General features: G+C 41.4%; 1 protein-coding gene across 1 annotated transcript; it reads right to left on the bottom strand.

Moving 5' to 3' along the window:
• Nucleotides 1-33704: 33704 nt before the first annotated feature.
• On the bottom strand, nucleotides 33705-62282 carry LOC117522431 (cytochrome b-c1 complex subunit Rieske, mitochondrial). The gene is made up of 2 exons (XM_034183836.1): nucleotides 62005-62282; nucleotides 33705-34440 (listed from the first exon to the last, which is right to left on the bottom strand). The coding sequence occupies exons 1-2, from the start codon at nucleotides 62213-62215 to the stop codon at nucleotides 33830-33832; spliced, it is 822 nt and encodes a 273-aa protein (XP_034039727.1). The 5' UTR covers nucleotides 62216-62282; the 3' UTR covers nucleotides 33705-33829.
• Between the last annotated feature and the right edge of the window lie 9807 nt (nucleotides 62283-72089).

Genomic DNA, 72089 nt, shown 5'->3' with positions numbered 1-72089 from the left:
CATAGCCTCGTCAGCAGGGGGAGCTGTAGCCACACGGAGTGTAGAGGCCGTGGAGCGTGGGGAGGGCGGAACCCTTTCGGAACCGGAAGGGAGAGGGACAGCGCGTGCCCGGCCACGCCCTTCGTCCCGTTCCCGACTGCGTTCCTCCAACCGATTGTCTAGCCATATAACAAGATCGATAAGCCCATCTAAATCCCGCGGTTCATCCTTAGCCACCAGGTGCTCCTTCAGGGCCGACGACAGTCTGTTTATGAAGGCGGCGCGGAGCGCAGCGTTATTCCAGCCGGATCTCGCAGCCGCGATGCGGAAGTCGACTGCATAAGTGGCTGCGCTCCGACGCCCCTGTCTCATTGACAGCAGCACTGTCGAAGCGGTCTCTCCTCTATTAGGGTGATCAAACACTGTTTTGAACTCCCTCACGAACCCAGCGTACGTGAGAAGGAGCTGTGAATTTTGCTCCCAAAGCGCCGTAGCCCAGGTGCGTGCCTCTCCTCGAAGCAGGTTAATCACATAAGCTACTTTACTAGCATCAGACGCGTACATCACGGGACGTTGTGCAAAGACGAGCGAACACTGCATAAGAAAGTCTGCGCACGTCTCCACACAACCCGAGGTACGGCTCTGGGGGGCTTATGTATGCTTCAGGGGATGGTAGGGGGGGTCGTTGAATGACCAGAGGAATGTCTATATTCTGCACTGGGTCGGCAGGAGGAGAAGCTGCAGCAGCGCCCTGAGCGCGCGCTTCCACCTGTGGGGTGAGATCCTCCATCCTGCGGTTAAGGATGACGTTTTGCTCAGTCATCTGATCCAACCGAGCAGTAAAGGCGGTGAGGATTTGCTGCAACTCACCAATCACGCCCCCTGCAGACGCCTGTGTACCCTGCTCTTCCATTGGCCGTTCAACGGCCGGATGACGCCCCCTCGGGATATCCTGTTGGGAAAGTGTAGGGACACACACAACAGGGGGCGTAAATGAACGGACAATGGAGGAAGTCAAATATGAACACTTTACTGTTGTGAATAGCACAACTCCACACAGCAGATTACAGAATAGGTGCAACAATCAATTAACAAAGGTGTCGTGTGGGCAGGCTCGAGGATAGAAGACGTCTGTCCTGAGAAGAACCGGAACCACACGATTTCCTCCGCCACCGAAACTGGAAAATACTGGAGCCGCCAAGTTCCGAGTCCCCAGGTGGCCACCGTCTCCGTGTGTCGGATCTGGTACTGCTGGCGAGGAACAGAAACAATCAGATGTGGGTGTGCAAACACCCAGTAACACTTATGGTGGATATTCCACCTCCACCTCCGCAAATATGAACACAGTCTTTTACAGAACCTGAACAGTCACTTGTCTCACTGATCGTGAAGGGTGCGATCCGTCACCCTGCCGTTACCGACCAGCTCAGCTTCCCGCTGACACAAACGACTGAAACCTCCTGTACAAAGATCAGAAACACACAGTGCAGTACAGCACAGATTAAGGCTGAGAATGTTACCTCCATAGGTAGAAGATATCTCAGCAAGGAGGTGGAGATGACGTCCGGTCTTTATGGAGTGAGACGATGTAGAGTAGATGGGTGACAGCTGTCAAGAGATAATGAGTGACAGCTGTCACCCCCGGCTGTGTCCGTGGCGGCAGCGCCCTCTCGTGCCTGAAGCCCGCACTTCAGGCAGGGCGCCCTCTGGTGGTGGGCCAGCAGTACCTCCTCTTCTGGCAGCCCACATAACATTATTATTACTATTAATTATTATTATAAATTACAAATTAATTACAGTAATTAACATGACATGATTGCGATGCATCGAAGAAATCTCCGCATTAAATCTCTTTGCATTTACACAGAAAGGCGAGAAAATAAAAAGAGCAAACAGGCTACTGCAACAAGTTGCATTTCGGTTGCCATGTTAAATAACGGGCAGTTTTTTTTTCTCCTAAGGCAGAGGGGTGTCTCAATTCATAGGGCTAGAGTCATACCCCTTCACCTTACCCCTTGTTTTAAAGGGGTAGGCATAGGGGTAGGGCCAAGGGGAAGGGGTACAAAAGAGAATTGAGATTGGGGGGAAAGAAAGTATTAGATGTGAAAGTGACCTATATATATATATATATATATATATATATGCTTGCAAAAAAAAAAAAAGAAAAGAAATCTATATTTTCAATATGTTAGGCAATTGTGACAAAAGTCCCAAACCCCCTTCTAATTCAAGGTGCCTGGGAACATAATGACACCTCTGGCTGTGATCCTTTAAACTTGGAGCCATGAAAACTGTCCCAGTGTGTTCTATTAAACTGTCTCCTGCAGCTTTGCAGGATTATTTTGGAGCAGCTCATATCTGTGATGTGTAAAATGTATTTCTGCTGGGATAATGATGCTTTTATTTATTCACAACTGACCCCAGAGAGAGAGAGCGAGAGCTCCTCCTCCTCCATGTCTCCTGACGCATTGTTCAGGTGTGTCACGAAGTGGCCTGCCCACTCACAACTGCAGCATCCCAATGACACGGAAGACTCGGATCCTAAATCCTCCCAGAGCCGTGCTCCTCGGAGATTGCCTCCCATTAATGTCATTCTGCCAGTGCTCACCATTTCTGCTTGGTGCCACATATTTTTGTGTTTAATGTGTTTTTCTCCTGCTGCTCTGTGAACCTCGGCTCAGGAATAAGTCACCAGAGGTGTCAAGGTTTCAGCTCAGCTTAGAATTGGTGGCATTTCTGGCAGCTACGGGGCCACAGTGATGGACAGTTCTTGCTAAAAACAGAGACTCAGGGGAATAAAGGTGATGGGTGGAAGATGAGAAGAAATGCCCGGACTCAGGCCTGCCCATGGTCATATGGACCATTCTGCACATGGATAATGAACCATTACTATATAGTCTCAGCAGTTTACTGACATTTATTTGGACTTCAGTCCACCCACACACAGCAGGTACCTCAGCATTATAAGGAGTTGGGCTTCTAAAATGTAGGCTTAGTTACAGTTCTGGAACACATTAACTGTCTGTGTCACTGGAAAAGATACTTCATCTGCTTTGTCCCAAAACATCCAACTGGAAATGGACACTGTCCTTGGCTGAAGGGGTTAGTTGCTAACTCTCATCTGCTTCATGCAATGGAATTAGGGGATAAGTGCCTCAGGGTCGTCTTCTTCAATCCATTTTACACAGAATGGCACCTTCATCTGTGGAATTGGATAAACTAACATGTTCCACACTAACATGTCAATACTGTATTCCGTAATAATGGAATAGTGATATAACTGAATTACAGCATCTGTTAGTGGGATACAGTATCTTAGCTTTCTGAGACTGGCATTGATACAGTAGAATGTAGCCCCAACACTGACCAGCACCTGCAGAAAATGAAGCCAAAATTCAGCTCTCAGCATAAGAATCCATATTGAAACCCCAGTTTTTACCTTGAATGCTGCCGTGACTGGCATAAAAAGCTAACATCATGACTGAAAAATTATCAAACCATTGTCTCATATCACACAAATAAAAAACACACGACAATGATCTGGAATTATTATTACAAAAAAATGGCAGTGTGATGCAGGAAATGCTGTTGCAGCTACTCTGACTATTCGGAATGATCTGATACAGTAAACTTCATCAGATTTTAATGAGTCTGCACTCAGTATGTTGACCTGTGATTTTGATTCTGATCTTTGTTTCAGCCACATTGTCAGTCTCCTAGAGATATCTCCTCCTTGTTGTTTTCTCCTCATGTTTTCATTTGAGTACATGCTGTTGGCTTTACTTCCTGTGCTCTGAGGTTTACAGGGCCATGTGCACTCACATTTCCCAGATGATTGCATTAGACACTATTTAGCCATCACAAATCCTTCACTCCAGTGCCAGATTATCTTATTTCTAGTGTTTGATCTCCAGTTGTTGACCTCAGTTGCCATCCTTTTCTTCTGAGTTTCAGCTGTTGTCTATTGGTCTTCCAATGTAGTATGTTCAATTCCTGTATGCTGATCCTTTGCAATCCCTATTGGATTCTCATTTTGCTGCTGCCATCACGGACACTGTACCGACCACATAAGCAGTTGTTTCCACACAGACACAGTGTGAATGGAGTGCTATTGCTTGGTGTTTGTTGCTTCAACTGCAACTAAAGACAGTTTCAACTTTTCCTGTGTTGTTTTCCACTCAGGGGTCTCCAGTTGTGCTCCACCCTTTACAGACAGGTGGGTTTAAGCATCATGAAGGAGCATTTTAGACTGTTTGACTTCACTTTAGCTAATCTCTTCAGTTGACTCACTGCTGCCTCCTACAGGACAGTGCTGTGTGGCAGCCAGTGACTTCCTTGTGTGATTTCATCAGGCATCAGCCTCGTTTTCTCATGATTTTTAGCATTTAAACATAATTTTATTCACACTATCTTTTCCGCAGAGTTCAGAAAAACACAATTTCACTTGTGTCACTTTAGCATTATGAGGTGCTACAACAGCATCGTTCACTACGCCTACAACAAATAGACACTAAAGCTGTAAGGGAAGCACAGAGGTGACTTTTCTCTTCAGCCCATTTTGACTTTCTTGCTCTCGCTTCCTTGCCTCCTCGTTAATACTGAGGGTCAGACAATTAGCCTGTCCTTGAGAAGCTCCTGATCCTTCTCTCTTCACTACCTGCTTTATTGATGCAAAGACAATAAATAAATAAGGTCAATTAAAAATCAACACTTTGACGTGGTGCACATGGAGACGGCTCAGGTTTAAAGTGATTACACACAGAAAGCGGAGACAAGATGTGGAATGAGATGTCAGAGTCTGTGCACTCTGACCCCTTTAATCTCTTAATTTGCTCTGCACTTAGTGAATTATTATTTAAATCATTATTTCAGGCTGAACATCCCTTCCTTCTTTGCAAAAGAGTTTTCTCAAAGACTCTCAAGACTGAACAAAGACAAAAGAGCATAAATCCAGGAATCTTTTTCTTCCAGACAGAACCTCACCATTTTCTGGGTAACCATCTTTAGGGCCCCTTCACACATAGTGCGAAGTTTGGACAAAGTACGCACTTAGTGCGCATGATGTAGGAATCATGTGCAAACCGTGTGAAATCATACCTGCCTCTAACATCTCATACACCTGTTGCTACAACTATTTGCACACACCAGTAGCTGGATGACAGAGTGTGCACTGTGCGAACCCATCGAACCCTCTCGTGGCAGGTGCCGGCCAAATTCCAGAACATGAACATCTAACACGCTTTACATGGCACTTAGAAAATGTGTGGCCAGTCGCACTCTTGGCATGATAATAGACTGCAGACAGTCACTGTCATACTTGCACAGAAATTTGTCTAAGTTCCCCACGAGTGTGGTTTTGGTGTGTGCGCTGAGAACAGCTATGGTGATCTGTCATTCTGAACATCCCAGCTGGACAACATTTACTTGTTTGGACAGAAATAGATTAACAACTGTCCACTGTGAGGCATGTGTGTCTAATTGCTGTACTTAAGTGGACACAAATACAACCCCAATTCCAATGAAGTTGGGACATTGTGTAAAGTGTAAATACAAACAGAATACAATGACTTGCAAATCCTCTTCAACCTATAATTAATTGAATACACCACAAAGACAATATATTTAATATTCAAACTGATAAACTTTATTGTTTTTGTGCAAATATTTGCTCATTTTGAAATGGATGCCTGCAATACGTTTCAAAAAAGCTGGTACAGTGGTATGTTTACCACTGTGTTACATCACCTTTCCTTCTAACAACACTGAACTGAGGACACTCATGATTGGGTATAAAAGGAGCATCTCCAAAAGTCTCGCCATTCACAAGCAAAGATGGGGCGAGGATCACTTTGTGAACAACTGCATGAAAAAAATAGTCCAACAGTTAAAGAACAATGTTTCTCAACATTAAACTGCAAGGAATTTAGGGATTCCATCATCTACAGTCCATACTATAATCAGAAAATTCAGAGAATCTGGAGAACGTTCGACACGTAAGCGGCAAGGCCGAAAACCAACATTGAATGGCAGGTTTTCAGGTGGCAGGTGGCACTGCATTAAAACTGACATCATTGTGTAAAGGATCTTACCGCGTGTGCTCAGGAACACTTCAGAAAACCATTGTCAGCACAGTTCATCGCTACATCTACAAGTGCAAGTTAAAATTCTACCATGCAAAGCGAAAGCCATAAATCAACATCAAGAAACGCCGCCGCCTTCTCTGTCCCTGAACTTATTTGAAATGGACAATTGCAAAGTGGAAAAGTGTGCTGTGGTCTGATGAGTCCACATTTCAAATTGTTTTTGGAAATCATGTGGATGTCGTGTCCTCTGGACAAACGGGGAAAAAGACCATACAGATTGTTACCAGCGTTAGTTCAAAAGTCAACATCTGTGATGGTATGGGGGTGTGTTAGTGCCCATGGTATGGGCAACTTCCACATCTATGATGGCACCATCAATCCAGATTTTGGAGCAACACATGCTGCCATCCAAGCAACGACTTTTTCAGGGATGTCCCTGCTTATTTCAGCAAGACAATGCCAAACCACATTCTGCACATGTTACAACAGCGTGGCTTTGTAGTAAATGAGTCCAGGTACTAGACTGGCCTGCCTGCAGTCCAGACCTGTCGCCCATTGATGTGTGGCACATTATGAAGTGCAAAATATGACAATGGAGACTCCAGACTTTTGAACAAATGAAATCGTACATCAAGCAAGAATGGAAAAGAATTCCACCTACAAATCTTCAACAATTAGTGTCCTCAGTTCCAAAACATTTATTGAGTGTTGTTAGAAGGAAAGGTGATGTAACACAGTGGTAAACATACCACTGTCCCACTTTTTTTAAATGTGTTGCAGACATCCATTTCAAAATGAGCAAATATTTGCACAAAAACAATAAAGTTTATCAGCATTAAATATCTTGTCTTTGTGGTGTATTCAATTGAATATAGGTTGAAGAGGATTTGAAAATCATTGTATTCTGTTTTTATTTACATTTTACACAACGTCCCAACTTCATTGGAATTGGGGTTGTAAAAACATACGAGGTCTATTAGAAAAGTATCCGACCTTATTATTTTTTTCAAAAACTATATGGATTTGAATCACGTATGATTGCGTCAGACAAGCTTGAACCCTCGTGCGCAGACAAACCGAAAAACAGGCGAGCTGAAGAAAACGAGAATACTGACAGAGCAACGTGAGGCAGAATCCAGCCAAGCACAGAGAGATCCTGTCTGTGTGTGTGTGTGTGTGTGTGAGAAGCTGCAGTGAGACGTTTCTGTGTAGGGAGGGGTGGGGGCTGTGTGTGACTGGCCAATCACAGAGCGTGAAGGCAGTCAGTTAGCCAATGAGAATTTTCCTTCAGCACGAGCACAGATATTGATGAATTTTATTCAGATCATGCTTGTGCTTGTCAAAAATGCTTTATCCATACTGGATACTCGTCTGAAACGAGTATCCGGCTCAACCCTAGTTAACATGCAAACCTTCAGAATTAGTGCATGACTTTAAAAGATATGTGTGATATTTTCACTTTGTAAAAATGGCAGAGTTGCTGCTAATGTCGATAAACTGAAATAGTTTTGTTTATAAATGAAACCATAAGTGAAAATTCCCTTGCTTTTTATGTCTCCTGCCACTGTCTGTGTCGTTGTATGTGGAAAGAAATGACACTTTTTGTGTGTAGCAGCAGCTTGCCCGTCTCCTTCTACTGGGGGAGGGCAGAGCACACAGCACTCTGACTGTTGTAAAACATGCAACGGACAAGAACTAATACTAGGGGAGCTACAACTGCTACCTCTGCACCCCCCACTTGTGACACTATTCTGAACTTCACACGGTTGTATTTCTTTTATTTCTGTTTAGCACTCTTCTGGTTATTGAACATTATTTAACTACAGTCCTGTTGTGAATCGCTAGCAGTTAGCATTCACTAGCAGTTAGCATTCACTAGTGCTTAACTTTCGCTAGCTAGATTGACTCCTCCCCTCCCCCCATTATTACTTTTATAGCTGTTTCTTTTTTACCTGTTTAATACTTCTGTAGAGCAAGTGATTAGAGAACTTGCAAGTGTGGAATCCATTACCTTAGCGGGGAAATTAGTGCAGAAAATCCACTATGGTGATAGTGCAGTTTATCTGTCAGGGAAGGAAATTCAACAAGTGACTATGGCATGCTTCCGTAGACGTGCCCATAAAAATCATAGAGGGATATGCTTTCCAAACTTAATACAAATTACTATATTGGATGATGTTGAAATTGAGGATGGCCCAGTGGTTGTTCCAGCAATAGCAAAGATTTCGTGTCTGCTACCTACAACGCGCGTGGAATGCCTCAAACCTAAACCTACTTCTAGGCATCTTATATATTCTACTCTGAAACCACCCCTAAACCCAAAGAGTTCAACTGTCAACCCCACTAAGGTTCTTAGACTGAGTCTCATTAATTAATTAATTTAATTACTGATCATCACTTAGATATGATTGGGTTATGTGAAACCTGGCTTAAACCTACAGCTGTCCTCCCCTTAAATGATGCCTGCCCACCAGCATATGGGTGATTCTTAGACTACGGGCACTTATGTCCTTTGATCATATTGTATGAAAAACAGAAAAAGGGGAAATTTCACACTTTTATAGTTATCTTTACAATGAAAGTGTTTTAAGAAATTTGTTCTAGTAGTCTATGATGACTTTTTCACCTTTTTTCAGCATCATTATATGCAAATATTGCCATTTTGTGCTTGTCCCACACCCAGACTTTTGATCTTCAATGATAAAAATGAATGGTAAAAAAACGTTTTTTCTAATGTTTTAAAATATCTCTGAATAAAATATCAGTAAAATAATCAAAACATGATTGGGGTATTCAATGTCATACAACTGTTGTGATTTTTTTAAACAAAATGTAGTTATCCCACACTATTGCTGTAATTTCCACCACAACACTGTAATGTCCCTTTAAACAGTTTGTATGAAAGATTGTTTGGGTAGTTTCTATGGAGATAAACAGTGACATCAGAGCACATGTATATAGCGCCAAATCACAACAAACAGTTGCCACAATGCGCTTTATATTGTAAGGCAATGGTGTGGTGGAAATTACATTTACAAGGCCAATAGTGCCCGTAGTTAAAGAATCACCCATATACATATAGTCACGTCTCTCATGATGCGAAGCAAGGCAGGGGTGTTGCTCTTATTTATAAATCTAGGTTTAGCTTATTAGCTGTTGGGGGTCACAAATATAACTCATTTGGGCATCTGATTCTCCACTCTGCTCAGGATATTACGCATTGCCAAGGTCAGAAGAATAAAAATCAGCCATATTACTTTGTCACTGTACATAGGCCTCCTGGCCCATATTCTGAATTCTTAGATGGATTTGGTGCATTCATCTCTAACATGTCAACTAGTGCAGATAACATTCTGATCATTGTTGACTTTAACGTTCATATAAATAAGCCTTCTGATCCCCTCTGCAAATCATTTATGGAAATTGTGGATGCGTTTGGGATTCGACGTGCATTAGTGGAAATACCCTGGATCTGGTTCTCGCACGTGGTATAGCTGTCATGAATATTGACATCATGCCTCTTACATCAGTGGTTTCTGATCACTCACTTATTAAGTTTACAGTTTTGCTGCCGTGTTTAGTGGAACAACAACCTTATATATCACTATGGCGATGCATCAACTCCTCAACTAAGACTGAACTCAAAGCTAGACTGCCTGATGTCTTAGCTTCACAATTGACAAATACCCAGTCAGTAGATAGACTTGTGGATAGATTAAACTCAGTGCTCAAAACTACACTCGACATGATTGCGCCACCTGTGTTAAAACCGCGCTCCACCAAATCACAGTCACCTTGGTTCAATGATTACCTGCGTGATTTCAAGCATTAAGCCCCGTTTACACATAGACGGTTTTGTCGGCGGGTAGTACGTAGACCGAAGGTCACGGTAGTTCCGGCTGTTTTTGCGGTGGAAAGGGGCGGAGCATTTTGCCGGCGTTTTGACCGCCATACTATCCACAAATGCGCAGATAAAATGCTGCTAAATCCGCCGAATAAAGCGGCGTTTTGACGCCGTATCATCCGTCACACGTCAGGCAACGGGGGTTAATACCCAGTTCTATCCTTTACAATCGCAGGTTAAGACGCGCGTGAGAACGGCGGTGTTCTGCTGCCGCCAATAATGCCCTGTGTACCGCTGGTTAATATCCAGGTTTATCCAGGCAAATCCTGTGTTACTCCAGGATCTTTTGCATATAGGCACCGCCCCCAGAGTATAATAGGCTGAAGCAGCAGGAATACATGCCTCTGTCACTGCAGGGGGAGGGAGATCATCCTCAGCCTTTTCTTCTCCTTCCTTTCCCCCTCCTCAATGTGTTGCTCCATCTCCACCACAGGCCTCCCCTCTGCTTCTGAACCAGACCTCTTGGTTTCCTTCTTCTTGCCTAAGTCCTTGCCGCTGCCAATTTTCTTTTAGGAGGCATACTGGAGCTTCTCTGCAAACATATCTGGAGCTGGCCATGAGTGAGAGGCCTGCATGCAGCGCGATAGCGTTTTTATAATGACTGCTGCCTATCTGCCGTTTGGCACGCCGTTTTAACCGGGAGGTGGCGTTTAGAACGGCGTACTGTCCGCTAGCACCGCCGTTTTGTCTGCCTCTGTCACCTGTTAAAATGCCGTTGAGGACGCCGATGTGGGCTCTATCGCCGTTTTACACGCCATTGGTTAGGGATACAACGCCGGCCGCCAATTATGGCGGTGTAAACTACGGCACTACAGGAAGGGGCAGGATGAAATGGCAATTAAAAAGTATCAAACGCCGTTGTTCGCGTTGTCTCCGTCGTCGCGCAAATTCTCCGGGAGCGCTCCCGGAATTATTCGACATGTTGAATAATTTTTTCGATGACAACGGCGTTTGATCCTTAAGACGGCCAAAAACTCTTCCAGGACGCTTCCGGGAGCTCTTACCGTCTATGTGTAAACGGGGCTTAAGGCAAGAGGTCTTGAATGGAAATGGCGTCATTCAAAATTAGAAGTATTCCGCCTTGCGTGGCATGATGCTATCTTAGACTATAAGCATGCATTATTGGCTACAAAGCAGACCTATTACTTTGATTTGATCAACAAAAACAAGCATAACTCAAACTTCTTGTTCGACACGGTGGCAACACTTATTCATGGACAACCACAAGTAGTTTGCTCTACTTTTACAGCACAAGATTTCCTGGATTACTTTGAAAAGAAAATAGAAGACATTAAGTTAAACATATCCCAGCATGCCTTAACCCAGCCACTACACCATGCTATTGAGGTGGGCACCACTACTGAGGTATTACCTAGATTTACATAATTTGATAGTATCTCACAAGGCATGCTGACGAAACTTGTAAGTCAACAAAAAGCACAACATTTTATTACAAAACTGTTTAAGGACATGTGGCCCACTCTTGGGCCGACTGTGCTGGAAATGATTCATCTTTCTTTAACTTCTGGATCTGTTCCTAAATGTTTCAAATCTGCACTGATTAAACCATTACTTAAGAAACCTAATCTTGACCCTAGTGTATTGAAAAACTATCGGCCGATATCAAATCTATCATTTTGCTCTAAAATTCTGGAAAAAGTGGTGTCATGGCAGCTAGCAGTGGTGATTATTGTGGTGATTATTCGTGGGCTATCTTACCTCAGTAAGATAGTCCATGAAAAATCTCTTTGAGCCACCGCAGCTGTCTCATTCCACAGAGACAGCTCTCACTAAAGTGGTGAATGATCTTCTGCTTACAATGGATTCGGACACCACTACGGTTCTGTTGCTGTTCGATCTCAGTGCTGCATTTGATACAGTGGATCATCATATTCTACTTGATAGGCTGGAAAATAATTTTGGGATTACTGGGAGTGCTCTTGCATGCTGTGTTTTGTACAGTAACACTACCTCTAACCTTAGTGACATGAAATTTGAGGTTCCACAGGGGTTTGTCTTAGGCCCCCTGCTTTTCTCCTTTTATATAGCACCCCTTGGGCACATATTGTGGCATTTTGGGATTACCTCTCACTACTATGCTGATGATAATCAGTTATACATGCCGATAACTGCTGGTAATCTCATTCACATAAAATCCTTAGAAGATTGCCTTGCAGCAGTGAGAAGTTGGATGCCTAGAAACGTCCTACTTTTAAACACTGATAAGACTGAAATGATGGTTCTTGGTCCAGTGAGACATCGGCATCAATTTGACCAGTTAACGCTCAGCCTAGGCTTGTGTATCATACATCACACTGACAAAGTGAGGAACCTTAGGGTAATTTTTGATCCTACGTTGTCCTTTGGCCTCTACATTAGAAATATTATGAGGACTGCTTTCTTCCACCTGCAAAATATAGCGAAGATTCATCCCATCCTGTCTATGGCTGATGATGAGACCCTGATCCATATGTTCTATTTTCTGGTTTACCGCAGTCTGGCATTAGGGCTGTCCAGGTGGTTCATAATGCTGCAACCAGACTTTTGACACAAAGCAGAAAGTACAACCACATTACAACCATCTCTTCACTGGCTTCCTGTCCCAGTGAGATCAGATTTTAAGGTTCTGCTACTAGTCTATAAAATTGTTCATGGACTGGCACCTCCCTACCTAGCTGTCCTAATTAAACCTTATGTACTGGCCCGGGCTTTGCGTTCTCAGGGTGCAGGACTACTTTGTGTCCCTCCGGTGAATAAGAAGTCTGCGGGTCACAGAGCTTTCTCTTATCGTGCCCCTGTTTTATGTGAAGCAGCAGGACCTTCGTGGCCGGGACGACGGTGAGGATCGAACCCACGCGGCTCGCACAAAAGACCATTCCTCTACCAGGTCAGCCAAAGGGGAACTCCCCCGTTAGCCAAGCTAGCGGCAATGTCTTTTCAATTGGGACCCGGGACTTTCATCCCGCTACACATCTCCCCACCATTTTTGACTTCGTCCCGAAGTCACAGGTGCATGTTAGCATACTCTGTGACCCACATCCTGTTCATGACGCCAGATTGAAGCAGCAGGACCTTCGTGGCCGGGACAACGGTAGGGATCGAACCCACCTGGTTCGCACAAAAGACCGTTCCTCTACCAGGTCAGCCAAGCTAGCGGGAACGTCTTTTCAATTGGGACCCGGGACTTTCATCCCGCTACATATGGAATGATCTCCCTGCATCAATAAAACAGTCAGATTCTGTGGAGACTTTCAAGTACAGACTTAAGATGCACTTAAGATGCATTTCTGTTCCCTTTCGTATGGCTAGCATACTGGTACAGTTTTGTTTTACGCTTTTTACTCTTTTAATTTGTTTTATTAGGGGGTTATCTGGGGGTTAGTAAGGTTAGACCTTACCTGTGTGAAGCACCTTGAGGCAACTCTGTTGTGATTTGGTGCTATATAAATGAAAATAAATTGAAACTGAATTGAAAATTTTAGTGAAAAACCCTATTTTCGCGTAATCTTGGACGCCATCTTGGATAACTGGCTTGAGGCCAGTTTTTATTGTTGGGAACATCCTGATTATGTTTTGGGGTCATCTAAGGAACCTAAAAAAGTTGGTTTGGTTTAGTCCTGGGGGGGTGCAAAGGTAGTGGTTGTAGCTCCCCTAGTATAACATGTATGATTTTAGGGTTTACAAATATTTAAGCTTTGGTCCCACCAAACAACCAAATCATAAAGAATGAGCTACTATGGATATGTCAGAAATTTCAGATTATTTGAGTAGACATGCATATGAACATTGCACAAACAATTAAAAAACACTGCCAGTGAGTGTGAGTGATTGCGTCAGCTGATCAAGATGTTAAATCTATCATAAACATACATTTACAGCTGCTCATAAAGAAGGAATGAACATGCAACTGTTTTGTGTTGTGTAGCTTTACAAACAGTTGTAGAGTGTTGTGTAGACTTGCTTAAAAATTGTGTACTTTCTGTGTCCACTGCTCTACGCTGAAAAATTAAACATGAAAATTCAGTAAGGTATATCTTATATATTATATTCCAATTCTAAGGTGGAACTATACTAGTATATAAAGGTATATCTAAATAACTAAAAGGGAAAGTAAAATAGGAGAGTAAAAAAGAGTAGAGTAGAGCCACTGGTAGGTGCCTGGTCTTGAGAACCATGGATGGTAGGTTGATAAGCTTTTTTATCCCATGTTTAATTTTTTGCATCCACCTCACGTAGCCCTCAGTATACTGCTACGTAGGGAGCAAAACGTTGGTGTAGAGCTGCTTTACTCGGCGTAGTCAGTATGCCGCAATACGCAACTCTATGTTGGCCCCGGTGTGAAAGGGGCCATTCAGCAACAGCAATAATAATATATAATAATATATTATTTATAATAATAATTATAATAATATATAATATAATAACTATAACAAACTCACCCGCTCACTCATCTTGAACCGCTTACTCAAATTAAGGGTTATGGGAGGATTCGAGCCTATCCCAGCAGTCATAGGGCATGAGGCGGGGTACACCCTGGACAGGACACCAGTCTTTTGCATGGCTACATACAGACAAACACATTCACACCCACACGCACACCTAAGTAAAGTTTCCAATCCATATAACCTGCATGTCTTTGGATGTGGGAGGAAGCCGGAGCACCAGTAGGAAACCCATGCAAACACAGGGAGAACATGCAAACTCCACACAGAAAGGCCACAGGTGGGAATCAATCTCATGACCTTCTTGCTGTGAGTCAACAATGCTAACCACTAAGCCACCATGCTGCCACTATAACAAAGTAATATTTGCAACAATTCTAGGCATTGACAATTGTATTTTTGTCTGTGTGAATGTAGTTTTGTGGTAGCTGGAGTCCTAATCCCATCACCAAACTCCAAAGAGGAGTCTCCTGTGCTCTGGAGGACTGGCTGCATTCCTGCATCAAATTCAGGGGATATAAAAAGACACACATGGAAAGATTGTTAAATAGGTGCGACATACAGCGTTTTCTCCCTGTATGTAGCACCCCTTGGGTGTATACTGCAGAGTTTTGGGATTGCCTTTCATTGTTATGCTGATGATACTCAGTTGTACATGCCGATAACTGCGGGAAATCTCAGTCCCATAAAATCCCTAGAGGAATGTCTTCTATCAGTGAGAAGTTGGATGTCTAGTAACTTCCTACTTCCTACCTATCGGCATCAGTTTGACCAGCTGGCGCTCGGCCTTGGGTTCGTGTGTAATTTTTGATCCCATGCTGTCTTTTGACCTCCACATCAGGGATGTTACTAGGACTGCTTTTTTCCCATCTGTGAAATACAGACAGGATCCGCCCCATCCTGTCTATGGCTGATGCTGAGACCCTGATTCATGCTTTTGTTTCTTCTCGACTAGATTATTGTAATGTTCTATTTTCAGGGTTACTGCAGTCCAGCATTAGGGGTCTTCAGCTGGTTCAGAATGCTGCCGCCAGATTGTTGACACATAGCAGAAGGTCTGAACATATCACACCCATTTTGGCATCCTTGCACTGGCTCCCTGTCTCTGTGAGAGCAGAGACAGGGAGCCAGTGTTATTGACTTATAAAGTTGTTCATGGACTTTCACCATCTTATCTGGCTGATCTGGTTGAACTTTACGTCCCGGCCCGGGCTTTGCGGTTGTAGGATGCAGGACTTCTCTGTGTTCCCATGGCGAAGAAGAAGTCAGCAGGTCAAAGAGCCTTTTCTCATCGTGCACCCACCCTGTGGGACAGTATTCCTGCAACCGTGAGGCAGTCAGAGTCCGTGGACATTTTTAAGTCAAGACTGAAATCCCATTTTTATTCTCTTTCTTATGAATAGTTTTTATTTTTTTTATCTGTTTTATTCTTTTACTTCTGCTTTTAATTATGTATTTGAAATTTTTTATTCATTTTTAATTATTTATTTTATGTAGTGTTTCGTGTAAGGCGCCTTGAGACAGTTTTTGCTGTGATTTGGCGCATTATAAGCTAATTAAATTAAATTAATTAAGAATTAGAGAAAGCTCTGTCTGAGAAAGCAGTCTACTCTTCTCTGATCCAAGACAACGCCTCGATAAAACCAGTGTCTACTTTCTGACCTGCCGTGTACACAGCCGGAGCGGGTGCAAATCTGAACCCTTTCATCAAGACCTGCAGGCAGGAATGTCTCTAACGAATTAAAAATCAGTTACGTGTGAAATGGCGCTTCTCAAGAGGCTGGTTTTCGTGGACTGTCTGTTCAGGTAGAGGTGGTGATAGTTTCAAAATGTTAAAGCACTTTCTGTGTTATGTATGCGAGTGGTGCCACCTGGGCCTGAATGAGGCCGACATTAATAAAAGACACGGCCCTGGAACCAGCCCGAGGCACAAGCACAACCCGGGCTGCTTAGGGAGCTGGAAACCATCAAATTAAAAACCCCTCTTCCTCTTTGGAGATAACACCCGCTCTGCTTGTCCTGCATCGTTAAAACATGCGACTGCTGTCTGTGTGTATGATCACTCTGAGGGTGTCAACTCAAAAATTTATAAAATAATTTACTCAAAACTATCTCAAACTTTCAGTCTGTATCATTTAATTCAGTTCTATTTCTTATCAACCTAATGATGCACACATTGCTTCTACAAGAGAGAAGAAATGTTTTTCTCTCTTCTGGAATTTGAGAAAAAGCAGACTGATGTTTAGGAGACGTGTTAATACTTCACAGATCAAAGTGGTGTTGAAGTGTTCCACACCTTCCAGTTATTTCCCTTAAACCAGCCTTTCTCAAACATTGGTAAAATATCACATTTTAAATTAAGCTCATATCCCAACTAAAAGTGTTTCTCAAACTGTTTAAAAAGGACACCAAAGTCTAACACATAGTAGCATATATGCATTATTTTCATTATTAACGCATCTTGTATGTACAGTTTTATATATCTGGGGAATTAGGTGGTCTGGAAGATTATTTTATTGGTTAAGTGGTCTTTGGTCTGAAAACATTTGAGAAGCACTGCCCTGGACTTAGACTGCAACAAATACTTTCAACTGGTTTATCATCTATGATAATTTGTTGCCGTCTTGGGGGCAACTTTTTTCTGAGGTTTCGGAAGAAAAAAATTCCAATATGAGACAGAGTAAAATCACAGACAGAAGGAAACAGGTCCTCCTCTCTGCCTCTGCCATGAAAGTTATATTTAAACTCACTTAAAAAAAAAATGCAAAAAGTGGTTGAACTATCAACATGCAGGCCTGGGAGTTCAGTTCCGGTGTCACCGACCGAACGGTCCCCCCTAAAGATCGGTCCACCTTTTGCATCTGCTCATGCGTCATTAGCCGCAGTTCATGGATTAAAACCTCGTTTCTGCTTCAAACTGCACTCCAGGCATCATCTATCTCAGTGACAGATGTCTGAAGGTTTTGTACAACAATCATTTACACATATATTCAGCAATATTTCATCATAAAAGGCAGCAGAAGCGATTGGAGCGCCACAGCTACACAAGCTGCTAGCTGATGCGTTCAGAGCGCATTGGTCATTTCAAAGCGTCACAGAATTTTGCCAAGTTTCTGCTTAAAACTGACTTTAGAATGATTTAAGAGGTTTTACCTTTATCATCTGATGGTTAATAATCCCATTAATCCATTTGATCACTTTAGGTGAAGTGAGACTGTGTCAGACATGCTGCTGTGCTCTGAAATGATGCATGTGCACATGCAAAAGGCAGACTGACTTTTGGGGGCAGACCATTCAGTCTGCGACACCAGGTCACACTACTTGACTGTGTCCTTGACCACAAGGTTCCTGGGTGACTGGGTTTTTTGGTCCTGTCTGTGAGGAAAGGACCATGCAAGAATTGAACCCATGCAAAAACTGCATGGGTTCCCTCCAGGTGCCCTGGTGTCGCAGACTGAATGGCCCCCCTATAAATTGGTCTGCCCTGTCTTCACTGCACATGCCTCATTTCGGACCACAACAGCATGTCTGAGACTGACTCTCTACACCCAAAGCGATCAAAGGTAATAATTAGGGATGCACTGATCCCGTACATATGTACTTGTACTTGTAATCATAAAACTGCTCCAATACTAGATGCCTGATACTCCTTTACAGCAGCGTGATGTCAAGCTCCTGTGGGTCGATCGCAGCAGCCTGTGAGAGGCGAAGGTCGCGGTTCGATGGAACTTCCCGTTTCGCCAAAGAAGCGTTTGATGCTGTGAGCTTTTCATCTGTTTTCTGCAGCACAGCTCAGAGTTGAAAACAGTTGTCTCTCAAAGCACAGTGATGGCAGCACACCTGCATGGAGCTTCAGACATTTTTACATTTTTTTTTTTCTTTAAAACTTTGTGCCGCTCCATGTGTGCCCTTGCTAAAACCAGCTGATCTGCACGCATTAATAATGCATTTTTTCCAGCCAAATGTGCCTAAAGTGTCTTTCTGTGGATGACATGATGTACAAAAATGCTGAAAAACATAAACAAATTCCCTAACTTTCAATCTGGTCATGCTTTTTCCATAAATACATGTCAATTCTTCCTGCACAGGGGCGAATCCAGGTGGAAAGGGGGGTGGGGTCCCCCTCCACACCCCTAGATTAAAGGTCCACGTTTGAAGACAATTTTTCATACTACTACTAATACTATAATAATAATAATTTTAACAATTAAAATATTGAGAAAGAATTTAAATGTTAGAAAAATGTTAGAAAGAATTTAATAGTTACATTGATAAACAATGTAGATTATAAATTTTAAATTTTACTGTTACAGTGCTGTCAACATTTAAATATGAGGTCAAGAAAGCTGTCTATTTTATTTTTATAAAACAAGTATTTATGTTTATTGAAGTAAAGGAAGGGTGACTATAAAGTGAGTATTGGCAAAACTGGTTATCATTTTCATATTGAGGTGGCGTGGGTGGGGGGTGTTGTCAGCAGCTGCTGGAAGTAACTAATAAAGTAACAAGCAATCTAATTTAGTTACTTTTAAAATTGAGTAATAAGTAAAGTAACTAATCAGTAAATAAGTTACTTTTTCAAAGTAACTGTGGCAACACTGGTGCTCACAGACATAATTATAGTTAGTGATGGACAATTTCAGTTCAGTTATTGGTGGTGTATATTTTGTCATGCTGAAGTCCACAGGTTACATTTCAGTGAGATGTCTCGCAGTGTCATGTTTGTTAAGAAACACATGGTTAATGTTAAAGCACAATTTGTTGTAGTCAAAAAGTGAACATGATTTAAGTGACATTTTGTAAATAAAAACAAAGCTAATGATAATTCCAGTTATAGTCAAAAAGTAGGGAACAACTAATGAATAAAACATTTTCAAAGTCATCATAAAACTGCAATGGTATCATTAAGTATTCATATCGGTACCCAAATGTATGTACTCGTACTTGTACACGGTCTGGGAAGAAGTGGTATCTGTGCATCCCTAGTAATAATGTTATTATTAACCATCAGATGACAAATTAAAACCTCTTAAATCATTCTAAAGGCCGTTTTAAGCAGAAACGAGGTGATAATCACCTCATTTCGCTACTAATCACCACAATGATGTAGGCAGAGCAGCACGTCAGATGTCTGTGTTCTGATCAGTCTGCTGTGTTTCATTATGAAATAATGCTGAGTTTATGTGGAAATGATTGTTGTACAAAAGCTTCAGATATCTGTCGCTGAGATAGATGATGACTGGAGTGCAGTTTGAAGCAGAAATGACGTGATAATCGATGGATTGCAGCTAACGCTTAGAAATGACGATGCTGATGCCGAAATGACACAAGTGCAGTGAAGGCAGAGCGGACCGATTTTTAGTAGGAACCGTTCCGTCGGCGACACCGGCTTCCTCAAATGGTAAATGGACTGCATTTATATAGCACTTTTCCATCTGCATCAGACGCTCAAAGCGCTTTACACATCATTGCCTCACATTCACCCCAATGTCAGGCTGCTGCTATGCAAGGTGCCCACTACACACCAGGAGCAGCTAGTGGATTAAGGAACTTGCCCAAGGGCCCTTAGTGATTTTCCAGTCAGACAGGGATTTGAACCAAGGATCCTCTGGTCTCAAGCCCAACCCTTTAACCACTAGACCATCACCTCTCCTTCCTCATACAAAGAAATTCCCAAAATCAAAACAACAGCCAAATTACAGTACATGACAATGTCCGTGTTGGTCCTCTTGTCTTCTCTTCCCCTCTGATCTGGATCCCCTACAGCTATGGCCTATTCGATCCACGCCCACCCCATACAGACCACACCTATTATTATTATTATTAAATATTAAAGCATTATAAAATGAGCAAGCGAGGTTAGTAATTAGTTTATTATATATAAACATGCGCTGGGCTCGTAACATTCATTTTTAATTCTGACCTGCTGAGGAATTAAAAATGAACGCTTACCCTCTATGTTCGGTAAGCAGTCGGTCGAGCATCATCACCTGTGCTTTCTTCTCCGCAACATTGTCACACCGCTGTCCCATGGCTGTCAGGGACACCCTCCACCTGCTTTCAAGAATGCCAAAAGCATTCTCCACCACTCTCCTTGCTCTTGACAGTCGATAACTGAAGATCCTTTCCTCGTGGCTTAGCTTCCTGTAAGGGAAAGGCTTCATCATCCACGTCCTGAGGGCGAAAGCATCATCAGCAACCGTGTGGTAGGGAATGTCATCATTGGGCAGGGGCTCAGCAGGAGGAAATCCTGCATGCTCCTGTCTTCATCCAGGGCTTTGAAAAGGTCAGTCTCATCAGAAGCACTGCCCACACTGCCATCAGGACAACAGATTTTTTTTTTTTTTTTGTAATTGTAGTTCTCAGAGCCTGAGCCCACAGGTTTACCGAGAGCAATGTGCTTCCCGTCTTCAGCCCCGCAGCAATTGTGGAAGTGCCATCTGGTGCTGAATCCCTTGGCTACCAGCTTCCACTCCTCTGGTGTCTGGGGGTACTGCAGAACTTCCTCCATATACTCAGAAATGATGGCCTCACAGGTTTCAGAGATGACACGGCTGATGCTGTTGTGACAAACTCTAAACCCATAGGCCAGACTTCTGTCGGAGTCTCCTGATGACAGGTGCCTCAGTGTGATGGTCAGCCTCAGGGCAGGGCTGAGACTGAGTCTGTAATTAATGTCTTGCTTCATGATTCTCAGGACGATTCTGTCCACCAACTCCTGAAACAGGGCATGTTCCACTCTGAAAAAGCCCTTGTACCCTTTTGCATCTGTTTCCTGGAATTCCTTCACAAGAACATCATACTGTCCATATTGTGGCCGATGCAGGATCCAGTCTGACCCAGCACCTCCTCTTCCTTTGCTGCTCTTCTTGCACGTTGATCTCCATCTGCATCAAAACACCAGCAGCTGCCATATTGTCGATGAAGTTCTGAAACGCAATCCTGATGGTCCTCTCATGCAACAACATCTTGAATGGATGCTGGGAATTGTAAACCCACACTTTAAATATAGGAAACAAGTGTGGGAGGGGCGGATGGTAGGACCAAACATGTGCTTTGGTGCACCGATGTCACACTACATGGCACTGTGTGGCTCATATGTGGCTTAGTGTGGCTGATATGAGCCATTCGAGGCTCTAATAACCGGTCAGTCGTGGCTCACTAGAGGCTGCTACATGGCACATGTAGGGTACAAAGTAGGGATGCGGAGATTGATCAATATGAATTGGTATCTAGATACGTGCGCATGCGCGATGCGAGTGCATCAATTCATTCAGTGTGCATCAATTCATTTGATGGGTTGAATCGCAGATGGATCACTCGTTGCATGCTTGCATTGATTTTTTTCTGATGCACCTTGAATGCATCATGGACGGATGCCTGAAAGTACAGTTCTAACAAACATGGAGCCCCGCGACAATAGCACAGCAAGCACTCGGACGACATTTTCGATGCACCTACAACATTAAATCAGGTGTTTGGAAATACTTTGGCTTTTTTAAAAAAGATGGAAAACTCAACAAGTCGCAGGTCATTTGTAAAGAATGCCGCGCTGTTAAACCTTACACTGGCAGTACGACAAATTTAGGGACTCACTTGAAGAGAAAGCACGGCGTTGATACGACCGCTGCTGGTCTCCCTAATTTGAATTCCTCTGATACAGATTGTAAATCGAGCTCCAGCAGCACTGGTGAGAAAAGCATCTCAAATTACTTTTGCCAAGGCGGTACTCTGGCAGCAACCTCTACCCATGCTAAAGCCATAACTGACGCCATCTCCTACTTCATTTGTAAAGACATCCAGCCTTATAGTGTTGTAGAAAATGAGGGCTTCAGACAACTCCTCCACACAATAGAACCCAGGTACAAAATACCAGACAGGTTGATCTTTACTGAAAAATACATCCCTGCTCTATACAACAGAGTAAAAAGTGAGATTATTGAGTCGCTGAGCACTGCCCAAAGAGTTGCACTCACAATGGATGGCTGGACATCTTGTGCCACTGACTCCTACATCACAGTGACAGCACACCATATTGATGAGGAGTGGGAAATGCAAAATGCTGTTCTACAGACCAGAGTGTTCCACGAAGTCCACACAGGAATAAATCTGGCAGAACTACTGGGTGATGTTTGCCGCGAGTGGAATATTGGAGATAAGAATCCTGCGTTAGTCACGGACAATGCTGAAAATATGATACTGGCTGGAACAGGTGCAGAAATGAAGCCGCATGTGTGATGCATTGCACACACACTTAATCTGTCCTCGCAAAAAGCTCTGAAGGTGAGCACAGTGTCAAATCTCCTGGTAAAAATAAGGAAGGTGGTCATGTCTTTTCACAAAAGCTCCAAAGCATGTGATGCTCTCTAGAAGGCCCCCCTTGCCTCACAGAAGATGAGATGACACTGATTCCAGAAAGTTAAACTGATGCCCCCCTTGAAATTGGCAACCAAGCTCCTCAGCGAGGGAAAAAACCCACTATCTCCATCATTGCCCCAATACTGGCCAAACTGCAGGTGGATTTTCAGCCAGATGACAGTGATCCACCAGTCATTGTTGAGATGAAGGAGAAATTCAGAAAGGACTTTGAATCCTGTTACACCTATATCCAAAACCTCCTCAACACTGCCTCAGCACTTGATCCCCGCTTCAAAGACCTGGAATTCCTGGATGATGACAACACTATGAAAGACATGATATTCCTGGGGATAACTGCAGAACTGGAGAATATGGTAAGAAATAGAATATGCTCAGTGTATTGTAAGTAGTGTCTCTGTCTCCCTCTATTTTTTTCACTTAACGCTTTTTGTTTTAGGTTGTAGAAATCTGTTGTGTTTATTTATTTGACACAGACATCACACTCACATTGTAAAGTATGAATATAATACTAATAATAGTAATATCACTTAGTATTATTAGTAATACTATTAATATAGCAATAATAACATCAGGCGGAGGATGTGGTGAAAAGTGGTGGAAAGAACAAGTGGATCTTCCACTGCTTTCAAAATTGTCCAGGAGCTACTTGTCCATCCCTGCAACAAGTGTTCCCTCTGAACGAGTGTTCAGCACAGCAGGTGATATTGTGACAGCAGAGCGCAGTCTGCTTCTTCCTGAACATGTGGATCAACTAATATTCCTGAAAAGAAAAAAAAAAAAAACATGAAAAAACATGAAATAAACCACCAAATTAGGTGTTAGCAGTGAGAATGGCATTTACAGATAATATATTTTATTTTATTCTTTTGTTTGTCTTATGGACATTATGACTCAGTGAGAGTCCGTTTAGAGCAGCTATGACTGCCAAATAATAGTTCGAATCTTTGCAAAAGCAACTGTAAAAGACCTAATTGGGAAAGGTTATTATTTGTGTTTTTCATAAAAATCTTATTTCTCACTATTTTATTAGTCTACCTGCTGAAGAGTTCATATTAGTATCTGTCTGGCAGACAGGAATTTGGATATTGCACTATTGAAAGTGTCACTTTAAGTCACTCATTGAGATTGCTGTTGTCTTATTGTTTACTGTATTGTTTTAAGTTCTGACAGCGTGATTAAATAGGTTCCAAATATGAGGAAAGGAAACCTGTTACTTAATGTTGAATCTGGTAAATTTGTTGCTTATAAGGAGTAAAACAAGTCCTTTGTCTCTATTAGAATCAGAAGAAGAATACCATAGTACCATACTGAATTGTAGTTTCTTATTTTCTATTTAAATTTTTGGTATAATTTTTTTGCATCATGTTGAATGGCATCGTAATGCACCAAATCGCATCGTATCGCATTGTGAGGAATTGAATCATCATCAAATACATATCAAATCGCATCGAATCGAGAACAGGAGTGAATCGTATCGCATCGTATGGTCATGTATCACAAGATGTATCGTATCACTGGTAGTGTCTCCAGATCCATATCGAATCATGAAGGATGAATAATTTTTTTTTTATTTTTTTTTGCTACGAGAGGGTTTATTCAACTATTGTGGGAGAATAGTGGCTCTGAGTGGCTCTTAGAGGCATTATCTTCAGTTAACGAGGCTCATCTCTGAGCGTGGTGCTAATTTCAAGATGTTCAAAATTTAGCAACAACAGTGTGGGGCAGTTTGTGTACGAGGTTTTAGAGCCATGTGTGTGGTGCTTACGAGGCTGCTAAAAGCCCATTATCCATGTGTCTGGCAGCTACGCAGGACCTGACACCGGCTGCTGCTGCACTTCTTTGCTTTCTCCCCTCAAACTCTGTCATAATTGTGTTAAATAAAAGACAAAAGGGACATAAGTCCTGCTCACATGCTGATTGCCAGATACAGGACATGTCCACGTCAAGTTTAAACTCCAGACAGACATCTCCACATCACTACATATCCACAACGCGTCCTTCCATAGGGATAGCAACCTGTTGCCTCCGCTGCATTATATCCGGATCCAAAAGCTGGAAATCCGGTTCAGGCCGGAAAAATACCAGGCCTGCGAAAGAGTGATTTTTCAGTCAATAATGGACAAACACAAAGTTAAAATCTGGATGACTGTGTAAAAGTGGCTGTGTGTTTAAAGCTGCGGAAGAAATAACTACAGTGAAGCCACGAGAACCAATGCAGAGCTGTCCAGCAACACAAAACTCGAGCGTGCAAAAGACCAATTCTGAAGACAAAACACAAAGTTAAAAGTTGTATCACGGTGACTTGTAAGCTGCAGATGAAATTTTTTGTTTTTTTTTTCTCGGAAGTGATCCACGAGTTGCAGCAGCAAGTCTATATAATTAAAGCGGCCACCTCATTGTGTATGCAGAATGGCAGCACATGCGCAAAAGAGTCATTTTGCAGACATAAAGTTACAAACACAAAGTTAAAATTGGGACCACAGTGTGAAAATGACTGTGTTTAAAGCCACAGAAGAAATCAAGCCAGCGAGCCACGGATGGAGCTGGTCTGGTGCATTACAGGTGGACAGCAGCCTGGTGCATGGTGCACACCTGCGGGACTGTACTGGAGCGTCTATTTTTTGACTGCGTTTAAAAAATGTGACATCTTTAAATGTTGCTGTGAATTGAAAACCCACACTTTAAAGGGACAAGTGTGGGAGGGCTGGAGGTTTGGACCAAACCCATGCCTAAACCGGTGCCAACATTGCGTTATCATGGTTCTACATGGATAATATAGAGGCGCCTTAGTAGTGGATATGTGATAGATGAAAAAGTGGGTCATTCTTCGAATAATCACGACACACCCATGCAGGGCTCATTATTCATGGCTTGTTATTCAGTGGGACCGAGGCTTAAGGATCCTGAATCTCCTGCTTCTTTGTGCCGTATTTTGCATTTTTTCTCAATCAAAAGTGCTTCAATCACTCTCATTTTTCTGTTATGGATTTACCTACACCACCAAAAAGTGAATGTAGGATCCAGCTTTATGCCTGTTTGTCTGTCTTCCAGTTGTCAATCAGAAACCAAGTGCCAAAAAGCAACGACAAATTGTGCATAGCAGAGATAAGCAATGTTCTGTGAAAATGATCTGAAAAAGAATTCAGAAACCAAAAAAGATGAAAACCCCCCCCCCCCCCCGACAACACCACAATAACAACTTTGATTCAAGTGTATGAATCAAATCATACAACTGACTGATCATGTCTAATTTAGCTTATGAAAAACCAGTTCTAACAGGACTTTTTGACCTTGAAAAAATTTTTTCCAAGGCAAAAATTGGTGGAATTGGAAACTCGTGTTGGTGGAGGTTTGGGTTCTACAAACGCGGTGCTATAGTTTTGTTTTAATTTTTTTGCTTGTTTGTTTTTCCTGATATTAAATAAAGAGAAAGCGACCATTGATTTATAAAGGAAAATCTAAAATTATCAGAGGTGCCCAAACTTTTGCATACAGTTGTAGGTACTTACGTATTTCCATATAGGTACTTAAATGTAGGTACTTACATATTGCCATATAAGTATTTTATTTGTAAAAACATGCATTTTTACGGAGCCTGGGAAGTGTCATTGCAAAATGTTTTGCATGTGGAGAGAATGTGCGCTCATTTTATGATGTTGTGTGCACATTTTATGATGTTGTGCGCACAATTTATTATATTGTAAAACATGCACTCAATATTGTCTTGATGCATAAATGTTGGGTATTCGCCCTATTGATGTTTCAAATCCCACAAAACCTCGGAGAGGTCGCCGCACTGAGAGTAACATTGAGAACTGCATTGAGATGCTCTGATCACGCTGCACTTTAACCGTCCGCTGCACATGGACAACACCATTAACATCGCAACATAAAACTATTTTTATATTGTGCCTAAAACTCTCGTGAATATATTCTCTGGGTTTATAGACGTTATTGTTTATTTTATGTAAACATGCGAGAATGATCACAGGCTGTCTCTCCGTTATTTTTAATGGGAGCTGCTGTGAGCTACAATCTCTTCCTGTTCATGTCGTTCTGTGGGAAAGTGAAGTTTGCTCTTTAACATCTTGATTATTGTTCTTTACAACACTGTTTGTCCTCTTTGTTCCAGACTAATATATATGTCTGAAATTCGGTTTGTGTTTATTAAATTCCACGCAGATTAAACGTAACAGACACGGATTATTTGTTATAATTGTTTTAGCAAGTTTTCAGGGTATCATGCATGCAGTCTCTTATTAATGTGACAAAAAGCATAAAAAATACATTTTTGTAGTAAAATATTAATTTACAACTGTCATGGTGTTCATTCTCTATATGTTGTTGACTGCAGCAACTCTGTCACGTAAGGGATTATGGGATACATTAATAGGGCGAATGAACACTACTGGCCAGTAGATGGCAGTAGAAAACTTGAAAATTTGCCAAAACAAAATTCCAGATAATCTGTGTCTGCTACATTTAAGATGCGTGGAATTTAATAAATGCAGACACAATAACAACGTCTATAAACCCAGAGAATATATTCACGAGTTTTAGGCACTAGAGTTTAATGCTGTTGTCCGTAGAGCCTGACCAGTGTGTTTCAAATGCATTTCTCATGTCGTGAACTACTGAGATTACCCTATCCTACCCATAATGCACTGCTCGTATATCCACACTAAAACCTTAAAAATTAGTGCATTACTTTAAAACTAAAACATATCTGATATTTTCACTTTATAAAACTTCAGACATGACATTAATTTAAATAACTTGTCTGACAGTTTGGTTAAAAGTTGAATAAGTTAAAAATGTATGCCTCTGAATGACTTGGGTGATATTGCCTGTGTATCAGTATGGGGTTAAGAGAAATTACCTTTTTTGGGGTGGGGGGGACCAGTTCTTTGTCTGCAGAGGATAGAGTGGTTTCTTCTTAAAGCAGCTCTTCTCTGTTTTGCAGAGGGTAGAACTACACATCAGCTACGAAACATTTAACAGGTAGGTGCTCAACTGATTTTAAGTTTTATAAATATTTCGAGCTGTTCAGCTTTGTTTACCACATTTGCAAAAATACGTTAGCGGTCTAAAAATTATCAGACCAAAACTTATCGGAAGATAATTAGTCTCATAATGGTTTTCAAAGTTATCTGAAAAGCTAATATGATAATGAAAACATTATCTTTGATAATTAGCGGTTAACGGATTAGTGGAACTGTGCCCACTACTGGTCACAATGCAGCTTGGTGTAAACACAAATAACAGCTCACAACGGAGACCAGCCAAGACCTGTGAGAGTGGACACAGTGTCATGATCTTGTAGGTCTTATATAGGTTTCTGTCCGGTGTAATCAGGGCATTAACTAGAGCACTGCACTCGTAGAGCAAAAACCTCCGCCAACACAAGTTTCCAATTCCAGAAAATTTTACTGTGGAACAAATTTTCAAAGTCTTGTTAGAAGTGGCTTTTCATAAGATAAATTTGATGTGGTCAAATGTCAGTTATACACATTTAGGTCATACACTTGAATCAGAGTTGTATTATGATGTCAGATAATTTTCACAGAACATTGGTTATCACTGCTATGCACAACTTGTCATTGCTTTTTGGCACTTGGTTTCTGACTGATAACTGGAAGACAGACAAACAGGCATAAAATTGGAACTGCCATCAAATTTTGGTGGTGTAGGTAAATCCATAACAGAAAAATAAGAGTGACTGAGGCACATTTGATTGAGATATAATGCAAAATGTATGCCAAATGGGCTTTTCAATATTAAATTAAAATGTCCACAAAATCCACAAACCATATCAAACTTTGTCAGGTGACAGTGACTGCCAGTCTGCACCTCACTTTTAAATATGAGTGTGTTTGGGGTACGTTTGATTAAGATATAATGTAAAATACACTAAAAGGTGTTTTCAATGTTGAATTTAAATGGCCGCAAAATCTGTAATCTGGATAAGATCCGGATCAAACTTTGTCAGTTGATAAAGCATACTATCCTACATAACGCTCTGAAATATGAAAGAAATTTGATCTTTTCTGAGTTATGAATTTTTGAAAATTCATTCAATGTTAACGATAGGGATTTTTTTTACGCGCGTCAGGACGCAGCCGGCGCGGTGCGGCGGCACTGGAAAAACACCTCCGTGTTGATAACCATTTGTAAAATCCAGGCGGCTTTTGATGGCTTTCAGTGGAGTGAGTATATGAGAAATTGTTTAACAGCTGGACATGTTCCAACTTGTCCTTAAGGCTTCCAACGGAGGTGTTTTTTCCTGTGGTGGAGCGTTGCAGCGGCTGCGAGCCGACGCTGCAATCCGTCCGCACGTCTTGCATTAAAAAAATCTTTAACAGTGGAATATCCGGATAAAATGCTGAAACCGACTTCTTCTGAAACTTCTGTTCTCTCACGACGTCCTGGATCAATAGAGCCTGAAATGTGGAGGTTTTCAGCTTGAAACATGCTGACGACGGCGCCTGGGAGCGCTGCACGACGTCTCGCTCCGTGGTAGTCCTTAAAGCGACAGTATCACCTCAAAATCTCTCATCAGCCATTAAAATTTTCACCGAAAACCTGCTGAATTTTTCGAACCGTGTCCACTTCGATGTGCCTCACAGGTTTAGAAAAAATTTTGATCAAACAAAGCGCCAGTCTCTCAGCAACTTCTCAAAGGAATTCCGACGAGGGGCTGGACGACTCCCCCAACAAGGAGTGCTCACAGGCGAATGACGTCACCGCCAGGCGTGGAAAAACTCACGCATGCGCACGAGGGTTCAAGCATGTCTGACGTAAAAACATATGAATGAAATCCATATAGTTTTTGAAAAAAATAGAGAGGACCTATACTTTATTGACAGACCTCATATATCTTTTAAAAATGAAGCGGACTCAAATTATATCTGAAAATGCTACATTTGTGTGCAACAGAATCACATTTGATGATTTAATACCATCACCACCCATATTTTCTTGTTTTATTTGTGCAAATAGGCCATTTAAAAATTTTACATGTCTAATGTTTTTGAAGGACTTATTAGAATCATCTATACCAAATTTGGCGCTTGTATCATCAGTGGAATCACTTATCTGCTGCATGACTGCGATCTGGCTTGGACTATAGAAAACACGCACAGGTGTGATCTGAGGCTCCAGGGGGAGAGTTTGTCAGCCCCTGGTTTACACATTACAATGTCCGCTCTTCACCGTCATCACCTGCAGCACAGGAGAGGGTGGGAGCTGGCCAACAAGTCGTTCCATTTTTGCTTGATGCAAAGTGATGAGAGAAACATTTATGTATGTAATGAGGCCACATTTTACTCCAGTGAGCAGCCAAAATGCTGTGGTGTGTGCACCACACTTTATCCTTATGATTTAACAGCTTCTCACATTTGAGATTATGCACTGCTCCAAGTTGAACAGTTGAGAAAGCAAATGCACTGACACTGTTTACGCATCAGCAAACATGGAAATACATTTGAGCATTTTTTTTTGCCAATAGATACATTAGCCAGCGCAAAATACCAGCCTTTCACCAGATATAATTAATGCCAGCTGTAGGTAGGCCAAAATAACTTATGTCATGCATGTGCATTAATTGGCAGTTCACCATTTTGACGGCACATTTAAAAAAATAACGATATATTCAGCAATAAACACCTTATGTTTAGATGTAGTAGCTGTAGTAGTAATAAACTTCACTCGCATTCAACACATATGTATATATACAGTAGTGTTCAGAATCATAGTAGTGCTATGTGACTAAAAAAATTAATCTAGGTTTTGAGTATATTTCTTATTGTTACATGGGAAACAAGGTACCAGTAGATTCAGTAGATTCTCACAAATCCAACAAGACCAAGCATTCATAATATGCACACTCTTAAGGCTATGAAATTGGGCTATTAGTTTAAAAAAAAAGTAGAAAAGGGGGTGTTCACAATAATAATAGTGTGGCATTCAGTCAGTGAGTTCATCAATTTTGTGGAACAGGTGTGAATCAGGTGTCCCCTATTTAAGGATGAAGCCAGCACCTGTTGAACATGCTTTTCTCTTTGAAAGCCTGAGGACAATAGGACGTTCAAGACATTGTTCAGAAGAACAGCGTAGTTTCATTAAAAAGTTGATTGGAGAGAGGAAAACTTATACACAGGTGCAAAAAAATATAGGCTGTTCATCTACAATGATCTCCAATGCTTTAAAAAGGACAACAAAAAAAAAAAAATGAAAAACAACCATCAAAATGGATAGAAGAATAACCAGAATGGCAAAGGCTCACCCATTGATCAGCTCCAGGACGATCAAAGACAGTCTGGAGTTACCTGTAAGTGCTGTGACAGAAGACGCCTGTGTGAAGCTAATTTATTTGCAAGAATCCCCCGCAAAGTCCCTCTGTTAAATAAAAGACGTGCAGAAGAGGTTACAATTTGCCTAAGAACACATCAACTGGTCTAAAGAGAAATGGAGGAATATTTTGTGGACTGATGAGAGTAAAATTGTTCTTTTTGGGTCCAAGGGCTGCAGACAGTTTGTGAGACGACCCCCAAACTCTGAATTCAAGCCACAGTTCACAGTGAAGACAGTGAAGCATGGGCATGGTTCTCCTACTATGGTGTTGGGCCTATATATCGCATACCAGGTATCATGGATCAGTTTGGATATGTCAAAATACTTGAAGAGGTCATGTTGCCTTATGCTGAAGAGGACATGCCCTTGAAATGGGTGTTTCAACTAGACAATGACCCCAAGCACACTAGTAAACAAGCAAAATCTTGGTTCTAAACCAACAAAATTAATGCCTTGCAGATGTGAAGAAATCATGAAAAACTGTGGTTATACAACTAAATACTAGTTTAGTGATTCACAGGATTGCTAAAAAGCAGTATGAACATAATAGCTTTGAGTTTGTAGCGTCAACAGCAGATGCTACTATTATTGTGAACACCCCCTTTTCTACTTTTTTTTTTTACCAATAGCCCAATTTCATAGCCTTAAGAGTGTGCATATCATGAATGCTTGGTGGTCTTGGTCTTGTTGGATTTGTGAGAATCTACTGGTACCTTGTTTCCCATGTAACAATAAGAAATATACTCAAAACCTGGATTAATCTTTTTAGTCACATAGCACTACTATTATTCTGAACACTACTGTGTGTGTGTATATATATATATATATATATATATATATATATATATATATATATATAAACAGTGTTGCCACAGTTACTTTGAAAAAGTAATCAAATTACTGATTACTCCTTGAAAAAGTAACTTAGTTACTTTACTGATTACTCAATTGTAAAAATAACTAAGTTAGATTACTAGTTACTTTTTTAGTTGCTTTCCCCAGCTGCCAACAACTCTCTGCCACATGACAATGATACTTGTTTTGCCAAAACTCACTTTATAGTCACCCTTTCTTGACTTCAGTGAAAATACTTCTTTTATAAAAAGTAAAATAAAGACCTTTCTTGACCTCATATTTAACTGTAACAGTAAAACCTGTAACAGTAAAACTTGCCATTTCTAACCTACATTGTTTATAAATGTAACTTAAATTCTAACATTTTTTTCTAACATTTAAATTCTCTCTAAACATTTTGTCTGAATTATTATTATAAGTAGTATTAGTAGTTGTAGTAAAAAAAAAAAAGGCTTCAAAACTGGACCTTTAATCTAGGGGTGTTGTGGGGGAGGGGGGCACATCCCTGCCCCACGCCCCCATTCTATCTGGATTCGCCCCTGCTTTGGTGTTTGAGCACAAAGAAATGATATTTATTTATGCAGAAAACATGTCCAGATTTACAGGTAAGAATGTTTGATTGCGTTTAGGTGCATTTGAGTGGAAAACAGTATTAGTTGTTAACGCGTCGCAGAGGATCAGCTGTTTTTAGCAGCAGATACGGAGCGGTTCAGCTCAGAATTCTAAATAAAGGTGAAAAAAAAAAAGCATTAAAATGTCTTTGTAAAGCTCAGTGCAGGTGTGCTGTTGTCACCGCGCTTTAAGAGGTGAGGAGTCGTCGTAGCTGTTGCAGAAAACCGCGGCTGAAAAGCTCACAGCTCGCTTAAAGTGGGCAGTTCAGTCGAACCACGACTTCCTGCCCACGGACCAAGTTTAATGCTGCTATCGACCCACAGTACAAAAATAACAGTAACGCACAGTGACTTGGACAGCACGATTTTTCCATAACCTGCACCACTAAATTTGGAGACAGCTGCCACTCTGGGAAGACCATTTTGTGTAGGCCAAACTGGCTTCAGGTTCATCAACCGCATCACTACACCTGTATCAAATGCAAACGTATAGTACGTGTGCTCCCCCATTTGTATGCCTCTCTGCCTGTAATAACATGCATGTAACACCCTGCAATACACATCAAATGCAATAATGGAAATGCAACACTGGTGGTGTTACAGGATTAATGTACATACTCAAACTGATGTGAAATGTACCCATTTGACCAGCATGCATGGTCCTAATGCAGTTGCGCCATACTGTCCAATACTACACGTTTCTACAATCCTGCCATCAACCCCAATCATTGTGCATGCCCAGCTGAAGACTGCCCAAAAAAATTCTAGTTCTTATCTGCTTACATGTAGTGAGGGTTACTAATATAGAGACAGGCTAAGTAACACTAAACCAGGGGGGTTGTACAATAAAGCTCTATTTAAGAGAAAACATCTCTGCTAATTACTGGGGTCAGCAATTAAGGCGGCATTTATTTCACAGTGAAGAAAACAATGGCATTGTGTCACTGTGCTTTAATTTATACACTCAGAATACTGATACTCAAAATGGGAAGGCAGCATTTATTTCCATCACCAGAAATGATCAAGTCACATTAAATACAGGTCAAAGTTTAATTACAACTGGATTTTCTGTTGTGTGTTAAAACGATGTGACACTAAGTGTGAATTCCTGGAAGCTGCTGAACATTCCAACTTATCAAACTGAAGGAAAATGATGCAAAATATTTTCCCAAGCAAGCAGACTGACACTGAGACCACAGATACGATGTCAGCACTCCGAGACCTTCAGCCCACAACCACAGTGTCCGCATCAATAAACTCGTAGTGGGGAACCTCCAGGTTCAGAGGGGCGGGGCCTTTCCTGATGCGGCCTGAGGAATCGTAGTGGGAGCCGTGGCAGGGGCAGTAGTAACCGCCGTAATCTCCAGCAAACGCAATGGGGACACAACCCAGATGTGTGCACACCCCGAGCATGATGAGCCATTTGGGGTCGATGACTCGGTCCTTGTCGTGCTGAGGATCACGCAGCTGGGCGATGTTGACCGCAGCCTCTATGGCGATCTCCTTTTCAGTACGGTGGCGGACGAACAGCGGTTTGCCTCGCCACTTAAACGTGATGTTGCTGCCTTCTGGGATCTCGGACAACTTGACTTCGATCTTTGCCAGAGCCAGCACGTTGGCTGCGGCGCCCATGCTGGAAACAAACTGTGTGACGATCGTCTTCGCAGAATACACAGCGACCACAGAGCTGGCGGCTGTGATCATGTATGAGAAGGCTTTTCTTGGCTCGTTGCTTTCTTCAGCAGGCTTGTGGGGGTCGAGCACGTCTTGACGCCTGTATTCGCTGAAGTCTGGCACCCTGATGTCTGTGTGGGCAAACCTGACTCCTGCAGGAGCTAAAGACAAACAGAGAGTCAAGTTTGGACAGGTGACAACTCAAAGTCATGACTGCTGCTAAAGGTCCGTGTTGTGACCTGCATTCATTAGCATCTGCATGTCCACCGAATAGAGAGGATGTTTAGGACTGAATGACAAATCAAATTAGAAAGAGTTGGGACACTACAAATCAGAAAGACACTACAGGAAATGCTAACTGAGAAACATAACATTCTTCCATTTGACTTTTTTCATTGCAGAACACATTTACAGGCACCTGCGTGCTGGATCATGCACAAAGAAACGGACCACATGGCCAAAGTGTCAAAGCTGACTCTCCCTCACAATGCACAGGATACTCCTCATCCTAGTCTCTGTTAGTATCGTGCATCTGGAAAGTATTCACAACGCTTTTTCCAAATTTTGTTGTTACAGCCTTATTCCAAAATGGAGTAAATTCATTTTTCCCCCTCACAATTCTACAACACCACATAATGACAACATGAAAAAAGTGTGGAATTTTTGCAAATTTATTAAAAATAAAAAAGAAATCACACGTACACAAGTATTCAAACCCTTTATTCAATACTTTGTTGATGCATCTTTGGCAGCAATTACAGCCTCAACTCTTCTTGACCGACCTGTCATTAGAGCCTCAAATGGCTCATATCAGTCACGTGAAGCCATGTAGTTCCGTGATAGCGCCATGATAACGCAATGTTGGTGCACATTTGGGTATGGGTTTGGTCCAAACCTCCAGCCCTCCCACACCTGGTACCTTCAAAGTGTGGGTTTTCAATTCACAGCAGCATTTAAAGATGTCAAATTTTTTTAAACGCAGTGCAAAAATAGACACTCCAGTACAGTCCTGTGGTTGTGTGCTGTGCACCAGGTTGCTGTCCACCTGTAATGCACCAGACCAGCTGGAATGGAACCAAGGGTTCCTGGAGAGCCGCCTCTGTGCTCCTTCTCACTGGCTTCCTGGCTTTAAATACAGTCATTTTCACACCGTGATCCTACTTTTAACTTTGTGTTCATCCATTTACTTCTGCAAAAATCGTTGTTTTACTGAAAAATCACTCTTTTGTGAGCTGGCATTCTGCATAAATGCTCGTTTGAAGCGTGATGAGTCACTGCCTCAGTGCGCACACACAGCAGAGCTCATGTCTTTTACAGTTAGGAAGTGTTTAATCAAGCTATATAACCATTAAAAATAGTTACCTTAAGCTGTTCAAAATACATTCCGCATGGAGCAGGAAAGAGAGGAAAAAAAAAAAGAAAAAAAAGTGTCCAGATGAAACAGTCCTCTGTGACTTCAGAAGCGATTAGAGGCATTTTCAGCATCCAAGGTTTGGCAAAAAAGAGACACAGGTCGTGATGTGTCATGCTGGAGAGTAAACTCGTCTTTAACTGGTGCAGACAGGACACCAGAGGGGCGCCGGTGCGTGCTATGGCGCACAGAGAATTTTGAAATGTTCAAAAAAATCTTTCACACACAAACATCATGCTATGTGGCGCAATCTCATCTTCAACACGCCGTGCAGCTCGTCAAGTGGAATAAACAAGCAGTGACTAGAGCGAGTGGTGATGTCAGCAGATCGCAGCAGATGTTAACAGCTGCACACAAGGAGGGACAAAACCCCCCCCAAAAAACCACAACTGTTTTATCAAGCCATAACAATGTAAACAAGTCAAGCGTTTTAAGACGGCTCAAAATGCTTTCTGCAGGTTGTTAGGCGTGCGTGCGAACGTTCCGGCTGCAGCCTCCTCTGTGATTCAGGAAGTGATTAGAAACATTTTTAACAGGCAATTTGCATAAAAAAAGATTAATCTGCCACAAAATAATTATTTTATATAAGCAGCGTCCAGCGCAGAGCACGTGGCAGCTGGTAGAACAAAGAACGGTATCCAGCTGTGAACACAGCGGATGGGATCGTCACGACACAGGTCGTGCTGTTGCGTGAATCAAAAACATGCTTGTGTCAGGGCACCTTAAGCGGGGCAGACACTGTACGATACTTTCAATCGTATCCGGCTCCAGCTCAAACTGTGTGACAAAACCGCAGGGTGTAAAAGTTCAGAGTGCATGATTAATGTACTCACACTATACGGCCTGATGCTCTGATGCGATCTGACTACTCACATTGTACGTTCTAAAACCACGTCGGACTCGTGTTTCCAGAAGTAAAATGTAAACAGAAGCTTTTTTTTTTCCTTTTACTTTCAAACTTTATTTACATTTCTTATTTTTACAAAAACTCTCGATGGGAGACATCAAAGTTAAAAAAATAAAATAAAATAAAAGACTTTAAATGAGTTGGAGAATAATGGGGGGAAAAAAAAGAAACAGAAGCTGCTCTCCCAAAGAGATCAAAGGGAATAATGATGATCACTGTTTATGCTCTCTCCAGTGTTTGCACATGCACGGTGCGAGAGACACTTGTAGCGTTGCTTCAACAGCGTGGAACCCTCACGACGGCCCACCAGAATATCAAACAGGTTTGATTTTTATGTGACCATACGATTGCCGATCGGGAGGTGGCTGTGAGCGGTTAAACGCAGCTTGTTACTCCATGTATACTACACGATGCAGGACACACGATTAAGCTGAAACTCAGAGCGATCCAAAAAATTCTCGCACGAGTGAAAAATCGGCTGAAAAAGGGCCAAAACACGCACAGTGTAAGCCCAGCTTTAAGTCGTCGTAGTAACACACAAACACAAACTACATACAAAAACTGCCCCAAGCTGTTGTTGCTAAATTTTGAACATCTTGAAATTAGCACCATGCTCAGAGAGGAGCCTCGTTAACTGAAGATAATGCTTCTAAGAGCCACTCAGAGCCTCTATTCTCTCACGACAGTTGAATAAACCCTCTCATAGCAAAGAAAACATGCTGTGTGGCTCATTATTCAGCCTTCATTATTCGGTGGGACCCAGGCTTTACAGAGCCTCATGATACACTCACTGACAGGGGTAACATCCAACACCATTGGAAGGAGCTGGTCTGCCACAGTAACTGCCACTGCCTGTCAGTTGACTGCTGAAACGACCAAACCAGAACTAGGCGTATCCACCCAGAGATCTGGAGTCACTGTCACTCAAAGCAACCACACCCACAATTATACAGAATTTTATGGATTATAATGTCTTAAACCAAGTAGTAAGAACCCCCCAACACACAGTAATCATAGACCTGTAAACATCTCTAGCAAACAAAATCATGTTTTTGCACCGCTGTTGCCAACCGAACGGTCACCTCTAAAAACTGGTCCACCCTGCCTTCACTGCACATTTGTCATTTCTGTGCGTTCACCGATTATCACATCGTTTCTGCTTCAAACTGCACTCCAGTCATCATCTATCTCAGCAACAGAGAAGTTTTTGTACAACAATCATTTCCACATCCACTGCGCCTCCGTCACTTCACCTCGTTTCTGCTTAAAACTTTACTACTACTTAAAACTTCTACTTTCTACTTAAAACTTACTTTAGAATCATTTAAGAGGTTTTAAGCCCCTTTCACACCAGGCCCACTTCAAGTTGCTTCCTGTGGTGTCATGACGACACAGTAATGTCTGCGGCAGCTGCGCGCAGCAGGGAGGGAGAGAGGAGGTGAGGACACAGCCTGCAGGTTCTCTGCACAGAGAAGTCAGAGTGCACAGTTTGGCTGCAGCCAGATGTCTCTTTTAGTTTATATTTGTTCTTGTGCAGGGCTGCACGTCTTCGCTCTGAGTTCTGTTATAGTTTATCTTTCTTCCTTTGACCGCGAGCTGCACGCGAACGAATCGTTCATAAGTAAATGTGGAGATGTCTGGAATTGTACTTGATGTGAACATGTCCTGTCTCTGGCAATTAGTCTGTGAGCAGGACTTATGTCCTCTTTTGTCCTTTTATTTAACACAGTGATGACAGAGTTTGAGGGGAGAGTGAGAAACTGTCTGCAGACAGTTTTTTTTTCTTTTAATTGTTCACATGTGCGTGCGCGAACGAATCGTCCGTGAGTGGACTGGAGATGTCCGGACTTTTTACTGGATGTGGACATGTCCTGTCTCTGGCAATCAGTCTGTGAGCAGAACTTTTATGGACTTTATTTAAACACAGTTGTGAGAGAAGAGCAAGGAGCTGCAATCAGCATCTTTTTCTCTTTTTCTTGGTTCTTTTTGAGTGTGTAGTTTTACTGCATTTTGTACACGGTATAAAAACAATCCTGCATGATTTATACTTCGGGAACAATGGAACACAGCAGGAATCATACACTGGTGTCGGGTAATGCTGTACTGGGAGGGTGTGGCTTCCAGTCACGTTGAGTACCGTCGCTTTGCCCTGACTTGCACTGAAACCACTTAATTCTGCGTCGAGCACAGGACACACACACACACACACACACACACACAAAAAAGTTTAATTTTTGACATCCAATTTGCTTCATGCTTAGCGTCCCTCGCGCTGTCGTGGCGTTGAGCTATATCGTCTCGGTACTAGGTTGCGTCCACGTGGCGTCATCATCCCGCACGACGTAACTCGAAGTGGGCCCAGTGTGAAAGGGGCTTTACTTTGCCATCTGTTGGTTAATAATCACATTATTCCCTTTAATCGCTTTGGGGGCATAGAGTCAGACTCAGATGAGCTGCTGTGGTCCCAAATGACACATGCACAGTGAAGGCAGGGTGACCAGTTTTTGGGGGGGACCGTTCGGTCTGCGACACCGGGCCGTACATGTTCATTTGTATCATGTTCCTGCACTTCCAGGTTTGGGTCAAAATACGAGATCGAGTGTTGCTACTTGATCACAACCAGCACCCGCCGGTGTCGACTACAACAGCTGGAGAAGGAGGGCATTAGCCAATACAGAGTGATACATCTGAGGAAAAAACAAAACTGTGGAACCACCTTATCTCTCAGCCCATTTTATTACCGGTGAGGTGCCGACCAGTTCACAGCATGTGCACATGTCCGACATGCATGTGACGTCAGAAACAGCACCCACGGCAGAGCTCTCCCTAAACAATGACATAATGGCGCTGTGACATCATATTATATGTCGGTACCATCATGCAGGTTTTCAAATTTACGATGTTCCATCTCCGTTTCCCTGCATAATTATTTTTTCATGCCTTCACACACCAGAAGTAGTAGCAGTTGACAAAATCCTCAGTCAGTGGAGTGGATGCATGTGCAGGTGAACGCAGTCTGTGAAAAACAGGAATGTTGGAGTGCAGCTGGGTCATTCCATGCCAAATGGGTCAAATTTTTAAAAATTCCCCAAATGACCCCTTCCAAAAAAAAAAAAAAGAAAAAAGAAAAAACTGTACTGACAGTCTATGCCTGTAAGGAGAAGCGTGGGCATTAATCCATTTTGACACAGTGCATGCTCAAAGTAAGACCTCGTTTAGAAAATATACCGTTTTTGGCAGTTTTTAAGAACAGTTGGATAAAAAAATGAAGCCGGATATCATTGTTTTGATGCGAGATATGGCTTTTCCAGTATGATTTTGCCTAGGATAGTAAGTTTGAGGGGTTTCACTTAATTTGGCTAGGCTATACTGCTCTCCAAAGTTGAAAAAAAGCACTTTCTGGCCAAATACGAACAAAAATGCTGCGATTTTGAAACAGCTGCTGTGCCTAAAGTATTAGAGCTGGCTCATTAAAACTTGGGGTATTTCTATTTCTCTGGCTGGGGAGCAAGTGCAGTGTTTTTCACGTTTTTTGGAGGGGGTCATGTGGGGACCACTGCCTGACTTGGCATGGAATGACCCAGCTTTTCCACAACACTGATTCACTTTGAATACACACTAAGTATATTAATACACACAAAGATGTTCAGAGCGGAGTCCAGAAGAACAGCCAGAGAGCTTTGTATTAAAAAGCTTTATTTTACTCACTGTGCCTCTTTGTAAATTTCTAGCTTCTGCTGCTATATCGATTAGCTCCTTACACCACATGCACCACATCGTCTTCGCCACATTTTGTGGGAGTGTTACAGCACCTGGCATACATGCATAATAGTGTTCTCTGTGGCTCCCTGTTCAGGGAACACTTTTTGAAAATGACACATAAAAAGATTGTATCTGTTTCAATGTGTACAAGGACTTAGTTTGTAGTTTTAGATCAAATGTTAAGCTGAAGTTGCAAGAAATGGGTTCCATTTTTATTTGAAATAAGAAAAATGTTAGAGCTTCTCCCCAACAGAGGGGTGGGTGGGCTACTCCCTTCCAGACGCTGGAACCCACTTGACCTCTGGCGCCATTAAGCTGCAAAGATCTGGGGCGAGCACTACGCCTGTGTCGCCAACTGAAAGGTCCCCCCTAAAAATTGGTCTGCCTTTTGCATCTGCACATGCGTCATTAGCTGTGGTTCACGGATTTAAACCTCCTTTCTGCTTAAAACTGCACTCCAGTCATCATCTATCTCAGCAACAAATATCTGAAGCTTTTGTACAACAATCATTTCCACATAAATTCAACATTATTTTAATAATAAAAGGAGGCGGAAGTGATCAGAGCGCCGCGGCTAAACAAACTGTCAACATGACAGAAAAACTCTGCCTGTCTTAATGTCCATCAAATATTAATGTGTTTTTAAACTTTTCAACATTATTTATTTTATTAATTTAGACAGAAACATGCAAAAAAGAACTTTGATATCTATATACATAAAGGGCTACGTCTGTGGACCAAATGTCGACCAAGTAAAATGTAAAATAAGTTGTATATAATTCTCGTTTTACATTTTACTTGGTCCACATTTTATTTTATCTTATGTCTACATTAGTTGTACATATACTGTAAATAGTTCACCATTAAATTTCACTATCTTTGATTTGGCTAAAAGTTACTCGCACCACGGAAAGCACCTTTTTGGAGTTGCACTCAAATCTTGTTGCAATGCAAATTACAATGACAATAAAGGCGATGCTGATTCTGTCTGTCTGGGATAAACTCCCAAACTATAATATGTAGCCCTAAAAACTATATATATTCTGAATCATGACATGGGGAACAAACTGGTACCATTTTTTTGAAAGTTGAACTGAAAATTACCCCCAAAATAGCCATTTCTGTAAAGGGCCTTTCACATTGAACACGTCAGGCCGATGCGTCAATGCTTTGCAATCCGTCGGATGCGTTTCCAACGCGTCGTGACGTCAGAAGCTTTGCTTCAGAAGCGGCAAGGGGGCGGAGATTGCTACGCCACACTCTGGCTGTTTCCACAACCTGAAAAACATTCAGCGATAGCCATCTTGAATTTGGGTCGCCTGAACCACAAAAAAGCTTTAAAAAACAGCAGTAGAACGATTCTCCCATCACCCGGCTGGGAGAAGCTTTTTTTCAGCTACTTTTCGGAGTGACGCCGACCGAGGGAGGACTGACAACTTGGTGGAATATTGATCGAACTGCGACAGTGGGCCGACCTGCACGGAGAAGCCGGCCTTCAGGCATCATCACTGAGCAGACAGGCAGGCAGCCGGGGGGATGGAGCAGACCCACTCAGTCCGAAATGTCCCACTTTTTGGATATATGCGAAGTCCCAGTTTGCCCACTGGAGTTTAGTTCTGCAGCTTTATCAAGGTGAGAATAATATAAAAATAAAATGTGACATTTACTGCACTGCTATGAAGGTTTAATGATCAGCTAACATTAGCTTAGCCTTTTAGCACAGTTGATCTGAGTGAACGCTTTAATTTGTAAATGGTTCAGTCTTTTATTTTTACCAAATAAAGCTACAGCTTTTTTCGGAGACCACAAAGCTCAACTTTAAATAACTTTTTTTTTTTTTTAACTTTTTTATCAGGAACATTTGCTGTGCAGACAACCAAACTTCCACTGATGAGCTGAACACCACGAAGTCCAGTCGAAAGAAAACATCTTTGCTCTTCAAAATAGGACAAAAGTGTCTTCAGCAACACCACCAGAGTTCAAAGCTGCAGAAGAGACCTTCATCTGGTCCCGAGAATCCAGCATAATATCACCTGCTTCTAAATAAAAGGCTCTTTCAACAGCAACTATTTTATTATTTTTTAAAAAGCTGTTTCATTTTATATTTTAACAATAAATGAACGGATCATTAAAAATGTCCACGAATCAAAGTCAAAAGACATTTACACAGGTAGAAGCTCTCCACTTATTGTGCTCAATTCATATTTTAGAAATGACTCTGTCCTGGTAACAACATTAAAGGCAATTACATATTTTGGCAAAATTACAAGTTGAAATGACCATTAAAAAAATTCATAATGAGGTTTATGTCACAGAAATCCTACTTTACAATCACACTGCAGTCATTGTTAAATTATTCCCTGTTGCATTTATAATAAACATTTGTATTTATTTACAGTGTGTTTTCTGGTTTTCTACCAGACTTTAAAAAAGTACAAATTTCCATGTTATTTTATTTGTCTAAAAATAATGTCCGAGGTTCCTTATGTTAAACAAGAGATTATCTCATCTGAAATAACAGGTGGTTTTAATTTACAAATGAAAGGTTTCTAAAGAACCATTTATTGATTTATTTAGCTATTTTAATTACAAGTGTTCTACACTTTTTAAACAGTAATGAGAAATTTTGAGGTAACAAACAACAAAAAAGACATTTCCAAGATTTTTCTACAGAAAACTGCTCTATAAATGAGCAGTCCTGTGACACGTTTCTGTTTTGTACAGATCAGTGGTTTCTGCCACTAGTCTTCTGTGTTTTGGCCCGACGCATCGTTCCTATTGGACAGCGCAAAACTACGTCACAGCTCAGTGCATCAAAAGTTGGATTGGGTTGAACTTTGACCGCTTCAGCCTGCCGACAAGCGGCAATGAGCGCTCCCGTCAGAAGCGTCGCTTAAGCTCGGCTTTTGACGCGACGTACCTAAAAAGCAACACGTCTCATTGAAAATAATGCTTTTTAGACCGATTTTTGACGCATTTGATGCTTCTGACGTGTTCAGTGTGAAAGGCCCATAAGACCATACAGTGTTGTACCATGTGCGATAAACTCCCAAACTATAATATGTAGCCCTAAAACCTATATATATTCTGAATCCTCATGACATGAACAAACTGGTACCATTTTTGTAAAAGTTGAACTGAAAATTACCCCCAAAATAGCCGGCTGTGGGTATGACCAGGCAGATTCAAATTTCCAGCCCTATATATGTATTGGCCATCTCTGTTTATTCAATCCCTTTCTTCAGCTACTTATTGTTCTCAACCGTTAAGCACCTGACAACCCAGTTTGCTTTCCTGTCTGAATACATTCATTTTATGTTTGTAAAATTGCAATGTAAAAACAGTGAAATACACCACTACCACCATGCAAGTGGATCTGCATGGTGATTTGGCACAAGTTTTACACTGGATGCCTTCCTGACGCAACTCCACATTACATGTCGAAATGTGGTAGGAGTGGAGTTTAAACCAGGAATGCCCCAACACTGAAACCAATTGCACTAACCCCTTGGACAATATGCAAAACCGAAATTAATAAAAAAAATAAAATAAAAAAAAAGATAGAAGACGCTGCACCATTCCCGGTTTCTCCACTCACATCTACAGAAGCCTATAATTCTTCCAGAGTTGTGTCTTGTGGCTTCCCTCACTAGCCTCCTTTCAGCATGGTCACTTAGTTTTTAAGAACTGTCACCTTGTTTTTAAGAACTGTCACCTTATGATGGATGGGATTACTGGCATGCCTACCAAACATCTTAAAACAGTGCTTCGATAATACCATGATCTGACTTCTACCTTTTACACTGAGACATTTCACCTTTTTTCCACTAGCTGTTAATTCAATAAATATACCTGATGTTTACAATTATTGCAAACTGTTCTCACAACATCATGTGCTCATTTGACAATGTGGCGAGGGCTTGGATTGGTAAATGGATTGTTGCTGTCCCCAGATATCCAATAAAAGAATAACGTAAATATCAGACCAGATACTGATATTGGATTGGACCAGGCTCATCCCTAAAAGTAAAGGAAGTTTAATTTGAAAATTAAAAATCATTTAGGTTCATCTGCATCTCTGAACACTGTGTCGAGTTTGCATGTTCTCCCCGTGTTTGCATGGGTTTCTTCCGGGTGCTCCAACTTCCTCCCACATCCAAAGCCTTGCTTTGGGGGGGATTGGTTAGGGGGATAAGAAACTTTAAATTGTCCGTAGGTCTGCGTGCGGTGTGTGAATGTGTTTGTTTGTCTGTATGTAGCCCTGCAACAGACTGGTGTCCTGTCCAGGGTATATGCTGCCTCACACCCTATGATTGCTGGGATACTGGAGTAAGCGGTTGAAGTTAAATGAGTGAGTGATTCTCATCGTACTCAAAATCAATCTAAAATGCTAAAAAAAAAAAAAAAAAAAAAAAAAAAAAAAAGCTGTTGAAATAAAACTGTCTTATTTGCCTCTCCTCACTGCTGGTCAGTGAGTTGCTTCTGTCCCTGTTTCCCACTTTCTGCAGGAGGAGGTGTCAATGAGTGTGCACGCATAGACTAAACCCTAACCCTAACTATAGGCTGGACACCCTGCAGCATCACTTTGTCTGGAACGTTTGGGGGGGGGAAAAAAAAAAGAAAGAAAGAAAAAAAAAAATCAATGGAATTTGTTTACTTACTGTTTTCTTCCAAACTAGGAACATAAAAGCCAAAGAGTACGAGGTCTGTTAGAAAAGTATCGGACATTTTTATTTATATTGCGCATGCGTGAAAAAGTTCACGCATGCACATGAAGGTTCAAGGTTTGCTCATGCAAGCACATGCGATTCAAATCCATCAGGTTTTTGCAAAAAATAAAAAGGTCCGATACTTTTCTAACAGACCTCGTAAGTAAGTCCCTTCGGCTGCTCCCTTGTTTGCACTCGGGGTCGCCACAGCAAATCCAAGGTGGATCTGCATGTTGAATTGGCACAGGTTTTACACCGGATGCCCTTCCTGACGCAACTCCACATTACATGGTGAAATGTGGCAGGGGTGGGATTTGAACCCAGAACCTTCTGCACTGAAACCAAGCGCATGAACCACTTGGCCACCACCCCTGCTCATAAAAGCCAAAGAGTGCAGATGCATATTTGTGTTGAATCACTGTCGGCCTATCAGATCACACTGCGACATTTTCCAATACCAGAGAAGCACCACTGTGAATCCTCTCAACTGCTGTTATTTGCTCTCTGCTTGTTTACTGCCGAGCGGGAGGAGGAGAGGGAAGTTTTTGAAGCCAGGCTGTCAGAGAGCTCTCTACCGCAGTGTTCCAGCTGTGGTTAGCGGCAAATTTCTCCCCGGCTGTCAGGTTCAAATTGTCTGTTTGTTCAGTATGGACAAACTAACTGAATTGTTGCTGAAAATGTGTGCTGAAAAGTTAGCTGCTTCACTGTGTGGTGAAACGCCACCTCAGCATGCAGCCAAGGAGAGCAGCGAACAGAGGTTCTGTCTGCTGAAAGGGAAAAAGTCTCCATTAAAATCCTGCGTGTGAGCATCTCTGATAATATATTTATTTTACAGTTGAAAGGCTTCGTGGCAGCACAAAAACAGCGAGAGAAAGAAAAAGAGAGAAAGAGGGAGAGAGAGAGCAAGCGAGAGACAGACAGGCAGAGAGAGGGAGAGACAGAGGACTTAATTTTTAATTCGAGAACCGGTTCTTTTCGGGTATCGTTAAAGTAGACCTGCATTGACCTGCATAGCGCCTTGGGGCAACTGTTTGCTGTGATTTGGCGCTATATAAATAAAATTGATTAGATTTGACTGAAATAAAATGCAGTCTGATCTTTGGACCAAAAAATGACATTTACACATAAGATCCTTCTGAATGTAGTAAAGTAAATCTGCAAGCCCAGTTCTGTCATTCAACTGAGAAATCTTTGTTTAAAAAATGACAAATTTACAGCTAAAATTTGGCCCTCCGCAAAACTGTCATCACATCCGGGACGTTGCCAAGATGTAAGAGAGAAGACTCTATCCCAGCATGCGTTGTGCGCGCCAACTGTAATTTGTGGATTTACGTCAGTTTGCATCTCTTACAAAAGCACCTTTTTTATTGTCTTTTACGGAAGGATCGACTTTTTTTAAAACTTCATATCGTCTTGCGGTACGTTTGGTGAGTATACATTTATTTTTGCCTGAAAATTATTTTTGGGGACTTATTCATACACACATTTGATTGAGTGGTGTCGCATTGAAAATCTACTGTCTTTAGCCTATCGCCGTTTCGAGGTTGTTTATGATTGTTCTGCATTTAGACTAGATCTATATTCGATCATATTTCCTCGGAGGCACTCCATGCAAGTCAATATTTTCTCACGGGCCAGGGCTGGGGTCAAGGTTACCACGACGACCCGCTCGCATGCTGCACTAGCAAGCTGGCTGGCGCAGTAACCCCTCGCTCACACCACCTCCGGTGTTACCGTTGCGGGGTACGGATGCGGGACCCGCAAAGAGTCCAAGTCATTAAAAAGATACAAACCTCTCTCAGTGGCCATGGAGCTCTGCGGCTGTGGTTACCAAGGCCGTACGGTGCTGCGGATTTTTCCACAAGAAGTCTATCCTTGTGGGCTGCCGGAGCGCTCCGCATCAAAACAGCGAGTGTAGTCTCTGGACTTGTTGCCAAGTTGGCCGCACCTCCATTCAGTAGACAGGGAGGTGGTGCCGGAGTTGGCCGCAGCTCTGCACAGCAGACATGGGGGCGGTGTGAGTGGCCCGCTGCGGTGTTTACCAAGCCCGCAGACTCGGTAAGGGCATCGGAGGCAGTTAGAGCAAGGCGTAAGGGTCGGGGAAGAATGTCACCCACTGCCGATGTCGCTGCTGATCTGAACATGCAGAGCTGTATCTCACATTCATTGCAGCTTACTTTTGGATGTTGACACCAGGATGTGTATAACAGTAACATTACTAACAGATAAAATCAATTTCAATTGAGAAATAGCTAGTATTGCATTCACTCAAGGAGCAGGATTGGACTGAAGGCGCTAGCGCTCTGTCTTCTCCCTTGCGTCATGGCAATGTCCCGGATGTACAAACAGTTTTTGCAGAGGGCTAAATTTTAGCTGCAGATTTGTCATTTCTAAACGAAGATTTCACCGCTGAATTACAAATTTGGGCTTGCAGATTTACTTTACTGCATTCATAAGGGTCTTTTAAATACATATCAGCTATTTCTTTCTGAGATCTGACCACATTTATTTCAATGCAGGTCTACTTTAAGAAATGATTCGATCCACCGATATCAATAGTCTTTTTGCTTAAGTATTCCCTTATCGGTCCTTCAGAGCAGCCGTTGTTTTGGGGGGTGTTTGTCGGGAAAATGATAGTGTCTCTACGTCAAATACAGAACCCCTGCAGGGTCTGTAATCAACAGTTTCTGTAGTGTGGCTCTTCTTTGAAGCTTGAAGCAATGAAGCATTGATCTGACCCGCTGCTTCATGGTTCTTTGTTTTATTTCACTTTATCTTAATTTTCCCCCGCTAAACCCCTAAAGAGCATATGTCTGTGAGTAATATTTACCTTTTTTTTTTATTTTAAACTGACCTGTTATGGTCTTCTGAAACAGTTGACAGATGTATTTTATAACTTAAAAACGGGGCCGATGCTAACATGTCAATGTTAAAGTTAGCATTTTGTTTATATATTCATAATAATAATAGCAACAACAGCAATAATAGTAATAATAACTAATAATGCTACAATACAGTTTTAGAGAAAGAGACAAAAAGAGCCCGACTAAAATACAACAGAAAATATAAAACCATCTATCAATGAACATAAATAAATAAATACAGAAAAATAACTTTCTGTGAACACCTAGTGACTCTTACACCTCCACTTCATCCCTGTATTATTTAGGTTTAATGACAATTTGTTTTGGTAAAACCATATTTTCAATTTGTTAATTTCTTCAGTGATTTCCTCCAGAACTATCTGCCAAGCCAGAAAACTGCTGCATCCAAGTAAGAACAGAATACTACTTGAATTAATTTGAAAATAGATGCTTCACTCACTGCAGTTTATTGTCTGGAATAGTCCCAGATTGGATTTTAGAGCTTCGAGACTTCAAACATTTTCGTGCGGGTGGTGTTGGGGTAATTTTGGGTTACATCTTTTTTTTTTTTCACCACTTTCATCCCTGTGAGTCACTTTTGTGCAGATTAAAGTCACTAACTGGGCCTCCTGTCTTGTTGCAAGAAAGAAACGAGAATCATCCTCCGTTCTGTTCACACAACTCCAAACGCTGCGCGGCTCTCTGCCGAGTCAAGTTAGAATGATAGAGTCCAGACGGAATAAAAAATTTCAAAGCGAAACGCAGTTTAAATCAAGTGACACCTCTTTCCAAATGTTGTAATACAAACAAACTGCAATTGATCAAAACGTTTTTTTTCCCTCCCAAAATGAGACGTCCTGCGCTGACGTGCAGCAGCCGGCTGAGCTCAGCTCAGATGTATGGAGACATTCATGTCAAAATTTCTGAAAGGAAATGCTTTTAACAAAAACTACAGATTGTATTTATTTTATTTATGTTCGGTGATCAAGGATACAGTGACCAATTTCATATTTATTTACTTTAAGACTTAATAAAGTGTTGTTGACATAGTAAATCTACAAAGCCTACTTTTATTACACAGAAAATTCACAAGAGGTACTGATAAGGGAACCGACAAGGAATTGGATCAATAACCAGAATCAACAATGGCATCGGCAGATAAAATCTCATCAATACCCATCCCTAATTTTTACTCTGTAACACATGCTTTGAAGTGCCACCGAAATTGAAAATTAAGGCTATAAAAGTCTATAAAAAAATTAAAGTACTTAATTCTTTCACCAAAACATCAAATCTAGTCTTTCATCTTAAATTCACCTTCTTGCAAATTGTAGCTGAACTTTCAGGTCTACTTTTTTAAGAAAATCCTCACATAAAATCAATAATAATGATAATATTAAAGCAGACAGACCTCTGGTATCGGATCAGAAAAGTATTGTATCGGCAGATATCCAAATTCAGCTTTGGGATCGGATCAGAAGTGAAAGATTGTGGACCGGTGCATCCCTAATAATTATGATATACATTATACGACTGAAAACAGAAATAGCAGAACAGTTTAACATGCAGAAAGAATTTCTATTGGTGAATGTAAATTTACAAGTGCTGCAACAATGACTGCCATGTCTAGGGCTGAAAAGATGAGTCGAGTAACTCAAATAATTCAACTAACATTTTTCCTGGCAAATGTGGCGCAGTGGGGGCACACACTTTTTTTCCCCTCAATAAATACAATAAACACATTATACAGTATACAAATCTATTCTAAATAGCCTCAAAGGAGAGAGAGAGAGAGAGAGAGAGAAAGCATAAAAAGAATGCAAAACCTGAACATAAAGGTACATAAAAGGGTGGTGGGAGGCGGGGTGTCATCTTGATTCTGGGGGGTCTGGGGGATCTCCTCCAGATCATTTTTAAAAGCGCAAGTCAAATTTTGTATATTCTGGTGAATTTTAATGGGTATGAAGCCCTCTGAAACAAATAAAAGTCACTTCAAACTGTCAAGTAAAAATTTTTTGTCTTCTGTAGTATTTTGATCAGTTCCATTCAGGTAAATGCACCAAATGGGTGCTGTGTCGCTGGTTGAACAGTCAATAAAATACTAAATTAGGGCCTAAAGCAAGTGACAACGTTATTCTGCTGTGCACAAAGAAGCACTGTCATCCGTTTTGAAAATGTATGCACACTGAGAAACTCAAAACTTGCTTCTTCACATTTAATCGGTAAAATGCTCTCACTCGTAAAACAAACTAGGGCTGCAACTAACAATTATTTTAGTAATCGATTAATTGGTTTAGAGCCCGACCAATATGGATTTTTTAAGGCCGATGCCGACAATGATATTTGGATGAAAAAATGCTGATAATCGATAAATCGGCTGATCTGTCGATAAATCAGCCGAGCTTGCCAGAGTTATCCAGTAAACATTCACATGCAAACTAGTGGAGCAATCCTGATACTTACACACTCTGTTTGAGCATGTGTGATTGTCATCAGAGCCTCTATGTCTGCTCCGTCTGCTCACTTTCACTTTCGCTGTGCGTAATGGTGCAAGGCGCACTGGAGCTGTTAGGGGGCTATTCAAACGGACCAACTAGTAAGATATCACTCAAACTAAAACGATCTTTGCCATATCACGTGAGGTAAATCTGCCCTATGATTGGATTTTGGAAAACCATGTGACGGAGAACCAATTCCGACTGGACACTCACATTGCGCACATCATCACACATCTTCTTTGACGAGTACCAAGATGGCCGGCGGTGGATTGAAAGTCGGCAGAGTTAACTTTTCAGCAAAAAAAAAAAAGTAAGTTTCTATCTCATAACATTAAAAAGTTATTTACAATTTAGTAAAGCTTGGTCCCAGCCGTCGTATACGATGGCATCAGCCCCAGAGGGTTAATGGCGAACGGCAGTAATTCCCAGAACCCTTCCGGACGACCAGTGAATCTGAATGTTTCAACCTTTTAGCAGTAAACGAAAGTTTTTCATGCTAGAAATAAGGTCTACACAACATGGGCTTAATAAAAAGCGTGACCGATGCAATGAAGCACATTTGACACATTACTACATAAACTGAGTTAATCAAACTAAGTTGAACTGAAACGGGAGAAATGTGGGGTGAATGTAATCGCAAAGTTATTACAAACAACATCCTTATAAACTTACTTGTATGCATTTGTCAGCAGTGTGATGGCGAACTACGGGGGCCAGTGATTAACACATTTAAGCAGGGGTGTAAGCAGCTCTAAGCTGAATGGAGTCAGAGCTCCATCTACTGGACAAACGGTGCAAGGACATTTTACATTGCTGACAAACATTATTTCAATAACTGTTCTGTTTCTGAGATATTATCGGCGTTCTATCTGCAAAATGTTGGCCAATAGAGTACTTAGAAAAGGGCCAGCCGATATATCGGTCGGGCTCTAAATCGGGTGATTATTTTTTGAATTAATCGTTTTTTTATTTTTTGTTTTTTACTTACAGTGGGAAAATAAGCATTTGAACACCCTGCGGTTTTGCAAGTTCTCCCACTTAGAAATCATGGAGGGGTCTGAAATTTTTATCTTAGGTGCATGTCCACTGTGAGAGACATAATCTTAAAAAATAAATAAATAAAAAATCTGAAATGATTTTTTAATTTATTTGTATGTTACTGCTGCAATTAAGTATTTGAACACCTGTGAAAATCAATGTTAATATTTGGTACAGTAGCCTTTGTTTGCAATTACAGAGGTCAAACTTTTCCTGTAGTTTTTCACCAGGTTTTCACACACTGCAGCAGGGATTTTGGTCCACTCCTCCATACAGATCTTCTCTAGATCTTTCAGGTTTGGAATTTCAGCTCCCTCCAAAGATTTTCTATTGAGACCAGATCTGGAGACTGGCCAGGCCACTCCAAGACCTTGAAATGCTTCTTACGGAGCCCCTCCTTAGTTGCCCTGGGTGTGTTTGGGGTCACTCATGCTGGAAGACCCAGCCATGACCCATCTTCAATGCTCTTACTGAAGGAAGGAGGTTGTTTGCCAAAATCTCGCAATACATGACCCCATCCATCCTCCCTTCAATACAGTGCAGTCGTCCTGTCCCCTTTGCAGAAGAGCATCCCCAGAGTATGATGTTTCCACCCCCATGCTTCACGGATGGGATGGTTTTCTTGGGGTTGCTCTCATCCTCTAAACATGGTAAGTGGAGTTGATTCCAAAAAGCTCTATTCTTTCAATTCTCTTTCAATTTTATTTATATAGCGCCAAATCACAACAAACAGTCACCCCAAGGCACTTTATATTGTAAGGCAAAAGCCATACAATAATTACAGAAAAACCCCAACGGTCAAAACAACCGATTCTGGTTCACATAACCTTCTCCCATGTCTCCTCTGGATCATCCAGATGGTCACTGGTGAACTGGACATGTGCTGGCTTGAGCAGGGGGACCTTGCTGCCCTGCAGGATTTTAAACCATGACAGCATCATGTGTTACTAATGTAATCTTTGTGACTGTGGTCCCAGCTCTCTTCAGGTCACTGACTGGGTCCTCCTGTGTAGTTCTGAGCTTTCTCAGAATCATCCTTACCCCACAAAGTGAGATCTTGCATGGAATCCCAGACCAAAGGAGACTGACAGTCATCTTTTGTTTCTTCCACTTTCTAATAAATAATCATAACAGTTGTTGTCTTCTACCAAGCTGCTTGCCTGTTGTCCTGTAGTCCATCCCAGCCTTGTGCAGGTCTACAGTTTTGTCCCTGGTGTCCTTAGACAGCTCTTTGGTATTGGCTATGGTGAACAGGTTGGAGTGTGATTGACTGAGTGTGTGAACAGGTGTCTTTTATACAGGTAACAAGTTCAAACAGGTGCAATTAATACAGGTAAAGAGTGCAGAATAAGAGGGCTTCTTAAAGGAAAATTAACAGGTCTGTGAGAGCCAGAATTCATGCTGGTTGGTAGGTGTTCAAATACTTATTTGCAGCAGTAACATACAAATAAATTATTTAAAAAAAATCATACATTGGGATTTCCAGATTTTTTTTTTTAGATTATGTCTCTCACAGTGGACATGCACCAAAGATGAAAATTTCAGACCCCTCCATGATTTCTAAGTGGGAGAACTTGCAAAACCGCAAGGTGTTCAAATACTTATTTTCCTCACTGTACATGTGAGTTTTGCCATTATTTCTTGAAGTGAGTTATTATTAAATGGCCTTTATCACGCAACATCAACGTTTGACCTTGTAACAAAGTTATGATGTTATATTCTCGTCAAAATCATACCTGGAGTAGTGTTTTGTTTTATTTTGCACATACATACACCACCAACACGCCACAAAGAGATTTCCATCAGGTTTCACTTGATTATGGGTATTTTTAGATGCCTACAGAAACCATCTCAACCACTGACAACATATTACAGCAAGAATCCACAAAAGTTTTTTGAAGGCCTGACTAAAGTGCAATGTGTTATCTTTAATAAGATATTTTCATGAAAAAAGACAAATGTGCAATTTACTGCATTTTATTTTTTTTTCTTGTGTAAAAACACAGCTTAGATGTGGTTTGACCAAAACAAATTGTCATTAAACTTAAACAGGGATGAAGTGGAGGTGTCAGAGTCACTAGGTGTTCACAGGAAACAGCTATTTATTTCTATATTTATTTATGTTCATTGTTAGTTGATCTCTTGTGTTTCTTTTTGCCCGTTTCTCTAAAATTGTATTGTAGCATTATTAGTTATTATTACAAGAGGTACACAGATCAGGATTTTTTAGGACGATCACCGATCACTGAAATTTTGATCTGCCGATACAGATCAAGGCCGATACCGATCAAGTACATATTTGGATCATGCCCAAAATAAGAATATAGGTCTAATGTATAGGACTATTTTTGCATTAAAACTTAATGATAAAAATAAAAAACATGCATTCAAATAAAGACACTAGAATAAACTGCCAACTTTTGTATTACACTGACTTTGTTCTACCAGCAAGCTTTTTTTTTTTTCCATGTTTCATGTTGCTCAGGTTACAGCCTACAGAGAATACGTTGAGAATGTAAAATACAGCCCTCATTCTATGGAGTTAAAATTGTCTCAATATTTGTAAATGCACACAGGGTGATCTACAACTAATCATTGATTTGCAAATGTGTTCAGATATCCACAAATGCAAATTTCATATTTGTAACTTGTAAACTGGTCTTTGCAAATAATGTTGTATTTGCAAATATAAAACTTAATTTGTAAAAAAAAAAATAAAAAATAAAAAATTACATTTGTAAAACTGGAAATTGTATTTGTGAATTGAGTTTCAGCATTTGTGGATCACCAATTACATGCATTCATCGCTTTCCTCTGTGACGTAATTTTGAGACATTCTTTTCGGGAAATCCACAGATCACAAACAAAAATCAATCAATCAATTTTTTTTTATTTTGAACTTAGTTGTCAATTCCACTATCATGGCAGTTCACAATATAAGCAAATCAAATGAACAAAGCTTCTTTGTACTCTCTGAACCTCTACACATGAAAAAATAAACAAAATCAAAATGCCTACTGATTTACAAAAACACACTCACGCACACTGGATATCCACTAGATGGCAGTGTGGTTCCATTCATTACACAGCAGTCTATTTAGATCTCTCAGAGCCATTTGACTCATTTTGACGTCTGATATGAGCTGGACGGACATGGACTACATTAGATGATGGCGACTGCTCTCCTTGTCCGTCCAGCTCATATCAGAAGTCAAAATGAGTTTACGTCACAGAGGAAAGCGTGTCATGACATGACCAAGCATTCCCTGCGCTACTGCCTGCACTGTTGTGATCGGTCCTTTTGATCGGCGCATTTTGCCGATCACCGATCAAGGCGTGATCGGCTGATAATGATCGGTGCCCGATCGATCGGTGCACCTCTAATTATTACTATTATTATTGTTGCTATTATTATAATATATAAATAAAAATAATATATTACAATTTGCAATACATTTGACTCTTTTACAGACTTAATGCTAACTTTAACATCGAAAACACCATAGACATGCTAACGCGTTAGCATCTGTCCCATTTTTAAGTTATAAAATACATCTACCAACTGTTTCAGAAGACCATAACAGGTAGGTAAAGGTAAACATTACTCACAGACATATGCTCTTTAGGGTTTTCGTGGGGAAAAATTTTGATAAAGCGAAATAAAACAAAGAACTGAAGCAGCAAATCAAAGCATTGCTTCATTGGTTCAAAGCAAAGCCACGCCCTGCTCTACTTGAGGAAGGTCTGCCAATGTTCCCACGAAGACAGGGAGGAGAAGGACCGCGGCTCATGGCAAGCAGTAAACAGAGTGGAGAGGAGTGAAAATTCACACAGTCTCTTCCTCCGCGGTGCGGCCCCATACATGCTGACATTGCTACTGCTTTGATTAGCGCAGAATGGGATGTTGCTTTGACAAAGAGAGTATCATATGTTGGCCCCAAAACACACGACACCATATGTGCGCGCGTATGTGTAGTTAAACTTTCCAAATGGCGGAAATCCGTCATGGTGACAGAGAACTTTAACCCATGCTGTAACGTCCCCAGAAAAAAAGCAGAAGACTAGAGCATGCGCATAAGCTGTGTAACAGCTAATCAATTTAGCACCAAAAGCTACAGCTTTCCAACGCGACACACAGTAAAGTAAAGCCTTTTAAAGCCCCGTTAACACATAGACGGTAAGAGCTCCCGGAAGCATCCCGGAAGAGTTTTTGGCTCCTCCGGGCCGTCTTAGGGATCAAACGCCGTTGTTAATGCTGGCGCTAGGGGGCGTGGCTTAGTTCGGGCTTCACCGAGAATTGTCGAAAAAATTATTCAACATGTCGAACAATTCCGGGAGCGCACAAGGAGAATTTGTGTGACGACAGAGACAACGCGAACAACGGTGTTTGATACTTTTAATCGCCGATTCATCCTATCCTTTCCTGTAGTGCCGCAGTTTACACCGCCGTTATTCGGCGGCCGGCGTTGTACCCCTAATCAACGGCGTATAAAATGGAGATAGAGCCCACATCGGCGTACACAACAGTGTTTTAACCAGCGACAGAGGAAGACAAAACGGCGGTGCTAGCGGAGAGTACGCCGTTCTAAACGCCACCTCCCGGTTAAAACGGCGTGCCAAACGGCCGATAGGCGGCGGTCAGTATAAAAACGCTAGTGCGTTGCATGCAGGCCTCTCACTCGCAGCCAGCTCCAGATATTTTTGCAGAGAAGCTCCAGTATGCCTCCTAAAAGAAAGCTGGCAGCGGCAAGGACTAAAAGAAGAAGGAAACCAAGAGGTCTGGTTCAGAAGCAGAGGGGAGGCCTGTGGTGGAGACGGAGCAACACGCTGAGGAGGGGGAAAGGAAGGAGAAGAAAAGGCTGAGGATGATCTCCCTCCCCCTACAGTGACAGAGGCATGTATTCCTGCTGCTTCAGCCTATTATACTCTGGGGGCAGTGCCTATATGCAAATGATCCTGGAATAACGCAGGATTTGCCTGGATAAAAACCTGGGTATTAACCAGCGGTACACAGGGCATTTTCGGGGGCAGCAGAACACCGCCATTCTCACGCGCGTCTTAACCTGAGATTGTAAAGGATAGAACTGGGTATTAACCCCCGTTGCCTGACGTGTGCCGGATGCTACGGCGTCAAAACGCCGCTTTATTCGGCGGCTTTAGCGGCGTTTTATCCGCCTATTTGCGGATAGTACAGCGGTCAAAACGCCGGCGAAATGCTCCACCCCTTTCCAACGCGAAAACAGCTGGAACTACCGCGAACTTCAGTCTACATACTACCTGCCGACAAAACCGTCTATGTGTAAACGGAGCTTAAGAGAAAGATGGTCTGCACTGATCATCTGAAAGAGTTTACTGCGCATTTAAAGCAAAGCAGTGTGTTTGCCTATTAAAAACACACACACAAAAAAAACACACGGTTTGGTCCGCTGCCTGTTCTTCGCTCTACGTGGGGAGTGACTATTGACCCGGCGGCCGGGTACACACAGTCGAAGTTTGCTATTTGCCCGGTGGTCGGCTGCTGTCTCTCTCTGCCCGGCGTGAGGGGAGTGCGAGTCACAGCTCCGTCCCTGGCCACACTGACAAACAGTCTCTGAAATATCCTCCTAGCACAAGTCCACTCTTTCTTTTGTGTTTTGCTCAGACTCGCACTGAGTGTTTTGCTTTTTAATTTTTGCTTTTTTGCTTTTATAACACACAACGCTTCACAAACACAGTAACTTAAATTTAAAAACGGTGACTGTGAGGCTTGCATGTTCAACCTTCAGCTGGAATGCTTCTGCTGAACTGCAGAGAAAGAGAGGTAAAAAAAATAAATAAATAAAATAAAATAAAAAAATCACACAGGGACCCTGACTGAGGATTACACAGATCACCTGAGCATACAGTCCAGTGTCAGGGGAGTGCTGAGCTGAGCTCCTGACACCGGGAAAGATCCAAAATTTGTAAAGATGTGAAAAAATAAATAATTACCCAGGAAAACAGAAAGGAACACACTAAATTTGACATTCTGCGTGATGGCACAGCAACATTGTACCATTGCTTAGGGAGAGCCCTGGACTGTTGATGTTGTTTAAAAAACACAAAAGATTACTCAATTTATCACCAGAATAATCGACAGAATACTTGATTAGTAAAATAATCAATAGCTGCAGCCCTCGCTATGTGGTCTTCCTGATCAATCATATATGTCGATGATTAGATTCATCAGGGTTTTATGACCTAATTACGAGATCATACCACAGGATCACATCTTCTACAACACATTGGAGTAAGTGGACAATGCTTTGTTTGTCCCCAAATGATCCCAGTGTGCACCGTGCCAAATCCAACATCCAGGGCTGTGAAATGAAAATTGTGAAATCCAAGGAAAATTTTCGGGGGGGGGGGGGGGGGGGGGGTACAGCTCCCCAGGAGCTGGGGTCTAGGGGGTCTGGGGCCCCAGAATCAAATTTTTATCTAATGATACTTTTTCAGCATCTCCTGGAAGAACAAATCTCAGAATTAGTGGATATTTAAATGATCCTATATTCAACCTTGTATTTGACCTGTAAATGATGATGTTGAAATAACAGAACATGACGTGGAAGTAGGACCTGGAATGATTTTCCTTTTAATTGTAAACCAAATTATGCATTAACTCAGAACAATTACAAATACAATTACAAACTACATGAAATTCATGAAGACTGAAAAGACTATTTGGAAAATCATGGTAAAATATCAATAACATACCTTATAGTAAAAAGTCACTTATATTCTTGTGTAAATTCATGCAGCCTAAATTCATTCAAAGCCACAATGTCTTTTTTACAATGAAAGGAAGTCACATAATCTTCTCTAAAATCCTGTTTGAACAGCAGAATGTTTATTTTCCAGGGAGAGAAAAATTCTTACCGTGTTTTCCTGAGAGGGCACAGTTCACTTTTCCCGTTTCTTTTATCTTTCAGGTGTGTTGATGAAGTGACAATTCCACGGATTCTTGTCCTTATCAATCTTTTTCAAACAGTCTTTCTTGCCATCTTCTCTCTGTGCAAAGTCGGTCCGTGACACAGACATGCTGCACAAATTTTTTAAAAACTTGAAAGCTCTAAAAGTTTGGGATGTTCACATGCGTCGCACAGCATTGCCGCAGCAACCAACCAGTCCTGCTTTACGACAACTATCGTAACAGCTACGCTTTGAGTGGCATTTTCCCTCCGCGAAACCCCGCAGATCCGAGGAAACTGATTTGTATCTGTAACACACAGTTCAGTGTCCGCGGACTTAATGCTGCATTTACACATAACGACGACAAGTCACGAATGCCACGAAGTATACATTCTTGGCCACTGACCACGAATGTGATGTTTCAGGGCAGAGGCGTCAGGTGTCCTCAGGAACTGCTGCAACCTGTTACCATGCGTTACGATTAATGGCACGTGTTACTAGAGAATTATCAGGAACCATTATACACGGTCAAGAAGTGTTCCGCGTTGTTGCGCGCTATTGTGCGTAACAGCGCATCGTTAAGTTCTGTCACGTTGTGAACGAGGTGAATTGTCTCCACACACACCCATATTCATCCAATCGAATTCAGATTGCTCCAGTGTTTCAGAAGAACTTTGTGACTGCATGCATATTTGGGCTCTGTGCCATGGAGTGGCGCAGAGAGGAGGAGGAGGACACAGCCTGTCGACAGAGGCTGTCGTCTCGCGCATTTTCCCAAACATCAGGCATAGAGGTGGGTCAATACGTCGACGTCATCAGGTGACGGCACAAAAAATGTGTCGACGCAAAATTTGCATGCCGACGCGTCGGCGGATCAACAACAAAGATGGCGGTCCCGGAGAGTCGTGGTAGCAGTGCAGCGAGTGGCTCTTATGAGTTTCTAAGAAGCAAAGCACGTACCCTACAATACGTTGTCTACACCTAGTGTTTTAGGCTACTGTTGATTTTCTGTGTAATTATGTAGTCGTTTACTGAATGTCTGAAAAGATAACGTTACGCTTAGCGATGGGTATCGAGAACCAGTTCCTTTCGGGTATCGTTAAGAAATAATTCGATCCACCGACATCAATAAGCTTTTTGCTTAATGATTCTGTTATTGGTCCTTCAGAGTGGCCGTTATTTGGGGGGTGTTTGTCAGGAAAATGATAATTTCTCTACATTGATTACAGACCATGTAGCAGGTCCGTAATCAACTTTTCTGCAGCGCGGCTTTGCTTTTGAACCTTGAACCAATCGAAGCAATGTTTCGCAGATTGAACAGTGCTTCGACCTATTGCTTCGTTTATTCTTTCTTTCCTTTTCTTAATTTCCCCCCGCTAAAACCCTAAAGAGCATATGTCTGAGTATTATTTACCTTTTTCTGTTAAACCGACCTGTTATGGTCTTCTGAAACAGTTGATAGATGTATTTTATAACTTAAAAACGGGGAGCGATGCTAACGCGTTAGCATGTCTATGGCATTTTCAATGTTAAAGTTAGCTTTTGAGCAGTTGCAGCTGTCATCACGTTCGGGTGCATTTGTTTTCAAATTGTAATTTTTTTAAAATTTATTTTTGTTTATATATTATAATCTAATGATTATTATATACAATATATACTTATTATATACAATTTTAGAGAAAGAGACAAAAGAACCTGAATAGAAACACAACAGAAAACAATAAAACCAACTAACAATGAACATACATAAATAAATAAATACATACAGAAACTAAATAAGTGTTTCCTGTGAACACCTAGTGACTCTTACACCTCCCTTTCATCCCTGTCTTATTTAAGTTTAATGACAGTTTGTTTCAGTCAAACCATATTTTAATTTGTTAATTTCTTCAGTGATTTCCTCCAGAACTATCTGCCAAGCTAGAAAACTGCTGCATCCTAGTAAGAGCAGAATACTACTGGAATGAATTTGAATAAGTTGTTTTTTTTTCTCACCTAAATGGATGCTGCACTCACTCCAGTTTATCGTCTGGAATAGTCCCAGATTGCATTTCAGAGCTTCTAGAATTCAAACATTGTCGTGCAGGTGGTGTTGGGGGGTAATTTTGGGTTTTGCAATGTTAAGGAATTTGTGTTTTTTCATTCAGACATTTAAATCAACATGTATAAATGGTTATATTAGTGAAGTAATGGTGAAATAATCGTTCATCGGAATCGAATCGAAAAATTAATCGTTAGATTAATCGATGTATCGATAAAATAATCGCTAGATTAATTGTTTAAAAACTAATTGTTAGGGACAGCCCTAATCAGGCACATACAGCAGGTGCAACACCTGCAGGAGCATCCTGAGGAGCTTAGGCAGGAACTGTGGAACGACATTTGGAGCCGAGTTTAATTGTGCGCACGTGACAGAGATCTGATTTGTCGTGGCGCGCAGTGAAATGTGATGCCGCGTTACAAGTCGTGTCAAAATTTGACAGTTTCCGTGTCACTTCGTAATAACGCGTGACAGTTTGGGCTCCAAGAACCATCACAGGAACCACTATGAACGTTGTCACGTTCTATTAAGGATCACTACTCATCAAGACAGATCAATACGCTTAGTTGCGACCTCCACGATGTGAGACGAAATGAGGGTGGTGTGTGACATTCGTGGAAGATTTTTTGACAGGCAAAAAGAGTTCCACGAATATCAAGAATATCACGCACCAACACTCACTATTAAGAAACCTATTCAGATGCGTTAAGTCACATTAAGAATGTCAGGAATGTGTCACGAATGACAGAAAAATGACATTCGTAACACGTCTTGGTTATGTGTAAACGCACCTTAAAAAGAGAATGCTTTGCTATAGACATTTTAAAAACTCAGTGATGTTCACGATTATGAGCTGACGTAACATGTGAATTTCTCCTCTGTGAGATCAATAAACTTTATCTATCTATCTATGATTAAAGAGTACATCACTAACACCCCACCTCCCCTCCCCATGATGAAATCCGCGGAATCCCGCAGATCCACGGAGTTTTCACAGCCCAGTATCTGTGAAACAATCTATATGGGGTAATTGAACAAGTATTGCAGTCCTTACCGTGTGACCCTTGACATCACTGCATAGGTCATTTCGATCTGCCTCACATTCAGAGTTCTCAAGGTGAGATACGCTCAAGCAGTGAGATTGTCATGGAGCAAAGTGAGACTACACACTCGGGAGGAGGGTGGGGGGAAGCGTGCTCCCCCAGGAAATTTTCATAATTATGTAGTCAAATGGTGCAATCTGACGCATGTAGACATGACACTGACAACATGTTTACATGCAGTGAGACTTGACTGGTCTGCACATATGACCTAAAAATCAAGGTCGTGAAATGACACACTTTAATATTTATTATGATGTAAACATTTGCTGGGTGATGTCACATTATCCGGCGGCTCTCAATGATTAGCTAAAATGTAGGCCGCGCTTTGCGTTGTTTAGCTTGTAGCTTACTCTGAGTGGCGCTTCAATAAAAATAAAATACAGGTATAACGTTAGCAGGTATAACATGTAGTCTGTGGCATCAACATGAAAACAGCACAAAGTTAAGCAATTAGTGCTAACTTACCACTGAGACTAACCCTCACAGCAGATCCTGTCTTTGGGCTTTGACCGCTCAGAGATCCCCGGCACAGGAGCTTCATTTTCGGGTCCAACAAAACCTGTTCTCCCTTTAGAGCCACTCCGGGTATGCCGGCTTTCAAAGGACTTGTAACTGTGAAAGCTGTAGCCTGCAAATAAGGAGAAAAAACCCCCGAGCGGGCAGCAAGCGACATCATGTTGACAGCTAATGGCTAACTGCTGCCGCGACCTTGTCCTTGTCAACACTGCGCAGGCGCGAAGACGTACGAAGAACGTAATGACGCTTTACGTCTTATACGTACACGTCACTCAACCGGGTGAGACCCACAGATCTTTAAAAATGAAAATTCTTTTGGAACAAACTGGGAGCTTTTTAAATATGAAAGTGCTAAATTTCTTAGAACATACAGTTCCTACCTGGCTAAAACCAGGAAGGCTGAAGAAGATAAAATAGTTCTAGACATTATGACAATATCCAAATTATACTCAACACAAAATATAAACGCAACACTTTGGTTTTGCTCCCATTTTGTATGAGATTAACTCAACGATCTAAAACTTTTTCCACATACACAATATAACCATTTCCCTCAAATATTGTGCACAAACCAGTCTAAATCTGTGATAGTGAGCACTTCTCCTTTGCTGAGATAATCCATCCCACCTCACAGGTGTGCCATACCAAGATGCTGATTAGACACCATGATTAGTGCACAGGTGTGCCTTAGACTGCCCACAATAAAAGGCCATTCTGAAAGGTGCAGTTGTGTTTTATTGGGGGGGATACCAGTCAGTATCTGGTGTGACCACCATTTGCCTCATGCAGTGCAACACATCTCCTTCGCATCATCCGTGAAGAGAACACCTCTCCAAAGTGCCAAACAGCAGCGAATGTGAGCATTTGCCCACTCAAATCGGTTACGACGACGAACTGGAGTCAGGTCAAGACCCCGATGAGGACGACGAGCATGCAGATGAGCTTCCCTGAGACAGTTTCTGACAGTTTGTGCAGAAATTCTTTGGTTATGCAAACCGATTGTTCCAGCAGCTGTCTGAGTGGCTGGTCTCAGACGATCTTGGAGGTGAACATGCTGGATGTGGAGGTCCTGGGCTGGTGTGGTTACACGTGGTCTGCGGTTGTGAGGCTGGTTGGATGTACTGCCAAATTCTGTGAAACGCCTTTGGAGACGGCTTATGGTAGAGAAATGAACATTCAATACACGAGCAACAGTTCTGGTTGACATTCCTGCTGTCAGCATGCCAATTGCACGCTCCCTCAAATCTTGCGACATCTGTGGCATTGTGCTGTGTGATAAAACTGCACCTTTCAGAGTGGCCTTTTATTGTGGGCAGTCTAAGGCACACCTGTGCACTAATCATGGTGTCTAATCAGCATCTTGATATGGCACACCTGTGAGGTGGGATGGATTATCTCAGCAAAGGAGAAGTGCTCACTGTCACAGATTTAGACTGGTTTGTGCACAGTATTTGAGGGAAATGGTGATATTGTGTATGTGGAAAAAGTTTTAGATCGTTGAGTTAATCTCATACAAAATGGGAGCAAAACCAAAAGTGTTGCGTTTATATTTTTGTTGAGTGTAATTCCATCAGACTTGTCTGATGAAGACATAATTAATCTAGCATCTTTACAAAACAAATTAGATTATATATATAAGGACAGAGCACAAGGTGCATTTGTAAGATCTCGTCTAAAATGGTTGGAAGAAGGTGAAAGCAACTCTTCATATTTTTTCAATTAGAAAAGCATCGTGCTAAGTCTAATACACTCCAACAATTAAAAATTAATGGTCAAATAATCTCTGACCCAGCTTGTGTTGCAGATCATGTAAGCTCATTTTATATTATATTTTATATAGGCGAAGTGATGCTGCTGGGAATATTGAGCAATTTTTAGTGGATATTAATATTCAACAAATTCAGTCTTCCCAAAGGGAAACATGATTCCTCTCTTTCGATCAGTGAAATTCACTCAGCTATAAATCAATTAAAAAACAATAAATCCCCAGGACCGGATGGTCTAACATCAGAATTCTACAAACAGATTTCTCCATTCTTAATCCAAGTATTTTTAGAGAGCATAGAAAAAGGGACCCTTCCTCCTACATTAAATCAAGGAGTAATTACACTAATCCCAAAACCCAAAAAAGACATACTCTTAATCGATAACTGACGTCCTATATGCTTACTGAATAATGATTATATCTTTGCCAAGAGACTATAATCTGTGTTAAACACTGTAATAGGAGAAACACAATCCGGTTTTATGCAAAATCAACACATCTCTAATAACATCCGTCTTGTTTTAGATATTTTAGATTACTCCCACTTATTGCCAGATGATAGTTATATCCTATTTCTGGATTTTTATAAAGTGTTCGATTCTGTTAATCACGATTTTATATTTAGCTCTCTTTCTAAATTTGGTTTTGGCCATCTCTTCTGTGATGCTATTAAAATGCTCTATAAAAATAACAACTGTACAGTTAAATTAAAAGCGGGCACCTCTCCCAGATTCAACCTGAATAAAGGAATCCGTCAGGGCTGTCCAATTTCTACCTATCTATTCCTTTTAGCCATGCAAATACTTGCTAGTTATATATCCACTAAGCAATTAAAAGGTATATCTGTTTTTGGTAAAGAAATTTTAATTAGTCAATTAGCTGATGACACTACACTTTTTTTAAAGGACAACACCCAAATCCCATATGCACTACATTTAAAACAATTTTTCTCTGAGGTCTCAGGTCTTAATCTCAATATAAAAAAATGTGAACTCCTCCCAATAAAGAATTGTGATTTAGACTCAATCTGCGACATCCCTGTAAAAGAAAGAGTAACATATTTGGGCATTATTATTTGTAAAAATTATAAGGAGAGATGTGCTGTAAATTTTGCTCCCATAATTGATAAAACAAAGAAGCGTTTCAACCAGTGGCTCCAAAGGGATCTAAGTCTGAAAGGCAGAGTTCTGATTACTAAAGCGGAAGGAATCTCACGGCTTACTTATCCTGCCTTATCACTATATTTAGACAATCCTACCCTTAAATCTATAGACCAGATACTGTTCAACTTTATTTGGAAAAATCGCATACATTATTTGAAAAAATCCATCATAATGAACCCGTATGAGAAAGGTGGATTAAATGTCCTTGACTTTACAACTCTAAACAATACCTTCAAAATAAACTGGATAAAGTCTTATCTCAAAAACCCGACTTCCATTTGGAATATTTTTCCTCATCATATATTCTCTTCTGTTGGTGGCCTCAATTTTCTCCTTCTCTGTAATTACAATGTTGACAAGATTCCAGCAAATTTATCTGCTTTTCACAAACAGTCACTATTAGCATGGGCACTTTTATATAAACATAATTTTTCTCCTCATAATTTTTTTATTTGGAATAACCAATTTATACTTATAAGAATAAATCATTATTTTTTCCGCATTTGTTTAACAAGAATATCCAACTGGTGGGTCAACTTTTTGATAAAGATGGACTCTTATTGAGGTACAATGAATTCAGTCAAAGGTATAATCTTGCTGTAACACCGAAGGAATATGCAATTGTGCTTGATGCGGTTTCCAAAGAAACTTGTGAACTGTTCAAGAAGAATTGCTTTAATGGAACTATGTCTGTATCATGTGTAACTGACACTGCTGTTGGGAAAACTTGTTTTGCATCTAACGCTCGTAAAAATAACAAAAAAATTTGTGCCCTATTTCAACAGGATATAATATCTGTGCCCAATGTAATTTTATACTGGCGAAACTTTGTAAATGATAATATCTGGAACCAGAGCTGGTCCATCCTCCAAAAACGTATGATAAATAACAAAATGAAAGATGTAGCATTTAAACTTTTGCATAGAATTTACCCCACAAATCAATATATGGTACAATTTCTCAAAACTATTGATCCCAGCTGTTCTTTTTGCAAAAATACTCCTGAAACTATTAGTCACCTTTTCTGGAGCTGTCCAGTCACGAGAATCTTTTGGAAAGGTTGTCAGCAATTGATCAGGAGGTTTGATCCTGCTTTTTTATTAAAATTTGAACATGTAATTTTTGGTATTCACACAAATTTCCTCAGAAACAAAAAGATTGTTTTAAATTTAATTGTTGTTTTTTTCAACATTTTACATACACAAATGTAAATTTTCAAACACAACTTTATTTTTCCCTGTTGTTATAAAATAAATTGAAATGTATTTGTCCTCCATAGCAAAGAGCTCAAATCAAAAAGCAATCCTTACATATAATAGCTGCTTGTCACTTAATATATTCAACAATTCTTGATCTCATATTGTATAGACATTTTTTTTTTTGTATTTTTTTTCATTGTGTTACACCAAAAATGTATATATAATTGCTTTTGCCTTTGCCTCCCCCTGGCATTCTGATGTTCAGGTATAGTTTACTTTAAATATTACAAAAAAAGGAAAAAAAATCTCTACAGTTTACTTTAAATATTACACAACAAAAAAAACAACAAAAAAAAACTCTACACATTCCCAAATTTAGAAAAAACAAAATGGCTACACATTCCCTGTTAAATCTGTAGTGAAATCTTGGTGTTTACATTACCAAAGACACCAAATCAGTGGAAGAATTGAACTTTTGGAAAACTAGATAAGTGTAAGATCAATTTAAATTTGTGGTCTCAGCGTGACATTTCTATTTTGGTAGAATTTTTCTTACAAAAATGTAATGTCTCGAGATTCATTTATTTAGCATATTCCATGTCCTTCCCTAAACCCGCAATTAAAGCTATAAACCAATCAAATGGTAACTATATCTCTATAGTCACACTATCTTAGGAAAGGAGCAATGATTAAAGAGTATGAGGATGATGGTCTTAAAGCCATAGATTTTGAGTGTTTAGATGGTACAATTAAAATTAATTGGCTTAGATCTTTTCTGAAAAATGAAAATGGATTTTGGTTTCATATCCCCTCAAAAACGTTTATGGATTTAGGAGGTATTAACTTCCTCCTTAAATGTGATTTTTTTACCCTAAAAAACTGCCTATTAAACTTTCTTCCTTTCATCAACAGGTGTTACTTTAATGGAAATTAATATTTAAGCACAAGTTTAGTCCCCACAACACCCTGCTCTGGTTATATGTGTTATTTAGAAACAAATCTTTATTTTACAGGAACTGGTTTGATCGAGGTATATGGTCAGCGATGCATAGTCTTTATGATTCTGGAAATGTTCCTTCCTTTTGAAATTTTTTTTTTCTAAATTTATGTTAAATGACAGAAAACAATATAACACTGTAATCAAAGCACTTCCTCAGCCATTGAGCCTATTGTCATATAATTTATTCCTCAGTCATGTTCAGATGAAGCTTCCTTCTCTGTTATTTAATGGACAATCTATCACTAATCCAAATTTGCCCAAAACATTCATATGTTGTTTGTTTGTCAGAGAATTGTATCCTATATCATCTCGCAGAAATCAAATTTCTAAATACTTTTCCAAAGAGGAAGTGAACAAATTACGATGTAAATATATAAAATTTCCTATCTCTCCAAAAATAAAGAAAGTTCATTTAAAAATTATCAATGACATATATCCTTCCAAAGAATTTCTGAGACTTCGATTTGGTTTTAAAGAGAATTAGTGCACCTTTTGTGAATGTGAAATAGAGACTGCTGATCACTTGTTTTTTGATTGTGAACTTGTGGATGTTTTCTGGGAGGACTTCTGTTTCTGGTGTTCATCAAAATTTGCATCTCTGTCTCATTTGGGCAAAGAGAATGTCTTATTTGGTATAGCTGTAGATGATAGACTGCAAGATTTAGCTTTGAATGTTTTGTTAATGTTGGGGAAATTTTTCATTCACAAAAACAAATATATGAAGACCAAACCAAACTTCAATGTTTTTCACAAAGAACTTTGTATATTCTTCCAATCACTTAAATTTATGAAGAAGAAAAATGGTATAAAATGTTATAATTTTGTTTTAAAGACTGTAAACTTAATAAAAACCCCTAGAGTAGATGTAACGTCTTGCTCCAACTTGTTTTCTTTTTTGTTGTTTTCTACCCCTCCAGTGTCTGCGGTTTCCTGTGTGTTTTGTGTATGTCTTTTGCACTTGAATTGTGTTATCAGTGTTGTTGTTTTGTTGTTGAATTGTCAATAAAGTTGGCTTAAATTCTGCCATACTGTCTGAAAGGTTCAGGGAAAAAAAAAATTGCAGACCACACATAGACGGCTTATTAGAACGTCAACAATTTAGAGTAATAACCAAAATGATTCTCTCATTTCCTTCTTTTTGTTCTCCAGTTAATGTAACCTTCATCCTGTCTAATCTATGTCTGCCACGATTAGCTATTTGATTTATTTCCTTTCTTTCTTTTAGTACTTTGACACATTCCCCCCTCCTTTCCAGAACCCTGGAGTAGACTTTACCAGGGAGGCTGTGTAGTGTGATGTCCTTGTAATTAGCACCCACTCTCTGGTCCCCCTTTTTAAATATGGGGACCAACACCACAGTTTGCCACTCCTTAAGCCCCTTTCACACCGGGGCTGCTCCCAGTTGTGTCATGACGACGCAGGAATATCTGCGTCAGGTGCGTGCAGCAGGGGGCAGAGAGGAGGTGAGGACACAGCCTGTAGGTTCTCTGCACAGAGAAATCAAAGTGCACAGTTTGGCTGCAGACAGACTGCACTCTGACTTGTCTTCGACTTTATATTTGTTCTTGTGCTGCGTTGCAGGGCTGAGCTCTGAGTTCTGTTATAATTTATCTTTCCTCCTTTGACCGCGAAATGCGCGCGTCCGTGAGCAAATGTGGAGATGTCTGGAGTTCTTCTTGATGTTGACATGTCCTGTCTCTGGCAATCAGTCTGTGAGCAGGACTTATGTCCTTTTTTAAACACAGTGATGAGAGTTTGAGGGGAGAACAAGGAACTAATGCCTGCAGCCAGACAGTTTTTTTTCCTTTCTTTATTGTTCACATGTGTGCGTGTGAACGAACCCTCCGTGAGTGGACTGGAGATGTCCGGACTTTTTACTTGATGTCTCTGGCAATCAGTCTGTGAGCAGGACTTTTATGGATTTTATTTAAACACATTTGTGGGAGAAGAAGCTGCAGCTGTTTCACAGTGCCCCTCTTCACCAGACAGCTCCACACAGAAAAGGAGCTGCAATCAGCATTTTTCCCTGTGGTCTTTTTTTAAGCGTGTAGTTTTTACTGCATTGAGTGCACGGTATAAAAACAATCCTGCCTGATTTATACTTCGGGAACAATGGAACACAGCAGGAATCATAAATCGCCGTCGGGTAATGTTGTCTTGTGAGTGTGTGGCTTCCAGTCACGCTGAGTACTGTCCTGTTGCTCTGACTTGCGCTGAAACCACTTAATTCTGCGTCGAGCAAAGGATGCAAAAAATTTAAACATGTTAAATTTTTGTTTGCGCCCCTCGCGCTGTTGTGGCGCCGAGCTGTATCGTCTCGGCACTAGGTTGCTTCCACGTGACATCGTCATAACGACGCACGACGCAACTGGGAGCAATTGGAAAAAGCCCCGGTGTGAAAGGGGCTTTAGGCATGTCCCAGACTTCAACACAATGCGGAAGAGACATCTCATCCAAGACAGTCCCTCCACACCCAGAGCCTTCAGCATTTCTGGACAGATCTCATCAACTCCTGGGGTTTTGCCACTGCAGGGTTGTTTGACTAGCTCTGTTATAGTTAGGGGTTCGGGTGGATCCGAACCGTTTCAGACTATGGTCCCAAACGCAGGGAGCTGGACATGGAGAGGAATACAAAAGGAAAAATGTATTTATTTACAATAAATTTAACAAAATGCTGCACTGGGGTGCCTGCAGTATGGAGAGTGACCCACCCTCTAGCGGTGAGATTAGGGAGCTGCAGTATCCCGAGCCAGTCTTGAAGGAATGTGTCAACAAAGCATTCTATAGCCTGGCCAGGCGGGAAACCCGCTTCTGCAACCAGGAACTAAGGAAGAAGACACACAGCTTGAGTGAAATGCACTTGTAACACTGGAGCCTCAAACAGTCAATGTTCATAAAGGGTTAACACAGGTTATTTCAGAGTTCATGAAATAAAGTTTTATCTTCTTAAGAAAAACAGTTCACTGTTCAGCAATTGTTCATAGTTCATAAGTTCTATCCAAAGGTCAGAGGTCAAGTGCTACGTGTTGAAGCGCAGCACCAGTTAAGCAGGACTTGATACAGCTGGGCTGGGTTCTTCAAATGTTTCATATCAGAGTTCAATTCAATTCAAGTTTATTTATATAGCACATTTAAACACAGCCGCAGCTGACCAAAGTGCTTCACAATAATAGCAATACAAAACTGTAAAATATTGACAAAGGAAAAGAATAAAAAGCAGAGGAGTTCCCAAAGTGACATTGCGGTGCAGGTAGTTAGTGCCAGGTCCGCTTGGGACCGGACTCTGGAATTGTCTGGAACATCTTGGAATTGTCTGGAACATCAGGAAAAGACAGTTCATTCTAATGCGGAAATTAGAGGGGGAGGCCAGTGTTACCTGAGCTTAAGCTGCGGAAAGCTTTGGCGTCTTGAGCACACAACTGGAAGACACGGTCAAGGTCACAAGGCGGCAATCAGGTTTGGTCCTCCTGGTGTCTGTCTGGATCATAGACAAGGCTCTGGAAGCTGGCAAGGCAAAAGGAGGAAAGCAAGGCAACACACAGCAGAGGACATGCAACATGCAAGTATTTGGCCTGGTTCTAAGAGCTTAAGAAGCATCTGGAAGAATCTGGCAATTCATGAACAGAAAGTCAAGGTTTAAATAGTTCATCAATAATCAGTAACTCATCTGATCCAGGTGAGAAAAACAAAACTGAGGGTGCCACCTGGTGGAGAAACAAACACAAGACACTGGTAAAACAAACTAAAAACCAGAGTCCAGGAGAAATCCTGACAACCTCAGTGACTTCCACCAGGGAAATTGATGAAAATCCCCCATCAGCTTCCAGCTCTGCCTCTACTCTAGAGGGAGCTCCAGTCTGATGCAGGAGTTCCTCAAAATGTTCCTTTCAGCACCCAATTACCTCCTCAGTTGAGGTCAATAGAGTCCCATCCTTACTTGTAGACAGCTTGGATGGTTCCCTGTTTTCCTCTCCTGAGGTGCCTCATGGGCCGCCAGAAGCACCTTGATGCTGAATGAAAGTCCTTCTCCATGGTTGTGTTGTGAAAGTGTAGGAACACGGACCCACAACAGGGGGCGCAAATGAACGGACAATGGAGGAATCAAATAACACTGTTTTTACTGTTGTGAAAAAGGCACAACAAATACAACCGATTACAATATGGAGATCGTGTGGGCAGGCTCGACGATAGGAGACGTCTGTCCAAGTCGAACCGGAACCAACCCGATTTCCTCTGCCACCGAACCCGGGAATACTGGAGCCGCCAAGTCCCGAATTCCCAGGTGGCCACTGCCTCCGCTCGTCGGATCCGGTACTGCTGGCAGGAAACAGAAACAGTCAGGTGTGGATGCGGCTGCACCCAGCAACACGGAGAGTGGAGAGTCCACCTCCACCTCTCGTCAACAACAATCAAGAAATGTAGGAAGGTGAGTACTTATCCTACTTCGTCCAATACGGTCTTCAGCTGACCTAAGCACAAGCAACACAGTATTAATTCTCAGAATAATACAACTGGCTGAGTTCGTTACCTCTTTGGTAAGGCGATATCTCGGCAAATGAGGTGGAGATGCCGTCCTGCTGATATACCTCCTTATTGATTGGGATCAGCTGTCTCCAGTGATGGGTGACAGCTGTCATCCTGGCTGCTCCCGTAGGCGGCAGCGCCCTCCGGTGCCTGGAGCCCGCACTCCAGGCAGGGCGCCCTCTAGTGGTGGTGGGCCAGCAGTACCTCCTCTTCAGCGGCCCACACAACAGGTTGCGCCACACCCGCTGCTTTGCCTCCCTCATTGCAGAGGCTGCCACACTTCGGGCATGCTGGTACCTTGCAACTGCCTACGGCGGAGGTGCCCAAGTTTTGTCCTCAAGATCTACCTTCCTGACACTCTTAGTTGTCTCCCTGCTCCAACA

Source organism: Thalassophryne amazonica, chromosome 2 (assembly GCF_902500255.1).
Source record: "Thalassophryne amazonica chromosome 2, fThaAma1.1, whole genome shotgun sequence".
In the NCBI taxonomy this organism is placed as follows: domain Eukaryota; kingdom Metazoa; phylum Chordata; class Actinopteri; order Batrachoidiformes; family Batrachoididae; genus Thalassophryne; species Thalassophryne amazonica.
Note: the sequence above shows the minus strand (reverse complement) of the source record. Positions and strands in the feature narration are given on the sequence as shown.

What these genes read in the sequence shown, in the direction of transcription:
- LOC117522431 (XM_034183836.1), bottom strand. Translation starts at nt 62,215, where the DNA reads ATGATGTCGCTTGCTGCCCGCTCGGGGGTTTTTTCTCCTTATTTGCAG. An exon ending in TGTGAGGGTTAGTCTCAGTG is followed by an intron (nt 34,441 to 62,004) that starts GTAAGTTAGCAC and finishes GTTTGTCTTTAG; the next exon opens with CTCCTGCAGGAGTCAGGTTT.